This window comes from Saccostrea cucullata, unplaced genomic scaffold (genome assembly GCF_032062105.1).
Source record: "Saccostrea cucullata isolate Sc308-1 unplaced genomic scaffold, CSIRO_AGI_Scuc_v1 ctg2368, whole genome shotgun sequence".
Taxonomy (NCBI): Eukaryota; Metazoa; Mollusca; class Bivalvia; order Ostreida; family Ostreidae; genus Saccostrea; species Saccostrea cuccullata.
Genome location: NW_026932547.1, coordinates 37666 through 109754, shown reverse-complemented (window position 1 = coordinate 109754; position 72089 = coordinate 37666). Strand labels below are relative to the sequence as shown.

General features: G+C 33.2%; 1 protein-coding gene across 1 annotated transcript; it reads left to right on the top strand.

Annotated features, from left to right (window-relative positions):
- Window positions 1–19341: 19341 nt before the first annotated feature.
- Window positions 19342–49707, top strand: LOC134235372 (slit homolog 1 protein-like). Its single transcript, XM_062717507.1, has 3 exons — window positions 19342–19590; window positions 25708–25779; window positions 49632–49707. The coding sequence occupies exons 1-3, from the start codon at window positions 19412–19414 to the stop codon at window positions 49705–49707; spliced, it is 327 nt and encodes a 108-aa protein (XP_062573491.1). The 5' UTR covers window positions 19342–19411.
- The last annotated feature ends 22382 nt before the right edge of the window (window positions 49708–72089 follow it).

Below are 72089 nucleotides of genomic sequence, written 5' to 3'. Positions count from 1 at the left end.
TGCTCACGAATAGTCTATCGCCTTTGAACATTTTTCCTGTCGAAACAGGGTTCCTTATGTTGAAAATTAACATAAATAGTCCCAATATGCACATCTTTATATGATATATTTTTCTTCAAGTTCAAAAAGCACTTTTTATTAGTGTTAAAAGCTTCCTTAAACCATGTGAAACGAGCTGTCATTAGCAAAGCATTTATCATCCGAACAGGTATTTCTTTTTAAGTCTTCATAAACAAGTTATTACCGAAATATCGGCATTTTGTGAGCACTTTTCAAATACAGGATATTATATAAAATGACATCCTTAAGAGAAAAGGGGATCCCGAAAGGGGACATGTATTGATAATGCAATACTTCAGAATGGTTGTTATTTGTAAAATACATAATGTATGAAATCCAAGTTTGAGGCATACATATTCCCCTTTTTATTTCACAACTAAAAATTGAAATTTTTTAACCTAACATGTTCCAGAAATAATCAAAATTTAATTTAAGTAGTGGTTCGGATCATTAGCAGGAAAAGACCTTTTATTGATTCTAATGTTCTATCCATGCACCCTAAGTGATGGGATAACCAGCTGAGAATGAGAATTTTAGCATGCAGAATTGCAGAATAGCAGGATTCATTTTTAGCATTTTAACCGAGGCTGCCGAGATCGCTAAAATTGAAAATCGATAGAATGACTTTCGGTTTTTTTTATACTTCATTCTTGATCTGCTTAACATTTTAGGTCCTTTTTCCAATTGCAACCGCCACTTTAATCAATATACAATAAGACAACTTTGTTCACTGGAGCATTCCTAAATTTTGCTGTCATCCTGATCGCAAGTTTATAACCAATCATAGAACTTGTTGTTGTCTATTAGGGAATTATTGCAGTTATGTTAAACGCAGTACAGTTAAGGCAACACATGAAAAAAATATGGTAATGAAGTCATAATGAGGTCTGACGTCATGACAGTTGCTCCGCCCTGATTGATCCATATAAGGAAATGGTGCTCAAAATAACAATTTACCGATATTTGCAAGAATTTGTAATAAACAGCAATATCTTCATGTTGAAATAGAAAATACTTAGTGATTTTCTCGTATATATAATATCATGTCTGTAAAAAAAATCTCTTTTTAATGTGTCGTTTGTCTGCATTCGGCTTCAGCCAAGCGCTTGCACTCGGTGACACGGAATGTTGTTTACATCTAAAAACATGACTACATCAGCTGAGATTTGCAGTGGATTTAAATGCAATAACCACACAATCTTAAAAGAAAATAGGGATAAAATAAGAGACACGGCATTGCTTCTTCCTTTTACGGGAATATGAGGACATTATTTCGGAAAATAGCAGAAAAACTGAGACGATATGCACCAGCTCCCTAGATCGATCACTGCACTGAAATATTCCAGGCCAGGTATGTTCAGATGTATACGCATATGTAGGTACATGTGTAGATCTACAATATGTAGACATGCTTTTGTTAACATAAAAACCCCAAGTGTGCTTATGTTCATTTCACATCATATCACAGTCAGTGAAAAACTGTAATGCAGTGCCTTGTGTGTAACCCCCCCCCCCCCTACTTAGTTGCACACTTTTTAGAATTATTAAAAATTAATTGCACTAAATATGTACTGAGTTCCTGTCAATTAGCTTATATTCTTTGAAACAATATGTGTAATAATGGAGGTCATCAGTAACAAAAATTTAAACTTAATTAAATATGTTTTCATTGTTTCAGTCAATGATTCAATAGTGAATAGGCCTATACAAGCTATGATGTCTTTTGACAGACAGATATACACAATTAAAAAAAAAAATATCAGTATCATTGGGTTGAAACATAGAAGCCCCACTTCAGTTCAGATCTATGGTTGTAATTTTCTAGAATTTCTAAAGTAATGAAAAAAATATTAATTTTTGTTTAGATTACATGTACATTAAATATTCATATAGTATTTTTTTCATTGTAGCTGTCAAGAGTATTAATAGGCTTAAAGAATGAATAATTAAATGAAAATGCATCATTTCTCCACAGGGTATGTATACTTCTAAAGCAATTCACATTTTTAAAGTTTGCATGTACTTTACATTTTTTACACTTTGGTAAAGGAGAAACTCATTTTTATAACACAATTTTTTTTCAATAATGGTATTTCCTCATTTTCTCCTATTTTCAGAATTCATTTTATCCACAAGAACATGAAGTGATGGAAATAATTTGCACCTGCCCAGCATTCCTATGCCTACAGCCTATCATTGGATTTGAAAAGAAATGTTTATTTAATAAATTTTCTAGATAAACAAAATAATTTGACTTTTTAATTTATTCACTGTTCATGTGTTGAAAAGGCCATTAAGATTTGAAAATCTGAACTTGCATACTATTTTGTGTGGAGGGTATTAATGTCCATAAAGATCTTATGTCCAGCATGTGCATTGTGTTTATTTATTTTCTAATAAAATTAAACAAAAAACCAGAAGACTAGATATCCCCTTAATTGATTAAAAATAGGATAGGGGACCACCATTTGATTCTGAGGGAAAGGGGGAGGGGGGGGGCGATTTTTTTCCAAATCAGATTTTTTTTTATTTTCATGTAAATGAAGGACAGATTAATATTTATTTCCGATTAATGAAATGAAGGACAGATTATTTATTTTCCCTTCATTGAAAAGTATAACATGAAGGAAATTGTTAAAACTCGGAGATCACTGATCTGCAAGTATTTATTTCTAAAATCCGCTACCCCCCCACCCCCCCACCCCCGGAATAAAATGGCTGTCTCCTAAACAAATACAGAAGTATAACTCAATCCTTTCTATATTAGTTCCTAAAACTTAAAACCTAGTTAATATCCCTTAATTAACAGTAAGGGGTCTGATTGAAAGCGATCGGGGAACATATGCAGAAAGAAAAAAAATATATTAACACAAGTTTGTGCAGGCACGTAGTATCCGGGGGGGCCCGGGGGGGGCCTGGCCCCCCACTTTTTCCACCAACGTTACCCTTGCTATAGAACTTGTCTATTGAAAAGGTGGTTGGCCCCCCCACTTGTTACCGCAGTATACACATATCAAGGAATTGTAGGAAAAAAATGGCAGTGAAAGGTAGTTTGCCTTGAAAAAAGTTGTCCACTACCCCCCCCCCCCCCCCCCCCCCCCCCCCCCCCCCGCCAAACGAAATAGGATTTTCGAGTTTGGTGAATTACCCTTTTTTTTTTTTTTTTTTTTTTTTTTTTTTTTTTTTTTTTTTTGTCAACTTTTTTTTAGGTAAGTAAAAAAAATTTTCTCAGGTTGGCCCCCCCACTTTCAAAAACGATGCTACGTGCCTGTTGTGTACGATAGGCGTCGGAAGCAAATGGAAGGGGGCTAATTGAAAGGGGGAGGGGGCTTAACCCAAAGAAAAAGGTAAATTCCAATGCTTACATTACGCATATAATTTGCAAATAAGTATGGAGGCTAATCCCTACCCCCCCCCCCCCCCAACCCCCCAACCCGGTTCCGAAGCCTATGCGTACAGTAGTGTGAGAGGAGAATAGATATATAATTAATTAATAATGAAGGCTATATTTTAATTAACCATTTGTGTTCTAAATAAATATATCGGCAATATTTAGACCTGTTCGTATGTAATACTACATGTATATACAAATCGTTGAGGAAATGCGGGAGGTTTGAAAGACATTAAATGTTTACAACGTATGTAGAACGAATACACAGAAAAGATAGAAATGTCAACGATTTTTATGCATACCGTTTGATTAAGTGAAAAAAAGAGTCCAGCCCTGTCCGCATGTATATTTATTTAAAATTTACGAGGTAAACAAACTATATCAAGTACTCAAGAGTTATCTCCCATGCTGGGTCAATGATGCGTTTGAAAACTAAAATTAGATTGTCTCTTCCAAGATTTCAATTTTTAATCAAAAAGTGCAAGGGCAAGGCGACAATCTAAAAAGTAGGTTTTTATTTTAAATTATTTATTTTATTGTATAGTTTTCAAAAAGTGATGCTCATTTCTTTGTAATCCTTTAGTTAATTTATAATTCGCGATGAAATTAGGAAAATATCCTATTTTTCATACATTACTGACTGTTTAAGCTGAATAACTTAATTATATCGAAAAACTAACTGAATGAGCATCTCTTTTGAGAAAGTATAGATACATAGTGCCAACAAAAAACATTTTGCAGTTTATTTTTTGTTTGCCTTGCCCTTGCACTTTTTGGTTAAATTTGACATCTCATTTTTTGACCTAAAATCGGAGCCCACGTGACTTCAGGGGGTCACATGATGTCAAAAAATACCGATGTGAAAAGCGATGGACATACTCTTCAAGATAAGAAATAGCTATTTTAACTAGAGTGTCTTTCTCAAAAATAAAACTGTTAAACATTATATGTATCGGATTCCGTGACTTTTTATAGAAAATGTTGCCTTAACTGTACTGCGAACATAACCTCTTTTGATGTCCTACTTACTTAGCCAAAACATATGTTTTCTAATCTGAATCACCACCTAATAATCAGTTCAGAAGAAACATATTACATTGAAAAATACTGAGTATGATAATAAGTTCCCCATCATAATATAATTAAAGTTTTATGTCATATAATATAAAATTGATATGCATTAGGATTAAAACATTTTATTTTCAATTTTTGCTACAAAATAAGCATTATGTTCAGATATACATGTAGATACTAAAAAAAAAAAAAATAAAATTCAATTTAAATGGATATGCAGGTTCGAAAAAGACAAAATACCCCGGGTATTTTATTTATTTACATATGAACATGATTAATTTTATTTAAGCTTTTCTTATCGACATATAAAAAAATGAACAACTGTTCATAACTGTGAATAACTGTGAATTAAAAGAAATAATGTGCATCAAATATTTATTTCTGAAAAGAGACATGCCGAATAATATGGTAAAACTTTTGAATAATGTTATTGTTACGTTGAAAAATATTTCATTGAATGAAATGTTAGTTATCATCAGGAGGAAGCTCTATCGCATAGATCATGCATCACTTATTGTTCTTCAGCTGAGAAAAAGAATAGGTGTTTATATCAAATCGCAGCTAGGTTCAGGACGCCCATCGAAAATACGCCTTAATCAAGTCTTTAAAAATGGATATATGTTTCGATATAATTGTAAACAACATTAGTTCTAATGAATACAGAATAATCTATTTGCCATATGTAATTATTAGGTATGTTCTGTGTTTTGACCAAAGGGGGCTTCATTTGCATCAGCTGTTTGTCACTTGACGTAGTTAAAATTAGGAAAAAATATTTACAGTTACAAAGTTCAACGATATTTTATTTTTCTCTATTAAAATGATTGTGTTTTATTGAGACACACCTCTTAGAATAAGAAGAGCTTCCTTATGCCGGGAAATTATGTATGATTCAATCGTCTTCCGATAAACCACCATGATTGACATAATACACAATAAATAATGTTAAATTACATAATAAAGCAACCGCACAAAACAAGCTCCCAGCACTTATCAACATAGTTGGCACAAATAGGTACAACTGTTTAAAATTTCGTAATCTATAGTGAAGCGGATATCCTGGAACTTTCTCGAGGGACTGTGTCTGTCATTCTTATGCCTAACTGTATAAGTGCCCTTTCTCAGTTACTGTGACTTTATATGTGGTCTTTACATATTTAATCTATTAAGACTACAAAGTAATGATTAATACCGTATAAGTGGAAATTTTAGCGAGACGCAAATTTAGCGATTTGACCTTAAAAATCGATATTTTAATTTTAGCGAGAAGCAAATTTAGCGATTTTAAAATGCTCACTTAAGAAGCTATTACAACCAGAACGCAATTAATTTTTAGCGATATTTAATTTTAGCGTTCTCAGCACCCTCGCTAGTAATGCCAAAATGAAATCCTCGCTAAAATTTCAACTTATACGGTACATTAAATAAATTTTCTCCAGTTTTGTCAGATTACTCTTGTTCAATGTTATTTCTAAGATCGACTTTTTACAATTATATACTAAAAAAAATACTAGTAACGCATATTCAGATTAAACACGATAATCTAAGTTTTCACATTATTTAAGCCATAAATATTTGAAAATCTTTTAGTGTGCGTCGTGATAAAAACCAAACATGTCTTAGGTTGTAAATTGCAAGGTAAAGTTGATGTTGTTGTCGTCGCCCATAAATTTTAGGGGCACACCGTCTTAAACAATCCACATGCCATGTGCAACGTCTCAGCGCTTGTAAATTTCAAATGTACGGACATCGCGCACGAATACCAGCTCCTCTCAGACTCTTGCAAACAATTTGTGCACTTTGATGCTGATTTTTTCAACGAGAATTGTAGCAGCAGTTTGTACAGTTTCCATACCTGATTAACTGCATAGACTTTTTTTTATTTTATAAGATTTCAATTATATCCGAATCAATACAAAATATATTATAGTAGAAAAGTAATATGTCTTAATAAAGATGTTCAATTTTTAAGTAGAAAAAAAGATAAGGAAAATCTGAGGAAATGAAAGATATAGAACTGCGACAAACCTTAGCGGGCTGAAATCTGGTTGTCACGTCGCTTACGTCAAGTGATTGCTCCGTGAATCCCATGACCCCTAGTAAAAATAGTTGTAAAATTTCAAGATTTTATCATATGGACTTGATTTTTTTACATACCAATGTGCATTTTCGAGCAATACCTATACTTCGTTGAACGCGCGAATACTTCCGAGAGCAGCATTAGCAAACTTATAATGCAAGAACGCCGCGCGTAATCAGAGGCAGATCCAGGGCCGGGGCCTCGGGTGTGTGTACCCCTCCCCCTTTTCGAATGTTTAAAGCAAGATTTTCTATACTAAAACACATTATTAAAATCAGGTTTCCTTATTATGTGTGGATGTGAGTGTGTGTGTTCGTGTATTTAACCCTATAGGACAGGGTGCCCTGATTTTTTTTTATCTTGAATTATTCATGAATTATTCATTACATTCCGATCTATCGAAATATCACAATTTTATTTAGAGTAAGGCCTGCCCTGAAAGACGTATAGGACAAAATTATTTTCTAAATGTCACTTTTTTCGGGAAATTGTTCTCTCCTATATGTCATTTTTTTGTCAAAGTAAATACATCCTATGATGAGCGATGTCGGAAACTAGTTTTTTACCACTCTTTTATAACAAATGTCATAATTATTTAAACATTAAACACAGAATAGAAACAATTCCTCCTTTTTGAGATTATTCTGATAATAAAATGATAAATTCATTATTTATGTAAAGGTCGGCTAAATATTACAGTATTCCTATTACATATTATGTTGTTTTTTTTAACAGGATGCTTGTTTTGTTTGTCACTAATAGACATCCCCAACCAATGGCGTATATTCCATGTAGGCAAAAAGGCTGTAGCCTACACATCATTTTCTCGAGAATAAAAAATTGATTGAATAAAGGGGCGGGGATTTGATAATAAATCGTACTTATTAATTTATTTTGTTGGAAATGAAAAAAAAAACAATCTTAGCAATCCGCACTTTTATATACCTATCCGATATGTTTACAGTTTTGCTTAATATTTAAGGACAAAAATATTGGCCTTAGCTTGACATTTTTTAAGGCAAAGCTCAAGTGTTATTTATATCAAGTCCGTATCAGAAAATTTGATCAAAAACAACAGGATTCCATAATATGTGCAGGAAACAAAAATGATAACGCATTTATTTATATTTGTTAGTAGGAAATTCAACATTTTGGTCGAATTTTGATTATTCAGAAAAGGAAGTTTCCATATTTTCTAAGCAGATATCGAGTAAAAGGATATTAAGTTTTCAGTTTTGTTATGTGGTCTTCACATCACGATATAAACTGTAATATATGTAAAATATAATTTTCACTGGTCAAATTAAAATTGTAGATGTCTGAGTTTGAAAATATGCCCCCTTTGAAAATCTCCCATACCTATCGAAAGGAAACTCCTTTTCTACCCATACTTTGCACCTCAGGTTAAATGTGTAACTTAATTTGAACACACAAGCCTACACATTTTCAGAAAGTAATATACGCCAGTGCCAACCCAAAAGCATACACATGGAAAACGAGGCCACAGACTTGGGCTGACATATTTAAAAATCACGATTTGATGAATATATTGGGCCATTTACTAAAAATATTTTTAAAAAAGCATAATCTACATTATACAGTTATTGACTGGGTATGAGGGCAACATATGATTTGTTGGACCTGAAGGTCAAAATGTTGCCCGAGGCCGCAGGCCAAGGGCAACATTTTGACCTTCAGGTCCAACAAATCATATGTTGCCCGAATCCCAGTCTATAACTGTTTTGTTATACCCTTCACTACTCATTTAAGATTGATCAATTTAATCAATACACGGTATATTATCAATTATTTTACATGGAAAATTATAGCTTCTTCAGTAAATATAAAACATCAAGCTGAGAAAGAACAAACTCAGTTATATATCTATTGTATCACAAAAATTATTCATCACAAAACGTACTATTCCCTTCTTCATTACCTTGCTGTAAGCAACAACTCTTGTAGGTCTTAACTTCGGCTATTTTCGCGTCGCCGATATCGAACTTACTTGTGACGTAACAGACGAGTGACGTTGCGGTCTAACAATTCTTATGTAAGACCGGTCAATAGTGAAATTGTAAGACCGATGTAATAAACAGCTCTTTTGTTGGACTTTTTATAAGTAATAAATATATAGAATAATATTTATAAGGGTATAACAAATTGAAATATTAGTGTCCCTTCCTTTACTCTCGCGCGCGCTCTCTGAAACATTCTGTCTACCTTTTGATATTCAGACTAAATGAAAAATATCAATGTTAGAGCAAAATATAAACATAAAAAGATTCAGTTAACATATACATCTGACCTGTATTTAGCTATGTAATTGTAGACTTTTACAAGTTAATCGCTCGCGATCTACCCGATGCGTGATAATGATTATGTAACACATGTGGCCTCACAGAATATATTGAATACATCTAAGTCTATGTACTAACTTTAAATAGTAATAATGTTATTTATTTAGATTTTAAACATTTAAACATTTTTTTTAATATCTAGAGTTATTGATCTACAATCATCACAAGTACGAAAAATATTGAAGTTCACTAAAAAGTTTGACGTCATTTTCTGCACATTGTGACGTCACGAGAAAAAAAAATTGACGACTTGTCAAATGTTGAAACAAAAATCCAAAACAAATAGACCTATTCTGGTTGTAACCTGGCTACTTTGGAGGGCTTCTGTTAAACAATGGTCAAGAACAGACATGCAGATATGGAAAGCATAGACTAATGCGAATACATTTCTATTTTTTAAATGTTTTTATTTGAACTAAGAACTGAGGTATATAAAATCTGTTTAGCCTACGCTATTTACCATGCATAAATAATGTATTTATGCTAAAATGGATTTATGGTCGTGTTTATATAATTTACAGTAATTTTTCTTATGAAAGATTTAATTCTTGCAATGTAAGGTTTTAATAACATGAAATTATAGAATGTAAATTTGCTTCTGCATGCGCCAGCTGACCAAACGACATTCATAAATATTAATTTTAAACATGGGGCGCATTCCTCTCGGAGAAAAAAACTTGTTCAAATATACGCGTAAGATACCAATGATTGATTTTATACTTGAATTTTTTCCCGAGAGGAATGCGCCCCACCTGGAATTTTAAAATGAATTTGTAAAATTGGTGAAAAATTCCGGAAAAGTCAAAACCAGTATAGGTTTTAGCAGTTACGATGAAAAAGCCAACATCCAGTTTGGCTAAAACTACCCACCCCTGCATTGACCAAGTCGAGTACATACGGAAACCACAAATAGTTTTCAAGAAAACGATGATTTATTTTTTAAGAAATTCACAGGCCGTATATTGTACTTTCTGACTTTTGTTCTTTCTTTGATGAGTAAAACAATATGCGTTTCTTATTTTTTGTGAGTATAGCTTTATCTTCAACTCAAGTACAGAAAAACTACCCGTTAAACTAGTGATGTCATCACAGCCAGTACAGCAAAATCAAAAGAACCATAATATCTACATTTAAATCGGGTACTTATGTCAAATAGGTAATACATCGATTTTTTTCTTTTATATTTAATATAATGAAACATATGGAGATAACGAACTGTTTTCATTTTCAAAACTTCATAAAACAATACAAAACAGGAGCAGAGCAAAGAGGGACATTCAAAATATCAGAGGTGGGATCAGGTGCCATGGAGGAGTGAGCATCACTTGCCGACCGGTCACCCGCGCCGTGTGCTCCTTATCAAACACGTAATTAGAGTGTGGGATCCTTACCCTAGCTGTGAGGATGGGGTTTCTGTTATATCCTTTATTTATGCAATTCGCTGTTTAACCCTCTTTAAATTTGAATTGCAGCTACATTATCCATGCGATTTTAAAATAATTTTATCTCAATTCCTCACAACTGAGTAAACAATTAAAATGCTAACTCGAAGGCTCAGATTATTGTATCAGTTTAAAACAGGAACAAAGTTCACAAATAAGAATAGTGCCACTTTGTCTGATGGATGTCTGATGGAAACGAATATCCCATGATCTTTAGAATCTTGGCCATTCTCCATTGACTGTGTTGTGGCTCTCGGATGGACACCTGAATGGAAAAGAAATAATACATATGGAGATAACGAACAGTGTTCCAGATCAAAAGTCCATAAAACAATACAAAACAAAAACAGAGCAAGCACGGATCTCCGAATCATCAGAGGTGGAATCAGGTGCCATGGAGGAGTTAGCATCTCCTGCCTACCGGTCACACCCACTGTGTGCTATTTGTCATAATCGGGAGCAATCGGAAAAATCCGTTGTCAATTAAGTGTTTAAATAATAGACTGAGTTAGCATCACAGGATGTTTTTTCAGTCGACGGAATGGTAACTGAATGTCCACTGTATGGTTACTGAAAGGCCACAGATAGATCCTTTTCTGTGATTATTCAGTTACCATTAGTCGCCCGCGTGGCGCAGTGGTTAGAGCGTCTGTTCTAGAGTCGCGAAGTAAAGAGTCAATCCTTGCGTCGCGAGTTCTAATGCCACTGTGGGACGTAGAGACCGGTCCTTCGGATGAGACCGTATTAACCGAGGTCCCGTGTCGGAATAGGTGCTGGCACGAAAAAGATCCCTCCCTGCTCAATGGCCCTGAGTGCCGAGTATAGGACAAAATTTGCAGCTCTCCACCGGCAAGTGGTGGCGTCTCCATATGAGTAAAAAATTCTCGAGAGGGACGTTCAACAATATACAATCAATCAATCAATCAGTTATCATTAAGTCGAATGAATGGCACAAACAAGTAAGTGACCTTTCAGTTATCATTCAGTCGCGTCTTTTTATTGAATAATCGGCTCATTTTTTAACTTCGAATTTTATTTCATATTTTCTTGATATGATAGCATTAAATCTATCTAAATTCAAATAAAAAATATAAACTAAATGATGTAATGAAAGAAAATCGATCAGAAGGGAAGAATCGAACTCTGAGAGTCTGCGACATTATTTATTACACTATAACTTCTTGTTTAATAATAGATAATTAAAATCAATCACTTTTTAGAAATTGATGGAGCACTCAGTTTAGCTGTTGTATCAAGGAGCTGCGATGTGTATAATACCTTTTATATATTTTGTAAATTCTATGTTAGTTGCGCAGAATTTGTTGATTTTGATTTAGGAAACTGAAATGGAAATTTTAATGGATGTCTGTCGGTGTTAAGTACATGTTTGCGGAAAGGCATAATTTGTCATAAGGAGACCGAAACTAAATGCTTTGTAAACTCTCCTCCATTATGAAGTTAAAGTCAGAATCTAGGTCGTTATTGATTTTTAGAAAAAACTGCTCACTTGATTATTTTTCAGTACTATTTTACTAGCCTCAAAGTTTCTGGGAAATTTTTTTTTTCATCAACATCATTTAATGTTTTCTTTCTCATACTAAACTGCAATGAAATCAAACTGTTATATACCTTTTGAAAAAAAAAATCAGATTCAGTTTTTTGCAACTGTATCATTAATATGCTAAATAAAGAAAATTTTTTATGGATTATGTCTAATGAAAATGACATGTTGCTTATCAAGCTGGGTAATTTTTTAATCAATATCTTTAAAATAAGAAATAGCAAATTATGTAATGTTAAACAAAGAAACAAATCAATACAAAAGAGTAATATAAAAAAAACACTTTAAACAAACTTTTATTTACAGTATATTGATTATATATGTTGTAATCCCAAACTGCTGTAACATCATTTATCTTTTGTTAGTTACTGCTATCAATTTTGAATTTCTTCTTGTATGTTTTTTTTCTTATTACTTGTATGCCCTGATGGGCCCCAAATTGGTATTAATAAATCTTATCTTTTCTTATACGGGGGTTGATCCAAAAGTAATGTCACAACTTTGATAAAATTGCTATAAATCGACGTAGAGCAACAAAATTATACATGACACAGAAGCTTTATTTATTTCAAATCAGACCTGAAAAATTCAAAGGAATATGATGTATACTTTCCAAAATATAAGATTTTAAACAATGTGCACATATGGTAGTCGCCGCACCTAAATAAAAAGTCATATGACGATACGCACCGTCATACTTTTAAGCGTTTCCCCTTCGTTTCAGTAAAAAAATATTTGTGATACGCAAACACTTTCACCGATTCCACTTTCTTTTAGAATTTTTTGTACCATTATACACTAACTCTTTTCATAATTAAGCCCTCTGTCAACATTTTATGAACAGCAGCTTAAGACAAACTTAAAAATTCACGTCACAATTCTTTTTTGACAACGTCAGACACCATGGAACAATTGCCGTCCGATCTCCTATCTTTCGGTCTCCTAGTCCTCTGCTGATCATTCAGTGACCAATCGCCCGCCCAAAATTGCTGAAATCATCTATTAAGATGTCTCTTATTAAGATTCTTTATTCTGTAAGTCTGATTAATTAACGTTACTATCGCTTTTTATGATTCCCATATTTTGAAGCAAAAATGCATTACAACTCGTCGAGCCATTTTTTCCCCATTTCGACAATCCCTTTGTTTTCAATTCGACAGAGTAAAACAACAATGTTTTATGATCACAAATACCAATGCCGTCATTTAATTTTCAATTAAAGATCTGAAAATGACGAAAATTGTGTCTTTTTTTTTTTTTTTTAAAAAGGGAGATTAGGTGCTTTTTAGAAACTTTTTAATGTGTTTGTCTTTGTCATTCTAAGAAAAAATACACTTTTAAACGCGACGTTCAGTTGTGACGCGGCGGCACCCCCTATGCTCTATGTTTTAAACATCTATCAAATAAATTCAAATAAACATTATTAAACAGGCGCGTTGCATCGTTTTTGAAAGTGGGGGGGGGGCAGCCAGAGAATTTTTTTTTTACCTGAAAAAGTTGACAAGCAAAAAAAAAAAAAAAAAAAAAAATTGCCCAAAGTCGAAAATCCAATATCTGGGGGGGGGGGGGGGGGGGGGGGTAAATATACTTTTTCTCTGTGTCAACTACTTTCAGTACCAATTCCAATGCTACAATTTCGGTACATCTCCAAAAGTGGGGGAGGGGGGGGGGCAACCAGGCTTTCAATTAACATTTCCTATAGTGTAAGTAAGGTTGGCAAAAAAGTGGGGGGAGGTGGCCCTGCCCCCCACCCCCGTTGCTACGCCCCTGTTAAATTAAAATGTTAATGTTTAATAGATTTATGTTTGTGCATCTTTTGATAAATTGTATTTGATAATACAACCCCAAATAAAAAAGATATGGGACACTGTGACATAACTTTTGGATCATCCGTCGTACATGCATATAAAGTCCTTAACATATTCAGTTTTGTAGTTTTTATTACACAGGATTATTTGCTTCGATATGCCTAGTACATGTACTACATAAATGAAACTTACTCTTAATAATGGCGTCACTTTACGACAAACAAACCCCATTATTGAAATATACCGCATTAAACACGTGGTTACCAGTAAGTTTTCTGACGTCAGCATAAATTTGCATGCAAATTAGCCATCTGTTTGCTTTACCCACTGATGAATGAGTTGCAATGCTTTTTGGCTACTACAAATACTCAGTTGTGTTGAAAATAAAGGACAAACCGAATTGTCCACTGAAACATTTTAAATTTGTTTTCTTTTAGATTTATAGTAGAAATATTTAAAATGATGTATATTCTGTAATGTACATTAGTATGTTATCTAATAACGGAAGTTGGGGTTATCTGCCCTTGCCATCTCTGTAAAAATTACCCGCCATGTCAGATGTCTGAATGTTCCACTGTACTGTCAGTGTTTAATAAAATATTCTGTTTCATACACCAAACCGGTGTCCGTTGATATTATATTACATGGTGTCAGAAGAAACTCGAACTCGGAATGGCAACTCTTCCGTTCGATCAGCCCAGGTTTGATTGGCAAGCCGGAGATCTGTACCAGGAATTTTGTCGGTTCAAGCAACACGTGGGTTTCATCTTCAAAGGGCCACCAGCGAAATCCGATGCAAAACATAAGGCAGGATGGATCGGCATGTGGATTGGACAAGAAGGTAGGGAAGTGTACAAGACTTTTGTGTTTGAAAATGACGATGAAGACGACCCAAAGAAAATTCTGGAGAAATTAGAAAACTATGTTCGCCCCAAGAAAAACAAGCGAATGGCAAGATTCAGACTTCACCAAAGAACACAAAAAGAGGCCGAAACTTTTGATAACTTTGTTAAGGATCTCAAAATCTTAGCTATGGACTGTGATTACGCTGATAATAATGATGTTCTGATTGACTTAATCATTAGTGGCGTCTGGCATAAGAAAGTGCAAGAGAGACTGTTAGAACAAGGTCAGGATATCACACTCAAGAAAGCTATAGAAATTGGACAACAGTTTGAACTGTCACAAGCACAAGTTAAATTAATGAGAGGAGAGGAAGTGTTGAAAATTGACTCGCATTCACAAAAGAAACACACAACCAAATTCAATGTGTCGCGCAACAAAACTGTAAAAACTGGAAAACCAAAAGCCTATAAACCAAGTGACAACCCAAATTTTTCAAGTTGCGGTTTGGAACACGAACATGGAAAGTGCCCAGCACTAGGAACCATTTGTAGTTACTGTAAACAACGAAACCACTGGAAGAAAGTGTGTCGTCGACGTTTGAAACAGATTAAAGTCAGCACGGTACAGCGAGATACAGAGTCAGAGGAAGAGGAACTACTTACCATTAGTATGTGTACTTCCGTCAAGTCCAGTCAGGATGACAACTGGGACGTTCGTCTTGTTATCAAAGGTCAGCAGGTTCGCTGCAGGATAGACACAGGAGCACGGACTAATATACTCACATCTGCTCAAATTAGAAACTTGGGAGGATGCACACTGGAGAGTTCCAACAAGACTCTTAAGTCATTCAGCAACCATAAGATCAACCCAATAGGATCAGTTACTCTTCCAGTTGTTTACCGTGATCGTAAAACTAACGTTCACTTTGAAGTGGTCGACTTGGATCAAAAGAATATCATTAGTGGTGATACTGCAGTTACTCTTGGGTTGATATACAAAACCGACCCCCATCTGCAGACTTCGATATCAGCTGTGACTGAGACTACAGAAAGTGCACAAAGTGAACTATCCAGAGACTATCCAGAACTCGTAGAAACTACAGGAACTCTACCCGGAAAATACCATCTCAGTATAGACGAATCTGTACCTGCAGTTATTCATCCCGTAAGGAAACTCCCAGCAGCAATTAAGCCCAGGGCAGTCGACAAGCTGGGAGAGATGGAAGCTAATGGATACATCACGAGAGTGGACAGGTCAACAGAGTGGGTCAGCTCAATGGTAGTGAGTGTAAAGAGAGAAAAGATACGCATCTGCATAGATCCAAGGGATTTAAATCGCGCCATAAAACGTGAGCATCACCCTATGAAAACTATTGACGACGTCATATCAGACATACCGAAAGCCAACATATTCTCAAAATCTGGATTTTTGCAGATTCAGCTCGACGAGAAGTCATCTTACCTGACAACATTTAACACACCAATAGGAAGATATCGTTGGCTCCGACTACCCTTCGGCATAAAGTCAGCACCAGAAATTTATCAGAAGATCATGGACAACATGATATCCGGAATCAAAGGTGCGTCTGCAATCATAGATAGCATCCTCATCGCAGGTGAAACACTCGAGTAACATGATGCCATACTTAGAAAAGTTGTGGAACGGGCAACAGACTACAATCTGAAATTGAACTTTGAAAAATGCAAAATTCGTAAGTCTAGTGTGCCATACATGGGCCATATAGTGTCGGACCAGGGACTCAAACCAGACCCAGACAAAATCAAGGCTATACTTAACATGCCACCTCCACATGACAAGGAAGGTGTCCGCAGGTTCCTTGGACTTATACCGTACTTGTCGAAAATCATTCCAAACTTGAGTGATTTGGATGCTCCCCTAAGAATCCTTCTCAAGTCTGATGTGGAATTCCAATGGAACCATGAACAGGACGAAAGTTTCCAGAAACTTAAGGACGTGTGTACCAAGCCACCAGTATTAGCTCTATTTGACGTGAATAAACCGGTCGAGATCGAGTGCGATTCAAGTAAAGATGGACTTGGAGCAGTCTTGATACAGGAAGGCCGTGCAGTAGCTTATGATTCTAGAGCTCTTACAGAAACAGAGAAACGGTATGCACAAATTGAGAAGGAAATGCAAGCTATAGTGTATAGTTGTCAGAAATTTCACAACTACATTTTTGGCAAGGAAGTCACAGTGTACAGTGATCATAAGCCATTAGAGACTTTGTTTAACAAACCCTTACTGTCAGCTCCTATGAGGATTCAAAAGATGATGATAAAACTACAGTGGTACGACATCAATGTCAAATACAGGAAGGGAACTATGATGTACATTTCAGACACGCTATCACGGGCCTACCTAGAGGAAAGCGGTGAAGAGGACACAGAGAAAGCGGACATGATCTGTATGTTATCCATTTCACCCGAGAAATACACCGAAATCTAGAGATCAACCAAAAGTGAACTTCAAACTCTCATAAGCACCATTCAAACAGGATGGCCAGACACAAAGAACGAATCTCCTTTTAAAGGTCAGACAGTACTTCGACTCAAGGGATCAGTTATCCGTTCTTGACAGCATTGTGTACAAGGGAAGTCGAATAGTCATCCCACCGAGCTTGCGGAAAGAGATGCTTAACCTTATACACAAGTCTCACCTTGGGATAGTCAAGTCAAAGAGTTGCGCCAGAGAGGTCATGTATTGGCCAGCCATGAATGCTGACATAGAACAGGCCGTAAGCAACTGTCCATCTTGTGCAGAGTATCAGAAACAGCAAAACAGAGAGCCTCTAATGCCAACACCAACTCCAGATCTACCATACACTCATGTGGGAACTGATGTATTTGAATTCAGAGGCAAGAAATACCTGATTCTGGTGGACTACTACTCAAAATACATTGATGCCGTAGAACTCAGATCAGAGACAACTACAGCCATAATAGAAGCCATGAAAACAATTCCATGGACTTCCAGGAAAACTCAGGTCTGACAATGGACCACAATTCAGCTCAGCTAACTTCAAAACCTTTTGCGCAGAGCTTGGAATTGAACACGAAAGAAGCAGCCCTCATTTTCAAAGCTCGAATGGCGAGGCTGAGAGAGCAGTACAAACTATAAAGAACCTATGGACAAAGTGTGAAGACAAGCAACTTGCTCTGCTAGATTACAGAACAACACCTCTAGAAAACATTAATCTGTCACCAGCTCAACTATTAATGGGACGCAGACCTAGGAACACGCTTCCAGCATCACAAGATCTACTTAAACCAGCAACACACGACCTAAGTAAAGTACAGCAACACCTTAATGTCCAGAAAGCCAAGCAGAAATTTTACTATGACGGGAGAAGAAATGTGAAGGAGTTATTACCCCTAGACAACGGAACAACAGTCAGAATGGAAACGCCTGGTTCAAAGTCCTTATCCCCAGGAATTGTCGTAGATAAAACAGACAAACCAAGATCTTATGTAGTGAAAAGCAAAGGAAGACTTTATCGCAGAAATCGGGTTCACCTCCACAAATCAAGCGAACACCCTCTGGACGAACCGGTTGAGCAGGACATTCCCATGGACGAGAGCAGTCCCAATGAGCCTACCATAGAAAATGCTGCTATACCTCAAGTCAGCGACAAACCCGCCAATCACAAAAACGCACACCAGACCAGATCGGGACGACTCGTTAAACCTCCGTAGAAACTTGACTTGTGAAGTGCTTGTAAATAATTCTGTTAGTACATTTTGATTTAAGTTGCATCTAGTCAGCAGTTTGCAATGTGCTTAGGGGCATAATTATCCCCATGCAGCTGCCAGAACAAAAGTTCTGCTATGTTTGTTAGTGTTCTTATTTGATTTGTTTTTTATTGAGTGTTTGAAACAAAATCAAAATTTTTGCCATGAACTATTGAACGCCTTTCAATTTTAAAACAGTATCTGTATGTTAAATAGAAAAAAAATCTGTCTTTAATTTTAGTGAGGGGGATGTAATGTACATTAGTATGTTTATGTTCGACTTATCTAATAACGGAAGTTGGGGTTATCTGCCCTTGCCATCTCTGTAAAAATTACCCGCCATGTCAGATGTCTCCATGTTTCCCTGTACTGTCAGTGTTTAATAAAATATTCTGTTTCATACATGTCCGTTGATATTATATTGTTTTCCATGCTAAAATTTACAAACTTTGCTTAATGAAGCCTTTTATTAACCTGTAACACATCGGCCTAAACCGTTGTTCATAGAGACGTACATGTAGGTGCTATCGTGTCGATAAAGCATGGCTTCTTTCACAGTTTCTTTCACGTAATATACGTATACATAGTTTTAGACAGCAGGATAAGATGCACAATTATTATTTAACCCCTAAATATCAAAATGTTTTTAATGCAAACATTAAAGCATTTGCACGATATTCGAAGCATCTATTAATAATCTAAAACAACCCCAATATAAAATTTGAGCATGGAGCAATGTCTTTGGAATATAATCTTTTCATTTCGGACTTATAAAAAGATAAAAAAAAAACTCCATGTTTTTTTTCGCTGACAGAGTAAATATTATGTGTTAAACCGACGAAAACCATTGAATCGAAAACACGTACAAGACTGTCATGCTTTGAGACTCATTCACTTAATTGGAGAACCGGTGTGACGAAAACATTGTCACGTGTTAAAAGAGGTAGTAAAGTAATACAGGGAAGTTTATTCTCCTGCTGAAGTAAGAGTACGCAATGTGATAAAGGATTCTTGGGGAACATATCGTCTTGATTCCCGAAATGAATCCGATTGTGTGGACGTTAGTTGTCTGTGTTATGATGTACGGACTTGTGACTGAGGCGTGTCCTAGTGGCTGTAGCTGTGAGAGGAGTGACCCCTGTAATGGGACATATGTAGACTGTTTTGATAAAGGGTTAACTGAAGTACCTACCAACATCCCCTCAGATACATGTGGATTGTAAGTAACTGTTTCAAAGCAGAATAAAAGATGTAGATGTATTCTTGTACATCACTTTTAAATTATCTTTTATATTCAAAGTGATTTTTATTTATAATAGCCATAATTTTTATCTAACATGATGATTATAATGTGATAAAAATCTTGAAATATGAAACAAATGTAAAAGATATCTTTAATATGAGTTTAGATTATTTTAACATAATGATATTATTGTGTTTGAAAACTTGAAATAAAATATAAATAATAAAATTATTTTTAATATTACATTAATGTGAACGTTTATAAGGCATTAATATCAGTTTGCATATGTTCAGGTACATAAGCAATAAAGATACATAAATGTTAATTGCTCTTTCATGTGATATTAATAATTAAGATTATGAAAATCTGCCAAGAGCTTATAGAGTCGTGTACAATTATTTTCTGATGTACTGTTACTGATAGCCGTTCCAGAATATTAAAATAATGTAAATGTTTACTCATATACACTGTAGTCATGTATTGTGTGTTTTTTTTAAATCATGCTTGAACCAATTATAAACTTAAAACCTTAGCAACATTCCAATGATAAATTTCTGATAGCTAATAAATTAAAAGCATTGGATTAGAATCATAATGATTGCGATCATTATTTCGAATACAATAATCAATTCTTCTTGCACAAACTTGAATACATCAGAGGTGAGATCTAGTATAATGGAGGTGTTAAAACATTTAACCCATCGTTTTGTTCAAAAATATGTCAACGCATAATACATTCTTGAAAAATTCAAAACTATTTTTTTTTAAATTTTATTATATTGAAAATTAACATTTTTTTTATTCTTGAAGAGGCCCCTCTCCAGTCATCCACATTTTCCTTTATCTTAAGTCAAATTATAGTATGATGATTGAGCCTCCAGTTCTATATCGAATTGACCAATATATTAAGACGTCTCCTTTTACGAATCTCATTAATTCACTAAACAAAACAAATTATGTAAAGGGCATTACACTTAACTCTGGGAAATTTATAGGTGGAATCAGGTGCCACGTAGGAGTCAGCATTCCGACTTGACAAATCAGAAACGCCATGAACCCTAGCTATTGGTCAGTAATGACTGTTATGAGCATATCTAACTTTTCTAAATTGTGCAGTTTATATTTAAAAGAAAATGTTTAATATATTTGAATTTTTTATTGTACATTTTCTAGAAATTTTGCAGGAAAAAAAATCACCACGTTAAAGATAATGTCTTTGACAGTTTAATGAGTTTTGAGATACTAAAAGTATATGTTTAAAGAGTCATATATATGATAGCAATAATGTGTTCACAGAAGGGCATGTCTTAAATCCCTATGTAACAGAATACATGTATATTAGATAAAACAATAGATACCTACAATGCAGTTTTCTTATTGTCGCTCTTGCGGCACAGTTATTAGAATCGCAAAGAAAAGATTTTACCCTTACTTCGGGGGTTCGAATCCAACTGGTGAACATGGAGACCGGTTCTTGGGATAAGCCCGTGGAAAACAAGATCTATGTCGCAGAAGGCGCTTGGAATGGCTGTAGTTGCCGAGCATTGACAAAATTTTCAGCCGTCTACCGGCAAGCGGTGTTGTCAACATATATATGTAAATGTCTGCAGTGAGACCTTAAGGATGCTTATTACAAAACTTTTTGATGACGTACTACACAAAAAAAATAAACCTCCATTGTTTCGACCGTTTTCTTCAGGGGACGAATTGTACAGGCACCTCTATAATATATCAATGACCTTTAAATATAGATGAAACATGTGGTGTTTTAAACAGTGAAAACAAAGTAACAGATTCATTATGCCCTAACCAAGTAGGAATGGTTTTAAGCAGAAACAATAGAAAACAACAGCAAATCTTCGCAAAACAAGTAATGTGCAATTTCATAGCGAAGCAGTGAGCTCTTTTAATCAATGACATGTTTGTATGGAGGAATCTACAACCCTGTTGAAATCAGTATAGTTATTTACCTGCACTATTTACTGTGTTGGTGATTATTTATATGCTTGCTTTATAGATTCAAATATATACTCTAGAAGATCAAAGCTTTGGTCTGAATTTTAGATGAAATGTTCAAACGTCCCGTAGACTGGCGTAGTGTTTTGAGCCTTGGGTAATAAGGAAAGATAACTCTTGAAAGTTGACTTTTTATACCAAATATTTTTTAAATTGGAATTTTTATTTTGCTAAAACATTCTTCATTCAATTCATTCTTCATTCAATTTGTCACTTGCAATTCATTGAAATACATTCCTAGTTTCACCAGAACCCATTTTCTTAATAGTTTATTCACAGATTAAAAAGATAAAGACATTAATTGTTTTTAAGAGAGAACTTTTCTTTCTGTTAAAATTAATATTAAGTATTATGAACTATTTTCATTTTGTATACATGAATAAAGAAGATGTCCATCATTTGACACAAAAAAGTTATGAAATTCTGATGATAATAACTTTAAATAAAACATTATATTAAAATTATATTAAAATTAGAAAAAAAAGTTTTAAAAAATATTTATGATATTAATACCTCCTTCAAGATATTTGACATCTACATTATAAGTGATGCTGTAATGAAATCTAAGATAAACTGTGGATGTAATGAGCCACCTAAAACAACATACATGCAAATAAACAAACAATGGTTGACTCAACTTGCTTGTTTGTTTAGACGGTGTTAAACAACTGCTTGCACACCTTAACAGATATCTCATGCATTAATGATCTACATCATTAGTTCATTGTATATTATAAAATCATGGGTTAATAATGTCTAGAGAAAGTTGTAAATATATTTTCCTTCTAATGCATATCTTTAGATATAAAACACATAGATTAAAACATGTTTGTATGATCTGAATTATGGCCTAGCCATTTACCAAATGTGAAATCCACGTTCAGTGAAACTGATTTTATTATTGAGTCATGCGTATCGAATACTCAGCCAATTACCAACATTATAGATATTTTTATGCGTATAGAAAAACAAAATCGAAAACAAAATTTAATTATTTAATATAGAATTATGGTTTCTTTTGATGGTGAATAGGGTTTTTATGTCACGGGATTTGATAAATATGACATCAAAGGCTTCCTAAGGATTACATTTCCAGTAAACAAACGGATCCAGATTACGACTTAAACTTCCGCGTTTTGCTTTTTGTGTGTAAGACATCGAAATAATAAAAACATAATCTTGCATGAGTACTGATCCTCCAATGAATACTTCCTGAAATATGATGAATATGTAGTCACTGTGTAGTGAATTGTTTGCGCTTGTTTATATTATATAGGGACTATAAATAGACTATATAATAATGATCATTGTTTAATTGTACTACAAGTTTATAGTTAAAATACTACAGGAATCTCAGAATATAAATCATATAATAATCCCTAATTTACGGAATAATTTTCAGATATCTTGGATTGAATCAGATAACTACACTGAGGAACAACGTCTTCAACGGTTTGTCAAATCTAAAGACACTGTAAGTATTTCGAAAAATAATAATGAGAGTATGTTCTAAAACATAACATATCATATATAATATAATGGCATAGGGGAAAATTCAATGCTCTTACCAAGAATTACACAAATAAAAATGAGCTTGAAAGTCGACTTTAATTTCTTTTATCGAAATTAGAATTGATATTTGTCTTCTGAAATAACACCAGTATCTTTCAATCTCGGTTTAAAGAACATTCATCTTTAAATCCGAATTTGAACAATTTCATTTAAAATTTAACTAAACGAAACCTAAAGAGACAGTATAAATAAATTTGACAGAAAAAAAATACAGAATCATTATACATGCTGTATAGTAAAGTTGTATATAACCAGACCAAAGAATATTTTGTTTTGTATCATTTGGTTCTATTACATTCATGAAAGAAACAAAACATTATAACATCTTGCTTTAATCCCTTGGCGAAGTACCAATACACAAAAATCATTGCTGTTTTTTTAACAGTGAGAATTTAAGACTCACAATTGAATCCAGTTAAGAAAACAATCGTGTTCAGGGGGCAAAACAGTACTCTGAATGCATTGGAGGTGAAATCAAGGGCCTAAGAGATGTAAAATTCCCTTCCTGAATAATCTAATCTGCCTAAGCCCTATACATCTATTAGTAAATGCCGATCTGATCATTATTGAATTTTCTGTATGATAAGGGTAAGGGCCATATTGGAAGGCTATGTGCTGTTAACGATAATTTTATGAACATTTTCCAGGCATCTGGATAAGATGATGAAACATAGGGAGATAACGAACAGTATTCAAAATGAAAAGTCCATAAAACAATATCAATTAGGAGCAGAGCAAACACGGACCTCCGAAACACCGGAGGTGGGATCTGGGGCAAGAAGAATAAAATCACCAAACTGGAATATATATAATGCCATCGACAATTTGTCATGTTTACGTGCATTGTAAGTAAATTAAGAGTATTAAATATGAATAGCAACCATGCGTTCATCTAAGGACATGTCATGTGCGAAAAGGAAGTGATGTTATTTAATTTGTAATTCATGTTTAATGCTCTCTTGGTTTATTGATTTGTACTTTTGAGACGGAGGGTGTGATGGGTGGGGACTCCGCTTTGCAGTTCCCTTGTTAACACATCCCTATACCTTTTTTTTAAAAACCTCGTGACACTTTATTTTATAATATGTATGGTTAAGCGTAATCGTACAAATATTTTAAAACAAGATGACATTTTTGAAAATCGACTATTACAAATGGGGGAAAAGCAAGTAAATTATTTGAAAAAAACTTAAATCATCATATTATAGTTAAACCAATACTGTACTAGAAGCTGAATTCACTATAGAGTGTACATTATCATTTTGGTAATAGTACTTAAAAATAAGGACACAGGCTGCATTATTATAAAATAAAATTGCGATCTTCAGTTTCTTATATAAAATGGTGTACGATATTTTTTTCATATTATAATGAAACTAATGGAGATAACGGTCAGTATTCATGATCAACAGTCCATAAATCAATTCAAAATAGGAGCAAAGCAAAAATGAGACTGAAAAATGCTTTCTGATCTATTTGAATACAGTAAAACACGTTTAGTACGAACACGGATATAGCGAATTCAGGGATATAACGAAGTTTCTCTGGGTCCCCGGCAAAATTCTTAAGAAATCTTTTTAAAATTTTACGGTTATAACGAACTCTGATATAGCGAATTTACAGATATAGCGAACTGATTTTGTGTCTCGTTGAGGTTAAATATAATGAATTTTATATCTTTTATAACGAACTTTCAAAGATTTCAAAATTTGTATAATGGAACTGACTTTATTTTCTCTCAGCATTTGTATATAAAATTTAGTTCATAATAAAACCTTAGTTATCGAAGGTTTGTTTTGTAATATTTGCTTCCCTAACATGTTTGATAGTAACACTTGAAGGAAAACATGAATATTGCGAATTCGCTATATATAGTTATACGAATTGGTTATACGGATATAACGAATTACGGATACAGCGAATTTAATTCACAGGTATCCAGAACTTCGCTATAACCGTGTTTTATTGTAATAGATTAAAAATATTAATCATATAATCCTTGGTGTTTTTGAGTAAAAACAATGATTTATAAAGCGATTGGAGGAGTATTTTAAGAATTCACCACACTTGATAAAGTTCAGGGCTTTGCAGTCCCATCCAATGCTTTGCAAATAAATTTTTATTCATCTGAAGGGGGGGGGGGGGGTCCAATGCAGATGAAATAATTATTTTCTGATTATTTAATCACTTTAAGAGTTTTAATTTATGAATTATTATTTACATATTTTGAATACTTGTAATTTTTAATAATCGGTAGAAATTAAATACTGTTTCTTGTGATATTTACCGTTGAGTACAATAAGATGCCTAAATTCTTGTAAGTGAAAACAATCTGAAAAAAAATGTATGTAATGGTTTCAAACTCACTTTATAACTTTGTTCAAATTTTTATGATCAAATTCATTTTGATGGAATAAATTAAATGTCTGTAAAAAAAAATACTTTGTATACTTTGTATCATTAATGAAACAAAAACACTTTGTTTATTTCAAAAATCTCTTTTAGGTGGCTAGATGGCAACGAGATATCCAATATTAAGACCAATGCCTTTAATTTTTTGTCAAATTTACAGACACTGTAAGTATATAAATCCATCTCCTTATGGTACCTTGATCAATTATCTGTTGATTTTATAGAGTCATGTCTTATCTGCTCATAATTAAGGTCTTCTGTTTCCAACGGAAGACCATAATGTTTCCGTTCGGTTTTTTTTCCCTATTATAATTAAGGTCTTCCGGCTTCAGCAGAAGTCCTTGTTATTGTAAGGTTTCTTTTCCACTATTTTTATTTTTAGGGTCTTTCGTCTCCAACGGAAGACCCTTCTGTTATTCTACTGCTTCTTTTTCACTTTTATCAGGGTCTTCCGTCTTCAGCGGAAAACACTTCTATTATTGTTCAGTTTCCTTTTCTTCTTATTATTTTTTCACCGATATCTCAGTAACGATTCGGTGGATCTTTATGAAACTTTCGGAGATGAAAGGGAACAGTATTGACTCAATCCTTATTTTCATTATTTCTAATTTTACTTCCAGTCGTGAAATATGACGTAGTTGCTTCAATTTTCGTCCGTCCTACCCAGAGAACACTATGCAAAATAGAGATTTGAAATTTTCAAGAATGATTTAATGTGAACTTAACATTTGTAGCTGACTTTTGAAATTTTAAGAATGTGTTTAAATGTTTCAAATTTTAAAGTTAATTTTTTCCCAAAAAAAATTTCAGCATTTTTAACCTTTTTTATGTTATGAAGTAGACCTTTGCGAGCACTTTCCAATACAATACAATAATAAACAAAATATAAGCTCAGGTGTATTAGGACACTTGAGTGCAAATGTACTCTTAGAACTTTTCTTTTAAAAATCTCTCTTTTATTTGTTCACCGACTTCAATTTTTTTACACCAATAAATAGATCTTTTCATGACCTTTCCAACGGTATATTTCTTTTTATTGTACGTATAATAATGACAAAACTATGAGCTTAGGTAATTTAGCCTTACATTTTGAAGGGACATGTCAAATTCATTATCAAGGACCCATGCATATGACGGTACTCTTTAAATCTCTTTGATCTTCGGTGGATATCTTTTGATATATGTAAAACGTCCTATCCCGTTCATTTCTTGACCGATTTTAAAACTGTTTAGATCATCAACTAGTTCTTTCTGAGAGCTTTCCAACAGTATATTTTTCTGGATTGTAATTGCACTAATCAAGAAACTATGAGGTCAGGTATTTTAGCATTTTGTTTTGACAGAACATGTCAAAATCACTAGCAAGGACGCTTGCGCTTAGTACAGATGGTGTACTCTTCGATCTTTGGCCTGCATGGGTTTGTTAAGGCAGCAAACGGATCAGAAATCGGCTAATTAACACTTTTTTTAATAATATGTACGAATATGTAACAATAATAAATTGGAAAATTCATGGATAAAACTTTTGCTATCATTACACTTCAGTAGGACTTATACTACAAGGAAGCACTTCACCACGACGTCACCACGTGACGTCTATAATTAGAAAATATGCTTTAATGAAAAAGTGAAAAGTTCAACACTACCCCGGAGATAATTAATTTCAATTTGTAATTATAGTTATGTAAAAACATCTCTGTACCATGAAAAGTGCTGCTAGAATCCTACTGTCTTATCACAGAAATAATTATTCAACACTTTCGGACGAAACCTTCTCAATTTTTTTTTTTTTTTTTTTTTTTTTTTTACAATTTGTTTATAAAATCGAAAAAATGCATCAATTTCCGTAAACCATATGATTCTAGCAGCGTTTTCCAAAAACAATAGAATAAGAACTTTAGGTAGAAAAAAAATTTAGTTTCAAAGTATGCAACGTAGTGTTGAACCTTTGCATCGTTTTTGATACAAACGACAGAGGAAAGGCTGATCGGCAAGTAAACGCCCCGTGTGCTTTTATTTTACGAAGAAATTGTAGAATTATATTAGCATACCTTATTCATAGCCTTTATTCCCACATGAATCATACATGAAATTCATTCTAAATGCTTTTAAACTACGATTTCTTGTGTTTGTTTACATCAATTCTCGTTACTTTTCATCTCCACTCTGCAACTGCATGATCAACAGTTATGACGTCACGGGTTTGGTATTTAACCTCTGTGATAACTACAGAGACCTAGAAACGACAAAATTCTGTTTATATTATGCCTCTGCATATTCTGATTCATTTATACGACTTAAAATCAATCTTAGATATCGATTTTAAGAAATTGTTATCTCTAAACTTCACGTCATATAGCTCATTATGACGTCATATCATATAGGAAAGTAGAATATTTCGATGTAAATTTAACATACCTGCGTGTATCCTTTGATTTAAAAAAAAAATAATAGAACGGTGTAATTGAAAATTCTCGAAGGTCAAAAAGAGTGAAAGTTTACGGTGCCGCTGGAGGGCCAGGTAAAAAATATTTTTATTTGTTCGGACAAATAAGTAAATTTGTTCGGACGAATTAGATATTCGTTCGGACAAATTAGAAATTCGTTCGGACGAATTAGAAATTTGTTCGGAAAAATAAGTTATTTGTTCAGACAAATAAGTTATTTGTTTGGAGAAATTAGAAATTCGTTCGGACGAATTAGTTATTTGTTCGAACGTATAAGAAATTCGTTCGGACGAATTAGTTATTTGTTTGGACGAAAAAGAACTTCGTTGGGGCAAATAAGTTATTTGTTCGGAAGAATTAGATATTTGTACGGACAAATTAGATGTTCGCACAAATTATCTTGTATAGAGACTAAATCTGTATTTTAAAAGATCGATAACAGCATATTTTGTGTTTTGAAATCTCTCAAAGTCAAATAGAGTGAAATTTAATCGATCCAAATTTTCAAAAATTTCAATTGCTTCCATATGTCACAACAAAGACTGTTCTGGTATTTTGAATGATCGGGGACATCACACAGTGTGTTTTGATATTATTAAAATGTCAAATAGAGAAAGATTAAGATTAAAAAAAAAAAATAAATTGCCTCAAATGTATAAAACAAACACTATCTATGTATTTTACATATATCATACTACGTGTTCTAAAAACTTTCAAAGGTCAAAAACAGTGAAATTTAAGCGATTTAAATTTTTTTTAAAGAATTAAATTACTTTTAAATGTAAATTAAAGCACGGTATGTATTTTGTCAGATAGAGAACAGCATACACTTTGTTTTGAAATCTTTACGAGGTCAAATACATAAAGAATGTGATTGAGATTGAAACGATTTAATTTTTTTAAAATAATTGAATAGCTTCCAAATGTAAAATTAAGTACTATATTTGTATTTTGACTTATGGAAAACATCATATGAGCCGTTCCAAGCAAAAACCCCCCTTATGTCAAAAATTATCGAAAATGACTTTTTTCTTGAAAAATGATGTAGAACCTTAGGTGAATAAAACCTGTAAATATTACAGGTGTATCTTGCTCCGTTACAGATTTACAGGTATTCAAAGTTTGCATCATTTATACGGTTGACGTCATATTTTATAAATTTTCATTTGAAGCGACGTCGACGTTATAGCGACGTAATAAAACATGAATTACTTTTACGCAATAAGAAGGTATTATATTGTCATTATGACAAATATATATAATTATATGCTTAATTTGTTGTTAACATTTTTTTCTTCTTTTTTATGAAAAGTTCTGTTCATTCTTTTCTGATATTAATTAAAAATATTTCAATGGAGTTCAAATAGTCCTATGATTCGCTGACTTAGAGAAAATATTAATTAAATTAATAGGTCTTTTATAAAGAAAAATTCACTTTTAATTTTACCGCTTAGGTTCAGACCAAATCTTTCAAAACCAGCAACAACAACAAAATATTTAAGTTCCCATTAATTCATTTTTGAAAATTGATTTTACTTGTCAACCTTTGCCTTCAAAACACTGACCAATAGACAGTATTAAGGGGCAGGGGATTGTGCTTTTATTAATGAACACGACATAAGGATTTTGTAAAGTACATGTATGATATATCAATGTAAATGATGAGTAACATTTATCCCTTTTTTCTAAATGCTCAATTACATATTTGTATTTTCTTTGTTTAATTATGTCCTCATATTTAAAAAAAAAAAATATTAGAAGGAAAGAGGGAAGAGTGGGGGGTGCTCTAAAAGAATAAATATATACGTACTTGTATAAAGGCAATTCACACAAAATATATGCATGTTAAACTGTAATTTATGAATAGTTAAAGTGTACTTTCTCAGATTTCAAATTATGAAATAACTAATAAAAACATGACCTGAAAAACTGTGAAAATGGGTAAGGCATATGATTCAGCTTTTAAAAAAATTGTATATTTTCTACAGTACAATTACGAACATGCAATTAATATATAGAAGATTGCCAAACATACAGCCCCATCTATATCTAACAACAAAATTATGAGGGTCGTCGGATTCTGAAAATTGTGCTTTACGCATAGATCTGTGAAAGTTAGACATATACTTTCTCAATATTTAAGTCAGTTATGCGATCCGATCTGAAGTTTAAAAAAACATACATGTCACAGTTTAAAAAAACACAACAGGTTGTTATGAGGCAAATTTCACAGGTCAACACTTACATATCATGAAGGTCCACTGAAAAAGTACCAGTTAGTCAAAAGCAAAAAATATTTTAAAGACAAGAAAAACATGTAAGTCAGGGGCCTATTTAGAGAAGCTTTTAAAGTCCACGAATCATATAGACACAAATGTACAACATTTGATTACCGTCTTCATAAAAATAAACAAAAAAAATCATAAAAAAAATTAATAGAAAAGAGAACATGTTTTACGTGCGAAATTTGCACATTGGACTGTCTTTCGAATAAAATGCTTCTAACCTATTTTACACACATACAAAAAACTTCCATTGTGTGCAGAAGGGAGAGGAATGCTGGCCATTATCTGTCACTTCATTAACATCAAATATTCGAACATCTGACCATCCTTACCAACTTACAAGGAGTCCACGTGTTCTGAAAGTTGGGGGGGGGGGAGTTGAGTAGGTTACTTGTTAGTCTTCTAGTTAAATTAACATGGAGACTGGTCCTTCGGATGAGTCTGTATAAACCGCGGTCCCGTGTCGCAGTTAGTGCTGGCACGAAAAAGATCCCTCACTACTCAAAGGCTCTAAGTGCCGGTTATAGGACAATATTTTGCAGCTGTCCACCGGCAAGTAATGCCTTCTCCATATGAGCTAAAAATTCTCGAGATGGACATTTAACAACGTACAAACAATCAATCTATTTAAATTTAAACATTGAGAAAGTGTTATCACCTTAAGTTTCACTACTAAGGATAAAAGAGGACAAGTTATCTAGAAACCTTTCTTTTATACAAGATATATTCGACTTTCGTGTCTGACATCTGTAGCGGACAGAATATAGGGAACTTATACTGCCTCGCTAGAGAGTCTCTCTCTATTTCAGGCTAGTCAAGCAACGGCGAGCCTGTTTAACCCTTGGATGGGTGACCGCTCAAAACTTAGAAAGTAATGAGATATAGGCCTATATCATCGCTAAATGGCATGAAAAAGTATTAGGTTTTCAGACAAACGTCATTATGTATACTTCGTGGTGTCAACATCATTCATTTAATGATTTGTTTGTAACTTTCATTAGCACTTTAAACTGAATTTCTGTATCATTAAAAACGTTGTATAATTTGAACAGCAAATTAAAAATAGCATTTTTATATAACGATTTCCATCATTTTAAAGTCTCCTGATGGACTCTCAATATATTGATAAAATAAACTTACTATTATTTCTCTTTTTTTTTTCACATTTGCATCTACAATGTCAAAGAGTTGTCTTAGTACAGGTCCACTAAATATGATAATCATGCTTAAATATCTTCCATGCACATATATACACAAATGTGTTTTTATATGATAAATACTCCTAGCTCTCTGATTTTCCAAGATCTAGCATTGTGGAAAAAATCAGGTTATTGTTCATTTGCATGTGATCTTCCTGGTGCAAATTACGAACATTGACTTCTTGCTACGTTAGACGAGAAATAGATCGGGAAAATCCAAACTGATTAAAGTATTTTGGAAATGTGTTTTATTTGCACTCGATTTACACTCAGGTGAACAAATATTGTGATATCAATCATGCACATAAAAAAAAAAACAGATCCGGGGGTTGCATTTTTTTCTGAATGTGAAATAAATAATGTACGTGTGCTTGTCAAATACGGTTCTTTTCAGAACTTCCAAAATTTTGTAAAAAGATATACATGTATGTATTTATTTCTATATATGCTTAATTACATACATTCTTATAATTTTTTTTGGTCGTGGTGGTAGGAAGGGGGAGGGGGGGGGGGGGTTACAACGGTATTTACAAGTTATCAATCTTTTCAACACATAACAAAAAAGGAGAATGTCGGATAGACGTCTATTCAATTAATGTAGCTTTGTTAGCTGAACTAGTGTCACTTTTTTGCAAGTGGTTCTGGGTCTACAATAAATGAAAAAAAACACCCCTGATTTAGATATGGCATTGATGTGGTTTATAACAATTCTGTCATTCAGTATTGATTGGTGTTAATTCCTGTGCAGTTTTCTTGACATGTGATTAAGTCCAATCAATTTTCGCCAAGACATCGGATTAAAAGAAGCATTTCAAACTACTCTTCATTCCTTTTAAAAAATATTTTTTACACTCAATATCATCATTGCATGTAATTATTTTTTGTCGTTGTTGAGAAGAAAGAGTCGTAAATCTGAATTTTAAACAACAGTTGCATGTTTTATTTAGTTTAACTGAAAACTTATAATGTACATAGAACAAAATAAGCATCGAAGTGTTGACAAATTTTATGTATTCAATCAGAACACTCTTAGGTCGTTTTAATGTGTAATGCACATGTAGTTTGACAACAATCAGAGTCAGATATGCTATAAAATAGACAATACACATGTAGTCATGAAAGAAAATATGCAGAAAGCACAGCGGAGAAAATTCTGTGACGTAAATTAAAACAAAGAATGTAGTTGGAACGCAGTCAGTGCGCGATATATTTTGATCGCAGTTTTTGTTGCAAAACAATGACATCGCTTTTTCTATTGTGACGTAAAATTCTGTCAGATTACATAAGGGGGTTTTTTGCTTGGAACGGCTCATATAACGTGTTTTGAAATGTCTCAAAGGTCAAGAAGACTGAGATTTTAACGATTTAATTTTTTTAAAATTAAATTTCTGCCAAAGGTAAAATCAAGTACAATGTACAGTACCGACCAGACCCAACCTGACACAAAGCAGTCCCAGAGCAGTCCCGAGGACTGTCTTTTGGGACTGCTAAAGCAGTCCCACAGCGGTCCCAGAGCAGTCCCACAGCAGTCCCAGAGCGGTCCCAGCAGTCCCAGCGGTCCCAGACACCAGTCCCAGCAGTCCCAGTGGGCGGGTTTTATTAATTTAATGGGCAGAGCTAACTCAGAAATGAGATTTCCAATAAACAATTGATCTATAAAAGGCAGTAGAAATTGATTCTGGGTAGTATGCCAGGAATCCTTACATGTACACGAAGGTCATTTATGAACAGAACATGTACGCGAATAAAAATTGAAATATTTATTAATAATATTTATTGGAGGAAGAAGGCTTTCACACTTATATGTACATATATGAATTACACTGAACATGAAAATTTAATCACAATTCTTGGGTATATTGATAATTCTTCTGTGATTGATACTGGTTCCCATGTTTAATTTTTATACAGAAAATTAAAAGTGAATTAAATATTAGCTGTAAATAGATCTTATCATTATATGGCCAATTTAGACTATCGGGATACTCTAAAGTTAGATTTTTCTTATATAAGTAATGGGGCTTTTAAAAAATTCTTTGTTAATTTTGCAAAGTATTATTTTTCAGTCATGAATATTTTTACTGACATTTACTGACTGTTCTATAAAACTCAGTTTTAAGTGTTGTATTTGTAAATGTTAGAGTGTATATCTGTAAATCACCAGAATGGAAGCATCAGATTATGTTCAAAAATAATTAATACAGAAAGAAATTTATAAACTTTTCATTTATCACATTTTTTCGCATTAAATAAATTGAAATTAAGATCATTGTTTACCAGCAAGCTCAATGATGTGTAACACTGATACAAATGCCCAAATAACATGTATCGATTTTTCTGCCCAAAGGCAATTGAAACAATGGGTGTTGATACCATCTTATAAACATTAATCGGCCTAGTAAACACTAGCAAAAAAAAAAAAAAAAAAAAGAAATAAATCAGAATTTCCGGTATTTTCATTTTTTTAAAAATAAATATACATGTACTCTTTTAATAACTTGTTTATTAATTAAAAGCTACCGGTAATTCATTAATTCCCCAATAATTTTCACATAGTTTATGCTACGGGAGAATAGTAGCATAATTTTATTTCATGGTCATTTAATAAATTGTTGGTTTTTATTTGAGGGCTACATGGAATACTCTTTTTTAGCGTCGTCTTTATAAAATGTGTAGCATTTTTAATAAAAAAAAATCTTATATCTAACTGTAATGATTATTTTTAATTAGTACCAATGCAAATTTAGAGTACATATTATAATTTAACATTAAATAATTAAAAAAAACCCACATGAAGCTATTTCTTTCTCATAAACTTGTAGTTTATTTTTAGGGATAAAAATTTTCTCACGAATTCCTCATTTATCAACTTTATTATTTTTTTTATTTATTCTAAATACACATTTATTTGTGTAAATATACAGACCCTGAAAATATCAATTATATATAATAATCTCTACTAATTGAAAGAATGTAAAAAATCCTTGCTTATTAAACAGTTTAAACTCCTCTCTGCTGCAAGTACACAAAACAACAGTGAGCCTGCAAATTCAGAATACACAAGGGTGCGGAGCTATCATGTCACTCAGAACCTTTTTCACACATGAGTGAACAAAGCAGTCCCAGGAAGCAGTCCCAGGGGCAGCTGGGACTGCTTTTCACGCAAGTGAGTTAAGGCTAAATATAGAGGTTTTTATGCAAAATATCTAATTAAATTCCATAGAAAATGTTAAGACTTGTTTTCTTATACATTCTTGGTACCCACGACATGCAATAGCCAGTACACATTATGACGTCATATTATGACGTCATCGAGCTCTACTACACAAGTTTATAAGAAACATCAACAAAATCGCTTCTGCGCAAGGGTATACCTTACTTTGTTTTACAAAAGCAAGGTATTAAAAGACGCAGGATATTCCAAGGATTTACGATATTGCTGCACAAATGTCGGCGCTGCAACTGTCAAGTTACTATTCCTGCAGTTTTTAGTTTAAACAGAGTAAAAATTCACAGTCCCGTGTAAGTTTCCTAAAATTTTTATCGATTGAAAAAGTCCATAGGATTTGTGCAGCAATTTTATTAATTTTAATGATATTCTTCTTAATATTATACATTGTTTATTTAAAATTAGATAAGACATGCCCTTGCGCCGACGTGATTTGTTGATATGATTTATTACCTTGAATAGGATAGAACAATGACGCCATAATATGACATAATGCGCACTTGCATTAATAAACTATGGGTACTTAGTATGTATAAGAAAATCAATTTGAACTTTCTCTGTACATAAAATATACAACTTATAAATTTTTATCAGCTCATTTGCATAGAAATATCCATATTTAGCCTTAACTCATTTGCGCAAAGCAGTCCCAGAGCAGTCCCATAGCGGTCCCAGAGCAGTCCCACAGCGGTCCCAGAGTAGTCGCGGTCCCAAAGCAGTCCCGGGGACTGCTTTCTGGGACTGCTTTGGTGTCAGGTTGGGTCTGGTCGGTACTGTACATCTGTATTTTGACAGACGGAAAATATCATATAATGTGTTTGAATCCTTCAAATGTCAAATAGAGGGAGATTTAAACGATTTAAAATTTTCAAAAAAAATTAATTTGCATTCAAATGTAAAATTGAGTACCATATCTGTATTTTGATATATGGAGAACATCATACAATGTGTTTAAAATATTTCAAAGGTCAAATAGAGGGAAATTTAAACGATTTAAATTTTACAAAAAATTAAAATTTCTGCCAAATGTAAAATCAAGTGCTACATCTGTATTTCGCAAGGGGTCGGAATGCTCAATGCTCATCCTGTTTGCTGTGGGTTGCAACCCGTGTTGCTGGAGAAGGGGATCCTGCAGCTGACAAACAGCTGATACGTGCGATATAACTGGTAATAACTACGGCCCAGTCCTATCCATTATCCTGGTGGCTGAGGTCTGCAGGTGCTGGGTGTTATGCATCTGTCCGACCAACACTCCACTTTGGTCCATTATTCATCTAGACGGGAGGTCAAGTTTGGCCCGACTTGATTAATCGGCTAGTCATGCCGAGCTGATTTTATCTAACATGCCTTAGCATTGATGTATTTGCAATACCTCAGTATTAACCTACCTTGCTTTTGCAATTTTCCAATACGCCGACGTTTCCATGTTGATATACCAATTAAGCGGTGGCTTAGGGTCAATCGGATATATTCTGTCTGAGTATAGTTTGTTTGTATCCTCTTGGTGTCAATCTTACTGGATATCCGTTTGATTTGTTGGCGCTCTTGGGCGGGCGGGGACCAACGAAGGATTCTGAAACTATTATACATAACCATGGCTTCTTCCAAAAAACGTTGCTACCCATCAGGTTTAGATATTTCATTTAATGAGGAACAAATCAATTTCCTTTGTGGAACACTGGCTCTGCTTCATCACACTTGAAGCACAACTTTGATAAATTTTCAAAGCCTTTAACAAAAGTATCTCCTTTCGTCATACAAAAAGGGATATAAGGTACATGTATCATCGGTACATCAAAATCAATAAAAAATTGAAATCTGTTGCTCTTCTCATTGAAGTCACCATAAACAACATTCCACCTCTTTGTTGGCACTGAAAAAAATAGCTGATCTTCCTGTTGTTGGAAATTCTATAGATAGCTTAACCAAAGTAAGGGTATTTTGTTTGACAGGGATCATGAAATGGATGAAATTCCTGAACAAGAAATCCAGTCTGAATTGGAATCCTAAGGAGTGGTCTCTGTTAAACGATTTACAAAGAAACATAATAAAAATATTGAGCCAACAAATACTTACCTTCTCACATTGGCATGCCAGCACTACCAACAAACATCAAAGTTGGTTTGTGCCAGATGAAAGCTGAAATTTTTGTCCCAAATCCGCTGCGCTGCTTTAAGTGCCAGCGATTTGAACATGGTCAAAATAATTGTTGGCAAGAGGACTTAAAATGTAAAAATTATTGAGGAAACCATATAGCGCTTTCTTAACAGTGTCCAATTTGGAAAAAGGGAAAAGAAATACAAAAGGTTAAAGCCGAAAATCGTATACCTTATCAAGAAGCAAAAAAAAAAACTTGTCAATATGTACAGTGTTCCTAAAACAAATTTACAATCATATTCAGCAGTTGTAAAGTCTTCTTCATTGAAAGATACGCCACCACAGGTCTGTGAGAACGACTTTGTTCAACAGAATTCCAAAATTAATGTTACCTTGTTATCTAATGAAAAAGACAAATCATTTTCAAAATCTGCATCTGCAGGCCCAGCAGCTGCTGCTGCATAAAAACCCGCAGCTTCGGCTGAAGTTGCAGGTATTTCCATATCATCTGGGAGGCTAAACAAGTCTCCTTCAAAACTTACGCAAAAGCAATTGAGCGATCGGCTGCCCAAAGGAACAAAATATCCCGTTGCTTTACACAATCAGTTTGGGGTATTTCATGAAATGGACGTAACGCCATCCCGTTCTTCCTCGCGAGTCCGTAGTGTATCACCCCCCCCCCCTTTTATAAATAAAAGTAGAATATCTCCCATTACCCATACTAATAAATAGAAATGAATCATCCTACAGTTTATCGAAAGAATTGTCGAGGTTTTAAAGTAAATTTTAATGAATTATCGTTACTTATTTAGGACCATTGTCCGGTTGCTATTTGTTTACAAGAGACACATTTGAAAGAAACTGATACAATAAATATTAAAAATTACAGTATGTACAACCATTGTGCTCAAACTGAAAAAGCGTCAGATGGTTCTACTATTGCAATACACAATAAATATATTCATAGGCAACTTTCTTTGAAAACGGATCTTCAAGTGATAGCTATACGCATTTCCCTTCATAAAACAATTACATTGTGTTCTGTATATATCCCTCCAAATTATGAATTACAATCCCGTGAACTGGAGGAACTTATCAAATAACTTCGTTCCTCAATAGATATCAGTTTAGCAGATCTTCTCTACTTTTAGACTTTAATTGGTCAGTACATGACGATTTGTGTGGTAGTGATCATTTTCCAATTATTGTAAAAATAAATGAACCTTCCGAAAACTCTTGTGTCTCAAACTGGAAACAAGATAAAGCTGATTCGTCTCAATTTGAATACTTGTGTTTACAAAATATTTCCGATGAAAAATTCGAAAATCATACTGATCCCATTCAAAAGTTTACAGAAATTCTCTTACATACAGCAAATGAGTGCATACCTAAAACCTCGACTAAATCACCAAAATATGAAAAAAACATGGTTTATCGAAGAGTGCAGTGACGCTATTAAAGCTCGTAAAAAAGCATAAAGACAATTCAACAAATCACCAACATCCTTAAATCTAAACAATGTTCGTATATTTAGAGCAAAAGCCCGTAGAACTATCAACTTTAGCAAACGAAAATCGTGGAAAAAATTTTATTTCAAGCCTTAATTCCAACACACCCATTCACAAAGTTTGGAATGCTATCAGAAAAATACATGTAGAAGGAAAAGGTCCTGAAAATACCACCACCTTAAAATTGGAAACCAAACTATTACTGAAAAAAGAAATATCTAATAAAATAGCTCATAGAATTTCTGTAAATTCCTCAACGAACCATCTAAACCTTAATATGGTTAAACATAAAGATACACAGGAATTGAAACGTTAAATTTTAATTCCGAAAATAATGAGTGTTATAATGAACCATTTACGTTTGATGAGCTGCAAAAGTCCCTAGAAAAGGTTCAAGATACAGCGGTAGGACCGGACCAAATCCATTATCAGATAATAAAACACCTCCCTAAAGTCAGTAAAGAATGTCTTCTGAAAATATTAAATACTATTTGGAAACGTGGTCATTATCCACTTTCCTGGACACAAGCAACTATCATCCCCATACCAAAACCAGGAAAGACCACACAGATCCAAATAATTATCCGTCCAATAGCTCTAACAAGTTGTCTGTGTAAAACCATGGAACGGATGATTTTGAAACCAATAATATTCTCACTAACATACAATGCAGTTTAAGAAAAAAAGTACTATTGATCAGCTTGTAAGACTTGAAACTTATATTCGAAATGCGAAGAGCATGTCGTATCTATCTTATTTGATTTAGAAAAGGCAAACGATACGACATGGAGATATGGCATTTTAAAAGATCTTCATAACATTGGCCTAAAAGGACTGTTACCAAATTTTATCAAGAATTTTTTGGATGAAAGATATTTTAAAGTGCGCATAGGATCTACATTTTCCCGCATTTTTGAACAAAAAATGGGAGTTCGACAAAGGAGTATTTCATCGGTTACATTATTCAGTATCAAAATTTATTGTTTAGCGGAAATATTTAAAAATGATATGTATGGAAGTTTACACGTTGATGATTATGTTCTTTGTTATAAATCCAAAAACATGAATACTATTGAGCAACAATTACAGAAAAGTTTAAACAAAATTCAAAATTGGGCTGATATGAATGGTTTTTAGCCGGGCTTATTGCTCATAGAGCAATTGCCGGCTTATGTGGTCCTGTTCAAGGCAGGATGTTGACCCCAAAGTCGCCATTTTAAAGTTACGTGCAAAACTATTGATCTTACTCTCAACCGCTTTTGAGATAATACAAACGCTAAATAAAGCAACAAAAATAAAACGAAGTTTTATCTATATAAAATAAACATTAGTAGTAATGACTTTGAAAACTTCATGAGTCAAAGAACATAGTTCATTAGCGTAAGGATTTTTGAAAATCAGCGTTACCGTAGTTCTTTTCACATACGAGGTAAAACAGGAGAGGGAACCAGACTGGCCTGTTTGTTTACATTCAGCTACGGTACCAGACTAATTCTGATTCTGACAAAACTCGGCTATGTTAAGGAAGGTCAGATTATTCATAAAATCTTGTATGAGCGTATTTGTGATATACATCAAAAGTGCAAGGGCATAAACTTTTTTGTTTGAGCTTAAATTTGGAAGATTTATTGCTCATATGGTGTATATTTTGAAAAGTGCTGGGAGCTGATCCTTGTCTGCATAACATTAATTTTATTTATAACAGAATTTAAGCGAAGTGGAAATTTTTAGCTATTATAAGCATTGGCAAAATTTTAAGTACTTTGCAAACATCACTGACTAGCTCCCAGCACTTTTTGGGTAGAGGATATAAACCTCTTTTAATGTGTATAATTTATTTTCTTGAAAAACAAGCGTATGCCCTTGCACTATCCACATTTCCTACATTCAGCTTAAAGGGGGAGGAAATAAAAGGAGGAGGAGATAAAAGTCAAGGGGTGTTAAGTCAGGTGAGTGTGGAGCCCAGTTTAATGGTTTTGAAAGAGTTGAATGGTCCTGCGAACATTTGTTCTACCAAGTCCAAGGTTTAAGATTCAAAACGTATCTCAACATCTGTTCTACACTTTACTCACTCATTTTGCTCACAACTCAGTTATTTCACAAAAGAATTGCACGTGAGTCTCCGGATCAATGCCTCTTTAGTAACATTCAAAATGTTTTAATGTGTTCTACTTTTTAACCCCAGCCCCTTTTCTTTGATCAAGTTTTAACTATTCCATTGGCTACAGAATTGAACAGGTTTATACAACTTCCACTTTATATTGCTATCAGTAAGTTCTTTGCATTCTGTAAACCTTATTTTCATGCATTACCGTAATCAAATGAACTGGTTACATGCTCTGATTAAGCAGTATCGGAATTCCTGATGATTGATTTTTATTGAATTAAACATTAAAAATGTTGAACTCACTTTTTTTCAGTGATATCAAATATGACGTCATAATTTATTAAAATGATAATTATTTTCAAAATTTTTATTATTGATAAAAACTTGAGACCTTTTAGCATAATTTTACATAAGACTTTCAAATGTTACTATTTGAATATCAATATGGTGAGGAAAGTAAATGGTTGCATGTTTTCTGAAACACCCTGTATATATATTATAAATTTTATTTTAAAAGGGAGAGTTTCATATCACGATTACAATCGATAATTTTAATTTCAATGTCAAAACATGAGTTAACGTACATTTATTCCTCCATTAATTAACAAAGTAAACCGACCTACGTTTGCTAGTATCATGAAATTAAATAAAATTATTTTTTTTAAACAAGTATGGCAACATTGTAACATGTTCATGAGTCAAGGGAATTTTTAATTACAAGACAAACCTGTACGTGTCGCTTTTCTTCGAGACAATGTGACGAAGTTACGGTATAATAATAAGTTTTAGAAGAGAAATTACTCGGAATATAACATCTTGCTTTGTATTTAATGTTTGAAATTAATAATGAGTCTCGAAAGAAAAAAAACGATGCAAATGATTCCATTCCTGTTTCTTAGCTGTCGGGGAATCAACCCCTGTCCGAAGCCCTGGCCATTTTACAGACCATGCGTTATGATCGAAATTCTTAAAAATATATTTATTTAGACAAAAATATTTTTATTCAGCATTTCATTCTCAAAACATCGTTTCTAAGTTTCATTGTTATTTAAATACCAAGAGACTGTTTTATGATTCACTTTCTTCTTTCGTTTTGCGTAGACGACGTGTAATTTGAATTATTCCCTTTATTGTCCCCCGATTATAACGACAGATTTTTGTGCTACATGTATTTTCGTTATAACATTTGTTTAACAAACACGCCAGTATATTGAAATTGTCGAATTATTTAAACTATTGATTTTAAAAGAAAGAATTTAAGAAGGATTCTGTACCCCCAAATATGCTTTATTTCATGCATTTCAATTGAGATACACATGGGAAAAAACGGCTTCGTTTTACAATGTCGTAGGAAAACGCATACAGGTAATACACTCAGGTAACATCCTGTGTATATAGGTAGTATACACAAGTCAGCGTCGTTCCCTCGGGGCTTCTCAGCCGCTTCGATTAAGCTCCACCCCACACCAAACTTACCTGAGGAAAACCGTACGGTTGAAAACCTCGGCCTTTAACAACATAATTATACAAGTCACGTGACAAACAGCTGATACGTGCGATATAACTGGTAATAACTACGGCCCAGTCCTATCCATTATTGATAGCTATATTACCTTTTCTACAAGTATTCACTTGCTTTGTTAAATTTTTTTAAAAGAAGCAATACATATTAAAACGGCGCAAAGGTCACATTTTCCATATCGGTCCTTAACATAGCTGAGAAATCGGATCGTGGTATTAGGATTGAAAAACTCACTGTCAGTGTCTTATCATTCATATTGATAGTTCTAAAATAATTTTTTCATCAGAATATAACGTAATTCATGTAAGAAATCCATTCTACTCTGTAAATGAGCCCGACTCTCTGTACTTCTGAGTACTTTGATAAATTCTCCAAAATTAAAACTGCTTGTGTACATTTTGCACCAAACGGAAAGCCCATGATGACCCGCATTTACAGTTATATGGAAACTCCATTAAAGTTGTTAAAGAAATTAAATTTTTAGGTGTTATCTTCGACAGTAAACTACCAGTCACGGTAGCCTAGTGGTAGAGCGTTCGCTTCGTGATCGGGAGGCCCGGGTTCGATTCTCGTTCGCGGCGCCGCGTCAAACCTAAGACGTAAACAAAGGTAGTGACTGATCCTTCGCCAAGCTCTCGGCACTAGAAGTGAAAGTCACGGGTCTTTCGGATATGACCTTAAAAACGTAGGTCCCGTGTCACGGTAGGCGCTGGCACGTTAAGAACCCTCACTGCTCAATGGCCCTGAGTGCCGAGTATAGGTCTGAATTTGAAGCCCTTCACTGGCATACGGTGACGTCTCCATATGAGTGAAAAATTCTCAAGAGGGACGTTAAACAATATACAATCAAATCAATTAATCGACAGTAAACTTTCTTTTGTATCACATATTAAAATGTTAAAAGAAAAATGTATGAAAGCACTATATATAATTAAAGTAATTGCAAATTCAAAATGGGGGCAGACAAAAATACTCTTTTCAAACTCTATCGCTCTATTGTACGATCTAAATTAGACTCTGCCTGTTTTGTGCATGGATCAGCAAGGACTTTTCATATAGAAACACTGAATGCGATCCACCACCAAGACCCTTGACTGTCTTAGGAGCATTTCGTACTTCTCCGATAGACAGCTTACAAGTCGAAGCAAATGAGCCACCTCTTGACTTTAGAAGAATTAAACTTACCTTACAATATATTCTAAAATTAAAAGCAAATACCGAAAATCCTGCATATGATTGTGTTTTTCATCGCAGTATGAGGATTTGTATGATAAAAGTAAATCATGTGTAAAACCTTTAGGACTTTCGGAATGTATCGATTTTTCTCCTTCTCGAAGTAGACTCATCAAAAATATACAAACGATGTATGAACATTTTACAAATATAAATGTTTATAAAATTTTAGAGTTTTTACATGAAACTGATTTTTACTGTAAAATTAAAAATGATATGACTAAACAATCTTGTAAACATATTTCTAAATTTATAGTCCGTCGGATGGGACAAAAGGTGACCCGTGTCGAGGATAACAAGCCCCTTGGCACGAAAAAAAGATCGTTTCTCTGGTTTTCGAAAAAGAGTAGGCTCATTGGGGGCCGCCAGAGAAACCCCAAAATTTAAAAAATGGTCACACTAAATCTAATCGCCGAAATATGGCTGAAATATTGCCGACTTGGCGTTAAACAATAATAATCATCATCAATCTTTTACACTTTATGTCTCGAAAGTGGGAAATATTTTGATAAGTAATATTGATTAAAAGATGTTCAAAATAATGTTCTAAACAATATGGAACCTTTCTTTTTTTTGCTAAACGTCCCCATTAAGGAGTTGAAGGGTTGGCCCTTAAATATTTCTTTTGCCAATATCTCTGAAACGAAAAAGAATCTCTGAATAGTTGTTGAACAAAAAGTGTTTCAAATCTTAAGAACATTAAGATAATATCAAGAAAAAGGGGCTGGACCTCAAATTAAGGGCTTAAAAGGACTGAAAGTCTTTCATCAATAACTTTTTTACAGTCAATATATTGTTACAAATTAATTACTGAAGCAAAAATGTTCATCTCAACATTATACGGCAATATGTCATAATATTAATGTAATATATTTCAAAATTAGGGGTCATGAGGGGCCAGATTGCGATTTCCTTGATGTTTTTTAACTCAAAAGTTGAAAATGTTTTGGTAAGTAATATTGAACAAAAGATGTTTAAAATTATGTTCTAAACAAAACGCAGCATTGTTAAGGCTTGAAAAAGAGTGCAGGGCTTATTTTATACGGGAAAAGTTTACTGTGAGGTCACACAAAAATATGACCTTTACATGTATGTATTTCTCATAATACCTAAAAATGAAATAATTTGCAACTTTTAACTGTATAAGCATACTAAACAACAATAAAACTTATCAATGCAGTAAAAAAAAAAACTTGCTAGTTAAATCCCATTAGGCTGGTTATAAACAAAGCACTGTTCGCGATGAACTTATAAACATGACGTCATTTTGGTAACGATGACGCATTTCATGTGCTGTGAGAGGGAAATTGAGGAATTTTTTAACAATGAAAAATGTTTTCTTATTAAAGGGAATGTTTTTTACAGGTTTTTAATAGTTGATTAATACCAATGTATATCCTTTGTTTAATGCAATTATTCATTAAAGCTGCTCAATCCGAAACAGGCACATATTATCTTACACAATAAAAGTGCGTCATTACATAGATAATATATAAAATAAATTATGAGATTAATATACATTGAACCCTCAGATATTAATATTTACAATATGTCACGAATATTAATATAGAAAGCACAGAGAAATTCACTTTTACAAGGATACTCACTTCTCACTTCCATTCTCAATGACCGTGTAGTGTAGGGCAGCGTTGTGAGAATTCCATCTGCATCGAAAGCAAGTTTTATTAACTTGCCTAGATAGCCGAGCGGTCTAACGCACTGTTCCTGTACTGCTAGGAGACAGATTCCGTAGGTCGAGAGTTTTTGTTTGGACACTCCATGTAAAAGGATCATTCTTTATAAGGCCGTTTTGCTGCCTACAATGACTTCAAATTTTCAGATAGCATTTTCACCTTAAAGATTCCATGAATCCGTAGGCTTTTGTTCCAATTCAATGATAAATATTGGTTTGTTAAAGATACTATAGTATTTGTCAAGATATATGGTCACAAAGTAAGGCACCATCGATCCGTACTAGCATTAGAGTAATGGGAAAACTCAAGAGGGTCGCTGTGTTAGATAACTCCTACACATGTCATAACCACCTTAAACCAACACCAAAATTTGCATGTAAATTTCTTACAAACATAAAAAATGACCACCAAATTATGAATTTGGTTGAAGGTGGTTATAAATAAGTCTTGTAAATAAAAACTTTTGGCTTCATTTTTACGATATTTGCAGGAAAAGCTAACTACTCATTATGAAGGTTATCAGCTTATTTAGATTATTTCTTTTTATGAACTTTTGGTTAGAGTACAAATTTCTGTTGATTTACTTAGACTCTAAATAAGCGATGCATATTTACTAAAAAATGTCAACTTTTTTAATTAAACAATCTAGATTCAAAGATCTGAGAAGATTGGATGTCGTGAAATTACAAGCGGAGACATTACGTTGAAATGATAGACTATAAGGTGTGAATATGAGTTATATAATGTGAGAAAGGAGGAGAGGTTTCCTAAATGCCTTCTGTGATTGATAATTGAATGTTGCTTTACTCCATTTAAGGATTTTTCACACAGATATTCATTCATTCTTAATTCAGTCTATTTGTAGATTTATTCACATAAGAAAATAAATGAATAAAATGGATTAGTAGTTTATTAATAGTTTATTTAATAATTTTTATTTATTTCTTAGACATTTATCTTAATAATGCATTTACATATAATTCCTTTCAATTATTTTTTATTCATTTAAATTCTTTGGGAAAAAATCCCATGCATAGATTTGATAATATACTCCCAAATGTTTAAATCTAGTTCTTTTACAAAGACAGTTATTACGCTCAAAGATCTTTCAAAGTAGATCAAATAAATAAGTTTATAAATATATATATAAGGTTCATAAAGAACAATGTATATGCCGTCAAACATCACAAGATGAAATAAATTGGTAATTTATTTCTTCTTTAGAATCGATGCAATTCTCTTCTGTTCTCCCCCCCCCCCCGAAATGCTACCAAACTAAAAAAGATCTCATTGATACAAGTTGTAGAAACTAAATTACAAGGATTTAATTAAGGCATTTAAAAATGTGTTAACTTAAAACTAAGTCTATATCTTCAAAAAAAAAATACTTAAAGTTTTCAAGACTATATCATTTTTCACTCTTAAATGCAACAAAAATATAGCTTAAACTCTTTTTTTCGGCCAACATAAATGTCAGGGGACGACAGGGAGTAGACAGGGAAGGCAGGGACAACGACAGGGGACGACAGGGACTGGACAGGGAGAGTAGGGACAACGACAGGGGATCATAGGAGAAAGTCAGGGAGAGACAGGAAAATGTCAGGGACTGACAGGGGGGCCACAGGGGATTATTTGGAATCTAAGGGGATATTTAATTCAGTAGTGAAATCAGTTCTAGCTGACTTGAATATGAAACCATGAAACTGTTCCTATACTTCCTGTGAGATCTTTTAGATAACAATGTTCAACTTCCATGAGTACTTTCAGTACTTTGATTTTATATAAACTTTCATAAAAAAAAACCTTTGTTTCCTGCAATATATATTTCTGAATAGAAACAAATGATCCATGATCTCTTTCTATTTTTGGAAATTGCTCACTGAAATAGTGTTTTGATTCTAATCTAATAATAAAGTATTTTGATGGTTTTTCTCCTTCCTCAATCCACTTAACCTTTGACCTGATACATTGCCCTTGAAAGCTTTTTTCTTATTTCTTTTTTTTTCTGTTTGTTTTTCTGCAAGTTCATTTATTGACTGTTCTGGTACATTTTGTTCCAAATCAAATATTTCTGTTTCTAATTGTTTTACTATTTCATTTGTTTCATTCTTTTTGTAAGTGGAATAAGAGATTGACTTTCCTCTTATTTCCATTAGTAAAATATCGAGAAAAAGTTGATCACCAATAGCAAATTGAATATAATCATTATCTAGACAGCTAATTAAGTCTTTCCATATCATAAACAGGGCAGACATACTGAATTTTGACCTCTTTAATTTCGTTTTAACAACATCCTTATCAGTTAGTAAAGAGTTATTAATTTTCCACAATCATCTTCCTCATTTAATTTACAAAATAACACAACTGGTGAGTGATCAGAACTATAACTATTCTTGTAAGTTACACAAGGAATCAAAGTGAACAAAAATTCTGATATTAAGAAAATGTCAAGCCTAGCTTGTTTAATTGGGTTTTTTCGTCTCCATGTAAATATTTTTAAGTTTGGTTTATTTTCACGATGTACATCCTTTAGGTTTAAAGCATCTATAAGTTCTTCAAGTCGTGATTTTGGATTGTTAAAATTTTTGTAGTTCATTAAATCTAACTCTTTATCAAAAATTAAATTGAAGTCACCTGCACTAAAAATGTGTTGAGAACAATTTATCTCCTCTATTTTATTAAGTTAACTTAAAAAAATTGGGTCTATGAAAATTATGGACCGTTTATATTTATCAGTAAAAAAGGTAAGTCTTCAATGAGAATCTGTCTCCTAAAAGTGCAGGAACAGCGCGCTAGACCGCTCGGCTATCTAGGCAAGTCAAAAACTTGCTTTCGATGCCGATGGAATTCTGGCGGCGCTGTCCTACACTACACCACCCCTACTAATGTGTTCGGAAACTTTTATTTTTCGGTGTTAGGCAAATTATAAAAACCGATGAGTTCAGAGTAGCTCTGGTAGTGGCTCTGGCGAGAGTTAGCGAGACTTAAGTGAGATAGGGTAAATTATTCACGGAAATGTGGCTAGGAAGTGACTAGCACGTGGAGGCATGGTAAACAGAAAAGTTATGTTGCGTTTCAGTTTTCACCAACGTAGAATCAGCTGATAATGTCTGTAGAAATGTACTTCAATCAATCGATCTCTTTTACATTCATTCAAATTTAAATACGTATTTTCTTTAATACAATTTTATGCAGTCTTGAATTAAAATTTCTTTTTGGACAAATATTTTTGCATGGGAACCAGGACTATATTTTTTGGCGTCAGATTAACAAATGAGGCACCAGCATGATTTTAACTGACCAATCAGCTGAATGAGTATTGCATTATGGGTTACTACGAATACTACAGGAATTTTGAAAAAAAGAAAAACCTTATGGTAAATGAAAAGCATTTTTAAAAATATTATTTTCATGCTCATAATGACAAACAATTCATTTGATAAATGAAAAAATAACCATTTTTTCCCCCCATTTTACAACAAATTAAAAACGCCCGTAACATCTTTCATGATTTCTTATCCTTGTATTTTGTTCGTTAGAACATTTTATTTTGCAGTCCATTAACATGATCGTAGATTGACCTGAACTACGTGTTCGAAGTAAAATGTAAACACGTTTTTGGTGTAAACGTTGCTATTCATTCAACGATTGGTCAGTTGCTCGTGGTAAGATCCTCTGTGCGCATTTATAACAATAGCCATATCAGGCAAACAAAGGTTTGTCAGTGTAGATGATTATGCACATTTTTTTTTACCAGCGAATCGGTCACTAGTGAGCTCTAATTTGCGCCGAAAAGTATATAAGATATATTTTAACACCCCCTCCTTTAGCCACCCTTTTTCTGTTGAAAATCGTGAAATTCTTTCAGGAAGGTCTGGAAACATTTATTACAGGACATGTTTTCAAAAGAAACAGGCTATAGCAATATCATGTTTACTGCCAATTTTTATTTATAAAACCGGTTCTACCCTATAACCTTTCAATAGATCAACCTAAACCACGTGTCTTGAATTTAAATCACAATAACATTAGTAGAGGTGTACACGGTCATTGAGAATCGAAGTGAGATACAGATTTTTGGACATTAGTTTTAACAGAGGATTGTAGCCAATACATGTTGTAATGAAATTAATTATTATTTGTACAGCACCTTTTACAACAACTCTTAAACTAACATAACTGCCCTAAGTGAAGAAATATTAATATAGAAAGCACAAAGAAATTCACTTTTACATGGATACCCACTTCCGCCCCAGCCCGGGGTTGAACTTTCGACCTTCGGAATCTGTCTCCTAGCAGTGCATATGCATTTCAGATTCTATAGATAGTAACTCAAGTCTTTATGCTGTTATATACTTAATCATGTGATCATGTTTGATCCAATCAGAGAGCTTGGAATAAATTAAAAGAATACAGTATAATGAATTGCAATCCATAGTAATCATAATTAGAGTTCTAACATTTTAATAATTACATTAAGAATGAACTCGTTAATTTGAGAAATTACATTTCAAAAGCAATACAAACTACCTAGTAATCGATATTACGTATGAAAGTATTCAACCCACGCTTTGATCCCTGTGAATATTTAAGGGGTTCTTCATGGCATTTTTTCTTTTAGGAGTTTGATGAATTCTTAATGATCATATCTTGTGAAGAGACTATTTGCACTGGATTTCTGTTATTCTTTTCGTAGTGATCTTTCCGGAAACCAAATCACCACAATACAGAATAATTCCTTCGCCAGCTTACGCAATTTAAGAAAACTGTAAGTATGTTTTGCACAATTTGCCAACCTAGCCTTTACTAAAAATATCATAACAAATTATCCCATTAAATACATAAATAGAATTAGTATTCTAATAATTGTTGTTTTGTGTATTCTTATGCTTCGAGGCAAGATCACCGCAGTTTGTATTTGTAATTTTGTACAAGAAGGATAAGAAGATAAGAACGGTATCAAAATCAAAGTCCATAAAACAATACAAAATAGGAGCAAAGCAATCATGGACCTCTGAAATATCAGAGGTGGGATCAGGTGCCATGGAGGAGTAAGCACCCCCTCTATTTGTTCTACAGGTGCAGAACAAAACAATTGACCTTCATTTGAATTACATGCCAGAATTTTTCATTTTTACATTGTATGAGAACCAAAACAGTAGTTAAACATTGTCTAACATTTGAACTTCATTCTTGTATGTTACAGATTATATTGAATTATAAAATTTAAGTAATTTTAAGTAAATATATCTATGCAATGCATATGAGCTGTTCTTTAACAGATTTCTGAACAATTTATCCGTGTCTTATGAGTAGCTATCCCTATACAAAGAACTATATGCGGTATTAACCAACATTTGCCCCCCAAAATCAAACTTTGATGGAGTAATATTTAATTAAGTCCTTAAACAGGGGAGTATATGCTGACTTCAAAGCACAGAATAATTTCATAAGTAATGATGTCATATGTACGTAATGACGTCACAAATATGACGTAATTTCAGTTTTTTATGAATTTTGCAGAAAAATGTACATATTTCGTCGATATTTTAAATAAAAGTCACCGAGCGCATGTGTGTTCAGGATAAATATTTTGATATAATGTGTAGAATGATAATATCAATGAAATATGTCAATATTGTTCCTGAACACACATGCGCTCTATAAATTTTAAAGCTTAAATTGTTGAAATTTTGTCCATTTTGTCCTCTTTCTGGAAAAGGATATAAAATCGGACTAGTTTGTGACGTCATAAAAACAGAAATTGTGAATACACTGCTCTGGAACTATAATATTTTCTGTTAACTTATATTTCTCGTACAATTTATTGAATTCAGCACATTTCAGGAAGTTTTCAAAATTTGACTTTTGTGGGGGCAAATATATGCAATATACCGCATATAGTTCTTTGCAAATGATCCAGGCTTACAGATTTACCTTGCTTTGAATTTTTTAATAATATGCTAGTGACAGGGGGCTATCTATCCAGAGCATGCACATTTCTAAATCTGCCTCTTACATTTGTAATCTGAAACATATGTTAATGAATTATCTAGATGTATTTCAACACTTAGTTAAAAAATTAGATTCAATAATTATCACGATTAATGGTTGAGATCTAGTAATTTTAAATTTTTGCAAATTCTACCAAGTGATGAGTGATAGTGCTCTTGAGAAGGACATTTGATCCGTTATAACTCTTAACTTTTTATTTTGTTATACAACTTTTAAGAGCGTCTTTCAAAATTGTAATTTTTAAAGATTTGTATCAGAAATTCAACGATATTAAACAACCCAATAATACTTGCAAAACAACTGTTTTTTTTTTTAACGGTAGGACCCAATAGGTATACATTAACTCCATGAAGTATGCCTTTTAAATGGAGGAAACTACCATATGCGTCTGTACCGGAAAGTATAAATGAGTTTTACAAGGTGAAGGATAAAATTATTATGCTCTAAAGCATTTTGAATAGGATGTAAAATTCCTAGATTATAATTAATTAATAACCCTGTAATATTGTTGTCCATTGATAAGTCGGTTCTAAAGTTCAGAATTTACTGTAAGTTCAAAAATATGGATTTCACAAATACAAATTTCACATGTATAACTTGGAACAAATTTCTTAGATGAAACAACCTGAAATTCACAAATGATTTTCCTAGATTGACTCACTTACAAATTCACATCTTATCTTTGACAACTCCACCCACTTTCGTACTGACCGTCCAATTAAATTAATGACTCCATATGACATTGATTTACAACACTAAGTAGAGCTATAAGCGTAACAAATTCAAAGAACACAACCCTAAGATCTAACCCTAAAGAAGAGAGGCGTATAAGGCGGGCAGAATGCCTATAGCACGACAGATAAGAAGTGAAAAAATTTAATCTCAATTATATCCAAATTGTATGTCATATCTCATCTAGTATTAGAGTATACTTAATGTAAAATCTTTATAATTTATAAAAATCTCACAAAAACTGAAAATATTTGCCTATGAAAAAGCATACACAGACTTAAAAGAACAAAAACGATCATTTTTTCATACTTTAACAAAAATTTTCAATGTGAGTGGGTCTTCGCTCCATTTTTTTGAAAGATAATCCTTAAAGTTTGCGATAAAATACATGTTTTTAGTTTACTAAAAAATGGAGGGAAGACCCACTCTACCTTAAAAATACACTTTTATGATAAAATATTCGCATCTTTCCAAGAAATACTGCAAGTCCATTAAGTCAAGGGTCATATCACAAACATGATTTAAATGCCACTACAACACATCAGCCATGTAGCCTAGTGGTTAGCGCGTTAGTCTCAAAAGCAGTCTGACACATCGGTATTTTATTGCTGGGGTTCGAATCCCAGGAATAACATGGAATATTTTTATAAATGAAAATTTCTAAAGAAATTTATTTTCTCTCAGAAAATTTTTTTTTCCTCATAATTTCATAAATCTTAAATAATGAGATGTAAATTTAAATACTCAATTAACATATCAAATGTGATTTCTTAATATCTGACGCTATAGGCATTCTGCCCGCCTTATCTGCCCATCTTCTTTACAAGTCTGAGTAAATGACATTGATATTGTGACACAGGAAATGGAGATGTCAAGAATTAGATATTGTTACCATGTACACAAATGCCTGTTCTAAAATCTAATGAAAACAGTTTATGTCAATTGTATTACAGTAATATACTGATAATAATTGATTGTGACACATGCTGGGAGGATCTGTTCTGACTAAATTCTACATGTACCAGGATTCTACCAATTTGAAAAAAAAAGAAAAATGAAAGAAATGATGATAAATCAAAAGTAATCTATTAGCTACATTACAGAGGAATAAAATACCACTTGTATAGGAGATAAATTAAATGTACCACTATTTATGTTAAAACTTTACTGGCAGACCAAGGCAACATAGCAGCTCTGTTTGTTTCAAAATTTCATAACAGAAGACGTGTTCAATGTAAAAATCTTGTCATTTATTTCAATAACGAAAAAATGAAATCCATTTATAAAAACAATTACCAAATTTGGCTGGACGACATACCAGAATCATGGAAAGCTTGATAAGAAATGCAGTTCAATTCAATGTTTACAAAACAGTGGTCTCCCAGCCATAATATTGTTACAACACACAGATGTAATAATGTAATGAAATACAACATCAAACTTTATTGGAAACAGAAGTGGTGTATAAAAAGCGCCATCTACCAAAAGCGGATTGATAAACCTTATTTTGTATTTTGTCTAAATGAATAATTACTACATAAAATCGAAACTATTGTCATTATGATTACGGAACAAAAGTACAAATTATTATAGTATTTCCACAGAAACGAGCTAACAAAACTGCCTATGTTATTATGAATACTTCGAAAATATTAAATAGCTTGACACTGAAATTCATATCCTTGCTTTTAATACACAGATTTGCTCACAATTAAGTTTTATTTATATGACCTTTCCTATTCATAGCCTACTCAAAACATATGCAAACCATGCTTCGCCCGTTATGCAAATTATCCCATGTGCCCATTACTGTTGATGCGTATACAAACTAGACAGTGATTCCTTAATCAAAGTCCATAAAACAATACGAAATAGGAGCAAAGCAAACACGGACATCCGAAACAACAGAGGTGGGATCAGGTGCCATGGAGGAGTGAGCATCCCCCGATGTGTGCTCCTTGTCATGATCGGAAATAACAGGAAAATTTTTCGTCAATTCAGTGTATAAATAATGGACTAGCAATTATTATTTAAAAAAGTCAGTCAGCATTTGACTCAATGATAAATTGTATTAGCTGACATTAAAAGCCTGACAAGGTCATTGTATTGACAATAGAACTTACGAAAAGATAATTTTAAACAAGACTGCTGATCTTATTTCCTTTTAGATCGAGCACTGCTTCAAACAAGCCAAATGATACCCTCGTTGCATTAATTTATTTGTCGATAGCGTGTCTCGTTAAGATATATTTCATTTGTAGAGCCTTTAATGTTAGCTAGCAACATACTAAAGCTAGAACCTTTATAATAAACGTGATGATTTTCAACTTTTCAACCGTCGTTGAAAGACCTGTTAATATTTCAAAACAAATTTTACAACCTATTTTTGTCTATATGATAACGACGTTAGCCTTCACCCTCTAATAAGTAATTTAAAACTAATTTAGTTAACTTTGGAAACTGAAACGCAAGTTTAAACTTTTCAAAAGCAACATAATAGCGAAGAAGATATTTATGTACAATTGCCAGTGTAAATTCAATTCTATAAAATAACTGATATATAGAACTTCTCATTCTTAACATATCCGTACACTGTGGTGAACCAAGCTCACAGTGATTGTATTATCGCAGCATTCCGAAAAACTCCCTTCACTCTCAATTTTAATAATCAACAAGACAAGAGGTATGTTTCACTTTGCCACTAATGTGACTTTAATTATAGAAAATACTTGCAATTAACCATGTAATACTTTGCAATATATTTTTCACAATGATTGTCAAAAAACTAAGGAAATACACTTTAAAGATAATTACGATGTAAGTTTCACCTAAGATTTTCGTATGACCAACATTCATTTCAAATTTGTGATTGTGACTTTATATTTCAAATTTCCTTTACAATCGATATCATATATCGATATATATATATATATATATATATATATATATATATATATATATATATATATATATATATATATATATATATATATATATATATATATATATATATATATATATATATATATATATATATATATATATATATATATATATATATATATATATATATATATATATATATATATATATATATATATATATATATATATATATATATATATATATATATTATATGATTGAATAATTTCCATCTCTCTGATTGGCTGAGATCCAACTATGTTAGAAAAATACTACGTTGTATTGACCTGCACGTGACGTTCCAGGTCAATACAAGGATTTATTTCCTCTACATTGATCTAAAAATAGATTGGGAAATTCCAAATTGATACAAATTGTTTTGGAAAGCTATTTAAATGACTAAGATTTTTTTGTGAACAAAACATATAAAGAGAATATATATTTTAGGGTGAGGGTGGTAAGAGGGGATGCAGGGACCCCCCTCCAATACTTTTACTGAACAGCTGACATTATATAATTATTTCTTTCATGGCAACTAAAATTGATTTTAAAAAAGCATTTCAAATTGATACGACTGGTAAGGTTTTCTCACATTTTAATTCTGCTTCTCTCTTGTATTTGGCTAGGACTTAATTAAATGCAAACAAGTAATGAGCCATATCATTTTACCAATGAATCATAATAAAACAGTTATTGCTGTTTTTTTTTTTGGTCAATACAATGATTTAGTCATCTTCTAAGTACAATATTCACCTCGCCCGTCGGGCTCGGTGAATATTGTACTCCTCAGATGGCTAAATCATTGTATCGACCTCAAAAAAACAGCAATAATTGTATAATATATATTTTAAAATATTTTTTTCTCTTATCTAAGGATAATAAGGCATTTTGAAACCATTACGGTGGACGAATGTTATTTGAAATAATATCCTACATTCAATCTTCTACGAATATGTTCGTCAAAAGTACTTCAAAATTTGTAGGATATGGAGATAACGAACAGAATCCAAATTTTACATACATGTACATGTAGAAATATATACAAAAAAATCTTTAAAACCTTTTCTCAAGAACCATTGGGCCAGGAAAGCTGAAAGAAGGATATGGAGATAACGAACTTTATTCAATATCAAAGTCCATAAAACAATACAAAATAGGAGCAGAGCAAACACGGACCTCCGAAACATCAGAGATGGGATCAGGTGCCATGGAGGAGTTAGCATCCCCTGCCGACCGGTCACACCCGCCGTGTGCTCGTTGTCATGATCAGGAAATAACGGAAAAAATCCGTCGTCAATTCAGTGTATAAATAATGGACTAACAATTGGTATGGAAAACGTCAGTCAGCATTTGACTCAGTGATAAACTGTATTTGATGACAAGGTCATTGTATCGACCATAGAACTTACGAAATGATGGCTTAAAACGAGACTGCTGATATTCTTGTTTCGTCAACTTGCTTGTCAATAATTTACCTCGTTTAAGAAATTGTTCACACGTAGAGCATGCTCTTAGTTAGAGATTCTAAGTTTAAAATCTTACGCGAACGTTTTGTTTTTGAAAAGGGCTACTTGTTTCAGAACACTACAGATTTTTTCCATCAGATTCACAAAGCATTAACCTGCTTAAAATCAAATTCAGGGTACTAGTATTTGACATAATATAAGTATTTAAAACATTTTATACGAAACAATATAGTCCAATAAACCTCTTCTAAACCATGCACATAGAGTTGCTTTTAAAAGTGACCAATTTTCCTTGATGCAATAAGGAAAAAGAGTACAAGAAAATATAAAAAAGGAACACCTAGAAAAATAAAAAAAAAAAAATAGTAATGAATAGTGCTAGTATTCAAAGGCCTTTTAAATCTCTTACACCTAAATATAGAAGACATATAAGCAATTATACTTTGAATTTTTCATTTGGTCAGAAAGCAGAGAAGAATCCTACCTGAAATATCTGCAAAAGTTTAAAAAACGTCACTGATAAGCGGAAAGGGCAATGTTTAGTCTTTAACATGCACGAAACCCTATGAATTTACTTTATCAAATATAATCCGAACAAATAGATAATGAGCTATTCTTGAAAGTACAATGATGGAAAAACTTTAAATGTTTATCTATAATTATTAGAAATAGAAATGATGATTATAAAAATTATTATAGATAAACATTTTAACTTTGTCTGTAGTCCGCTGCTTATATGGAATTGGAAAAAGAAACAATTATGTTAAAATATTACCAGGAAATGAACTTTTGATATACATATATTTGTTTAAATCCCGTAAAGATTCAATAACGTACGAACAAAGTTCATTTCCCAGTAAGGAACGCGAAATTTAGAAAGAACGGCGTCCCTGTTAGTTTTTGATAATTTTTATGGCCCCGTAAACGATATGTCAGGGGTTTATTTTTTGTCGTGTTCGTCTGTCTGTCTGTTTAACTATTTGTCTAGCCGTCTGTCTGTCTGTTTGACCGTAAAAACCGTAACCTTGCCCATTATTTTATATTTAATGGAGCTATTATTTTCATATTTCACAAGTGAATTCCTTGTGACAAGATCTTTCTTTGTGCATCACCTCATTGGACTTTTTGGCCATGACCCACTTTTACAAAAAAATTAAAAATTTTTACTTTGGCTATATCTTTTGGAAAGAAGATACCAGGACTTTTAATTTAAACCTCATAATATGTATTATTATGGAAATTCCTTTCGTTGGATACCAACAACTTTGACCTCGACCTTGAAGATTTTCGAACTTAGGAAAAAACATTAATTTTGACCATAATTTTTGAACGGTACGGGTTAGTGCTTTCATATTTTACGTATGTTATCCTTGTGACAAGACCCTTCATTGGATATCAACATTTTTAACCCTTGGATCTTGGCCTTGGAGTTTGATCTATTTTTAAGAAACAACTATTGATCATAACTTTTAAAGGGTTAGGGCTTATGCTTTCATACTTTACATATTTTATCCTTGTTACAAAACCTTTCATTTGATATCAAAAGCTTTGACCTTTTGACCTTGACCTTTAAATTTGACCATATTTTTATCAAATTCTTAACCTTGGGCATAACTTTTGAACAATTAGAGTTAGAGCTGCTATACTTTTTCTTATATCTACTCTTTGTGGCAAGACATTTTGTTGACCTTGACATTGGAGTTTCCGTTCTTGTGAAAATACTTTAACCTTGGCCATAACTTTTGAAGGCTAAATGCGAGCGCTCTCGTCCTTCAAATTTGTAATTCTTGTGAAAATTCCCTACATAGGACACCAAAAACTTTGACCCTTTGACCTTGATCTTAGAGTTAAGTTTGACTAAAATTTTAAAAAAACAAAACTTAACCATGACTTTTGAAGACTTAGGGCAAGTGATTTCTTACTTTTCCTATTTCATCTTTGTGAGATAATGTACGGACAAAATTCATTTCCCAATAAGAAACGCGTAATTCAGAGAGATCGGCTTCCCTGTTAGTTTTTGATCATTTTTATGCCCCCGTTAACGATAAGTCAAAGGTATATTTTTTGTCATGTCCGTCTGCCTGTCCGTCTAGCTGTTTGTCTAGTAGTCTGTCTATCTGTTTGTCCGTAAAAACTGTAACCTTGCCCATATTTTTATATTTAATAGAGCTATTATTTTCATATTTCACAAGTTAATTCCTTGTGACAAGACCTTTCTTTGTGCATCACCTCATTGGACTTTTTGGTCTTGACCCATTTTTACACAAAAATTCAAAACATTTACTTTGGCCATATCTTTTGGAAAGAAGATACCAGGAATTTTTATTTATACCCCATACATGTATTTTTGTGGAAATTCATTTCTTTGAATACCAACAACTTTGACCTTGACCTTGGAGATTCGTACTTAGGAAAAAATTTTAATCTTGCCCTATTTTTGAACGGTAAGGGTTAGTGCCTTCATACTTCACGTATGTTATCCTTGTGACAAGATCCTTCATTGGATATCAACATCTTTAACCCTTGGATCTTGACCTTGGAGTTTGATCTAGTTTTAAGAAACAACTATTGATCATAACTTTTAATATCAATTCTCTGTAATTATCATACAATATCAATAATGCTTGGCCACAGTACATTTTCAATTTTAATGAAACTTTTTGTGTGTACTAACATCGCCACATCATTAATGGTTTTATAATTTTTATTTCAAAAAATGTCTTGTTGCCATGGCAACGGCACCTATTGTTTCCCCTGTAAATTCTTCCTGAAATTTGACCACAAAACGTCATTTTGTAGGTTTTACTGAATAAAATGAGCTTAAAAGAAACAACAGAATGGAATCTACCTTTGTTTCAAAACTACCGTTATTCCTCTTTAGTAAAACAACATAATTTCTTAAAATTGTAATTCTACATAATGTAAGCCAATGACGACTCTTTTGTCGATTTCAAAAGTTTATTAAATAAATCCAATTTACAATTTTTCCGTGATCGTATAGTTTTAGAAATATTTGTTCCTGAAATATGATCAGAAGAGACCAATACACTTTTTATATAGATATCCAAAGGGTCCGTCCAAAATACAAAGAGTTTAAGACTGAACTCCAAATAATAAATAAATAAAAGTCCAAAAGAATGATTCCCAAAATAATAAAATGCCAAAGAAGTGTAATAGTTTGAGAATAAAACCGGGAATACTCTTTTCTTACTAAAACAGGGTATTTTGTGCTCAGTGGGTATCCATGGTCCCAGATATAAAAATGTATTTCATTGGAGAATTCACCATCACTAACCACCTACGCTTTGTCCGTAGGTCTGTCCGTTGACCTATGAACCCCAACATGGCACCACCCTCGAATACAGGTAAACACTCATTACTAATATTTATGGGCTCAGTCCCCATCTCTGCACCACAGGAGTTCTATCCTTAAGCTCTTTTACTTATTTACTTCAAAGTTCCCAATTTTATTGCTCTTAGTCAAAACTCTTAATAATACCGTTGTATTTCCGTTCAAATGTTATTACTTACTATCGATGGGCTTGATTGGTCTATTCGGATCAATTTCATTACAAAATGATCTACCAAATTATAGTGCATTTGAACAACAACAAAATCCAATTCGTTTTGACAAGATAATAATTGTTTACAAAATAAAAGTCCTTTTTCCAATTATATAGTCTCCGAATCTGCGTCACTAATAATATCCATTCTGATTTAATAAACCTTTATCTCATTTTATTTTAACTGCTAAAAACTAAAAATGATTATGTTATTAATATTGTCTAAGTTTAAAATGTTCACACAATATGTCTCTGCTAAACCCTATAGGTTTACATTCGTCCCCACACATTAAGAAATTTCCCTGTCCAGTGAAAATTTCTCCGTTAGATCCAGAACATAATTTTAAACTTAGTCACAGTTTATTTCGTTCACAAGGTAAGAAGTAATCCCGCGGCACTGTTCACTTTTTATTAAACAAAATCCACAGTCTTCGACGATAATAGTCACGATGTTTTTATTGTGTATTGCTTACGGTAGTCGCACAGCATAGGAAATTCGCGGACGTCTTCTTCTTGTTTCCGAATTAAAGTCCAATATATACGGTTACATTGATTATATAAGTCCAATATATGTGTCCAATATATGTCCACCTAACAACTCTACGTGGATATATGGTTTTACTACCGTTCACTACTGGAACCTTCACTACTCCTCGCTAAACTTGTTCGCTTTGGAATCAATGTTCTCATTCCACACTTAGGTATAGATCAAAACTTAGTTATATTCCACAATGATATAAGTAACATAAGTTATCGTGTTATTCTTCAAGGTCATTTTGCTGATACAGTCCTTGTGATTTAGTAGATGACGGAGTGTAATTATCACCACTCCAGGCGGTAGTATCGCCCTTCAAATTAGAAGCCATCAGTGCGTGTACCCCGTGCTCCTTGGTTTATTCTTGACTCCCATTAAGGTCTCATCCTTTTGGTATATCTCACTGATATTGTTTAATTTACGTGTAGTTTCCTCCATCAGTATTTCCATGTCAGTACCCTTTTCATTATCCACTGTATTTGTGCCTTCTGGATTAGTCTCAACAGGTGATTTAGACAAAGAACTCTTTCTACCAAGTATCTTAGATGACCACTTATTTTAAATTCAGATTAAGAATAAACAAAAACAAATCAAAAGACAAATGAAAGCAAAACATTTTTACACTTTTTTTCTGTAGGCAAAGACTCAACAATACGTTATTGAAAGACAATTAGTTGTTTAAAAAAAATTTAATAAGTAATTCTTAGATATTTTCCCAATATTGTTAAAATATTGTGATAAATTAAAGATTTTCCAAAGTGAATTTCTTTTAAAATAAAATTAAAATCATAGCTGAAAAGCGTTCAAAGGCACTCTCCTTATTACAAAATAGTCAGGTAATATCAAAGACCCATAAATTGTTTACAATCAAAATTTAATGACACAAAACATTTTGCTTTTTGTTATTGATAAATATGATCCCCCATTCACTAAAAAAAAAAATCATTACGTTGGATGATGTTTTAACCATTCCCCATAATTGTTATGGTATGTAATTCAAAGAAGTTGTTTATACCCAAATATAGTTATAACAATTACATGATCAACTTCCAGTAAAGTTGTGCAAGACCATAATATTGAAACAAATAATGTTTTCAAATATTGTTTAAAATTTAGTAGCTGTTTTTGAGTATTTACAAGTAGCTGTCAAAGATCCATAACAGTTGGCCCTACTGAAGAAGAGAGATGTCCAAAGGCAACTATTTAACTTTTCTCAATCTCATGTTTTATCAATTTTACAGTGTCAACGAATTTCAAAATTTTAGTACAGTTTGTTTAATAATCAGTGATTATACTTGAAGTAATTTCCCCACTATCCTTATAAGTTGGTTTGCAGCAATACTATTTTCTCGTAACGTATTCTCACTATACACCCTATTTTCACGGGATTTTCTAGGTTTTATCTTAGGCTTATAACTATGATCTATACTTTGCGAACACTCTTTATTTATTTCCTTTACCTGTTTCCTTGGTTTTACAGGTGGTTTCATACAATTATTACAGAAGCCTCTTTTCAACTTGTGGTTGTTACATTTAAGATTTACACCGTCAACTTCCATTTCTTGTTCTATTTCAATTAACTGCTCTGGTGAATCACTCATAGTTGGATCTATGTCTAACCTATATTCTTCGTTTCCAGAATCAGAATTAGAGTATTGATAGTTGTTATCAATAGTAGAGTCAGAATCGTATTCCATTTCAGTTTGTATATCACGGTTATTTATGTTAAGTGTTGTTGGTTGATCATAAATAACCTCGTTTGAATTTTCATTATTATCTGTTTCACGATTGTTTAAAGCACGAGCACGAATCCTTCTCCTTAACTCTTGTAACGGAATATCATCTTCATCGGAAGAATTTTCACGTTCGACACGTTTTCTATTTACAAGTCTTTGTAAAACAGGCAATTCTTCTTCTTGTTCAGAACTCTCTCTATCAGACTCATTTTCTAGGGGTACTACATACTGCGTTTGTCTTAAGACGCGTTCCCCTGAATTTCGTGGTATTTCCCATTCATTTATTCGGGCATGATGAAGGTGCCTGGCATGAGCTTTAGTGGTGGTATTATTTAATTGGTTTTTCAACAACAAAGCTAACAGGACCTGTCTGATCAATGATGCGGTAATAGGGTATCCATCTTTTGTCTAGCTTACCAGTTCTACGATTATTTTTCAAATAAACAGGGTCGCCGATTTGAAATGATTCCTCTTTACTCCCTTTATCAGCCTGAACTTTCTGTTTATGTTTTGCTTCTTTCAAATTTCTGTAAACGTTTACAAATGCTTTATGCTGCTGTTGAATTGCAATTTTGTATTGATCCTCCCCCAAATACCCCCTTCTGGGTTTCAATATAGTATCTAATGGTAAAACTACATCCCTATTATACAATAGATAAAAAGGGGAGTATTTAGTTGATTCATTGGTGTGGAACCTAATGGCTGCTAGTGTTTGATTAAGATAAAGATCCCAAGTTTGCATATCTTCTTGAACCTTTTTAGCCATTACATCATGCAGAGTACGATGAAACCTTTCTACCTTCCCGTTACCCTGGGGATTGTAATAAGAAGTAGTGATATGATGGATATTCATTTCTTTGAGTGTATCTGCTACTGCCTTATTAACATTTTCAGTACCATTGTCCGTTAAAAGCTGTAAAGGACACCCGTATCTTGGAAAGATCTCATCCAAAATTATATGTACTATATTGTCTGCGGACTTATCTGAGACGCAAAATGCTTCTGGCCACCCCGAATAGATATCAACCAATGAAACAATGTACTTCTTTCCAGACATAGAGGTCGGATATGGACCTGACAAATCAAGCGCAATTTTTGCAAAAGGATAAGGTGGAATTTGAGTCTCATGCACAGGAGGTTGACTTCTTCTAGCACTCCTAGTCTGACAAATTACACATTGCTCTATATAACTTATTAATTTCTTATATAGATTTGGAATATAGTACTTTTGTCTTATCGCATCATAGGTCTTGTCAACAGCCATATGCCCTAAATTGTCATGATATTGTTTTAGAGTAAGTTCTTCTAACTCTGCTGGGATAAATAATCTCAATTTTGGTGACTCTGAATCCCCATCTGACAAATAATAAAGTACTTCATCAATTTCTATAAATTTCTTTTCTTCCATCTGAGTAGTTTTTCCCCTTCTAAACTTTTCCCTCAATTTCATTATCTGCTCGTCTGAATTTTGTAATTGTTTAATATCAATACCCTCTGGTAATTCTAAAAATGGTTTTACCAAATCGTCAGGTACCAAAAATTCACAACTAGCAAATTTCTTGGGTTCAATTCTGTTAGAATTAATCACATTGAGTTCAAAAGCATTGTCATTTACATCTGGTTCATTTTTTTCATCATTTTCCTCCTCATTTTCTTTACTAATTACAGACGGAAGCCTGGAAAGTAAATCTGCGCAACAATTAAATTTACCCTCAATGTATTCCACTTTACAATTGTAACCTGCAATACTTAATGCCCAAAGCTGAATCTTTTTATTTTGCATGGGGGCATCTAATATGTACTTTAATGGTTTGTGGTCAGTTTTTATAGTAAAAGTAGCGTTATGCAAATAATGATCTAACTTTTGTAACGCGTAATGAATGGCAAATGCCTCTTTCTCTATTGTGGACCACCTAGCCTGAGTACTACTGAGTTTATGTGATAGATAATATATGGGTTTCTCCTCCCCGTCATTAGTTTGCTGGGTAAGACACGCCCCAATACAATTATCACTAGCATCAGTGTAAAGTACATACGGTTTATTTACATCCGGGTATGCCAATAAAGGTACAACAGTTAAACTTTCCTTAAGAAAATCAAATGCAATTTGACATTGTTCGTCCCAATTAAACCTTGCATATTTTCTTGTCAGATCTATGAGAGGTTCCGCTATTTTTGAAAAATTGGGAATAAACCTTCGGTAATAACTGCACATGCCAATAAACCCTCTGACTTCCCTAACCGTAGTTGGTGCTGGTAATGTTCTAATGGCCATTATTTTCTTTTCATCAGGTTTAACCCCCTCCGGGCCTATAACAAAACCTAAGTACTCTGTTTCTTCCTGGAAAAATTTGCATTTCTTTAATTTTAATTTAAGACCATGCTGCCGAATTCTCCGAAAAATCTCCTCTATATGGGCTTGATGTTCTTCGGGCGTTTTCGAAAAAATAAGAACATCGTCGAGATAGGCAGTGGCAAATTTTTCGCATCCTTGTAGAACAATATTCATAAGTTCTTGAAATACTGCGGGTGCATTACTTAAACCAAAAGGCATTCGGTTAAAATGAAATAAACCTTTATGACAAGCAAATGCAGTTTTTTCTTTACTTTCTTCATCTAATTGAACTTGCCAATATCCGCTTTTAAGATCTAATGTAGTAAAATGTTTAGATTTATCCAATAAACTTAGGATATCATCTATTAGCGGAAGTGGATAGGATGCTGGTTTTACGATTTTATTTAATGACCGAAAATCAACACACATTCTTTGTGTTCCGTCTTTCTTCCCAACTACTACCAAAGGAAAAGACCATTGCGATTGTGATCTCTGTATGATTTTTGCATCAAGCATTTCATCGATGGCTTTATCAATAATTTGTCTCTTGTTAAGTGGAGTTCTGTACGGTCTGTTTTTAATTGGGGGGTGGTCACCAGTTTCTATTTTCATTGTTACAGTTTTAGTGTGCCCTAACTCACTATCCTTTTTAGCGAACAAATCTTTATTTCGTTGTACAATTTGCGTCGTATAGGATTTATATTTCTCGGGCGCATCTACTTCGCTTAAATCTAGACTGTTGTTTATTATCCCCCCCGCTGTTTTAATTGCATTTATCTCGCTCTTGTGAACAGATCGAACTGTACCTACAGCGCTTCCGGGCTTCAATTGATACGCGCGGTTAGACTGATTTATGATCATAATTGGCACCTTGCGCGTGTTTCTTATTTCACCCACTGATTCTTTTAAAATTAAACCGGGTTCCTCATTTAGACAATCGTGTAAATTTTTAATCTCTATCAACCCTCCATATTTTCTCGGAAAGGCGGAGTTTAATTTTCCATAACACACAACTGCTGTTTGCGGTTTTATTAAAACCTTCTTATTTATTCTCATCAAAGATGATATATGGAGATCTTCTTCTAATTTTACATATGTTTTTCCGACTCTCAAACACCCCAAATCAAAATATATTCTGACCCCATTTGCTTTTAACCAATCGCGTCCTAAAATGACACAACGATTGAGTCCCTCGGTGACATAGAATTTATGATTCATGCGTAACCCATTCATAGAAAATGCGAAGTCTACTCTACCTATCACCGAGAGTGATTCACCATTTGCAGCTTGTAAATATGGTTTTTCTTTCCTATTTAAAGTTGGTTTGGACAATAGATAATTATACATTTTTCTACTAATAAGTGACACCTCAGCCCCGGTCTCTACTAATGCTCTATATCTCACTTTCCCCAATTTCATAATACAAGAACTTGGATTTCCAGTTAAACAAATCTTATATACGTTTTTTCTACCACAATTTTTATTTCCCTCTCCATCGGCTTCAACATGAAGAGAATGTCTTAGTTTTCCTGATGGGCTGAGTTTCTTTTTGAAGAGTAATAGGTGGGCCTGCGCCTGAACGACCTATCAAAACGACCAGAATATCTCTGAGGACAATATCTGCTAATATGACCATGATTTTCACATTTCCAACACTGCAAATTGTAATCCACTTTGTTTGTTGTTTTTGAAATTTCATTTACGCGTGTTCTATTTCTTTGATTTCCAAGATTTTTTCTGTTCGTACCTATTCGTGCATGACAGAATTGTGCTCTGTGCCCTACCTTACCACATCTGTGACAACGCTGATTGCGGAAGTGATCTACTTCCATGGGCTCAATTTCGCGAGACGGGACGTTTGGAAAATTTGTATCTTCAAACAAATTTGAAATTGATTTATTTATCAAAGGCTCATGCTAAGAGGATTCATAAAGTGTGTCACTTGTTCTTAATGCCAACCGTTTGCGCAAATTTTGTTCATGCATTGCCATTTGAACCGCGTTTTCCAAAGTTTTAGGATTTCCCCTTAACAATTTCATTCTGACAAAATCAAACAACAAACCATCACAAAATATGTCAACCAACTGATTTTGAACTATTTGATTTTCCAAATTTTCTGGTGAATATGCATCTTCCGCTACCTGTAAAAGCCTTTCGGCAAATACTTGCACACTCTCACTGGAAGATTGTCTCATTTTTCTCATAATTGCCAATGCGTGTTGAGGGTCAGTAATTTCTGCAAATCGACTCTTTAAAAGATGTTTTAAATCATTCCAACTAGGTAATTCACCCGAAACTTCAATTTCTGCCAAATATCTCTTAACAAAGTCCCCCACAGACCCTTTACATGTTACATACGCGATTTTCGGAATATCTTCACTTGCCATGTTTGACATTTTTGCGTATTTCTCAATATCTTTAATCCACTGTTTGAATTTTACAGGATCCCCCTCAAAACAGGTAATGACCTGATTAATGGGCACCGAAATAGCCGCGGTTAATGATTTAACCTGGTTCAAAATTGAAGTCATCCATTGTTTTAAATTTCTATCATCATCATCTTCATTCTTTTTGCCCCCATAAGGAAAGTACGCTGAACTTTCATATGTTTTATTTTCTTCATCCAAACTTTTTGAATTTAACATTTCAGTTTCCGCCTTGCGCATTGATAATTCATTTAAAGCTTTATCAAGCTGTTCTCGATGTGTTGGCGCCTTTGCCATTGTAAAAAATTTTCAATTTTGAATTTTGATGTTTATTTTATAAAATTAACAAATAATTTTTCGTGGTCATCTAAAAAGTTAAGTATCAAGAGAAATTGTCTCACCTTTACGTCTCTAGTCTTCAGAACTTCGCAGAATCCTGGTCAACGAGCACCAAATTGACTTGTAGGATGTAAGCCAATGACGACTCTTTTGTCGATTTCAAAAGTTTATTAAATAAATCCAATTTACAATTTTTCCGTGATCGTATAGTTTTAGAAATATTCGTTCCTGAAATATGATCAGAAGAGACCAATACACTTTTTATATAGATATCCAAAGGGTCCGTCCAAAATACAAAGAGTTTAAGACTGAACTCCAAATAATAAATAAATAAAAGTCCAAAAGAATGATTCCCAAAATAATAAAATGCCATAGAAGTGTAATAGTTTGAGAATAAAACCGGGAATACTCTTTTCTTACTAAAACAGGGTATTTTGTGCTCAGTGGGTATCCATGGTCCCAGATATAAAAATGTATTTCATTGGAGAATTCACCATCTCTAACCACCTACGCTTTGTCCGAAGGTCTGTCCGTTGACCTATGAACCCCAACATGGCACCACCCTCGAATACAGGTAAACACTCATTACTAATATTTATGGGCTCAGTCCCCATCTCTGCACCACAGGAGTTCTAGTCTTAAGCTCTTTTACTTATTTACTTCAAAGTTCCCAATTTTATTGCTCTTAGTCAAAACTCTTAATAATACCGTTGTATTTCCGTTCAAATGTTATTACTTACTATCGATGGGCTTGATTGGTCTATTCGGATCAATTTCATTACAAAATGATCTTCCAAATTATAGTGCATTTGAACAACAACAAAATCCAATTTGTTTTGACAAGATAATAATTGTTTACAAAATAAAAGTCCTTTTTCCAATTATATAGTCTCCGAATCTGCGTCACTAATAATATCCATTCTGATTTAATAAACCTTTATCTCATTTTATTTTAACTGCTAAAAACTAAAAATGATTATGTTATTAATATTGTCTAAGTTTAAAATGTTCACCAATGGCTCAATAAAGCTTATCTTTGGGGATTTTGGCATTTTGCCAAATTTAGGAAATTACCATCTTAGACCCTTTTTCATAGCGATTTTTTAATACTTTGCACACTGATTTGAAATACACGAAGCAGTGCATTGTGTAGATGGTACATAAGCTAGTCTAAACACATTAAAATATTTATGGGACATTTAATTTTTTTTTTAAAAAGCTGATGAAAAATTACCCAAAATCTACAAAATTTCCGTATTTCAAGGAACATATGCACACTTATATATAGAAAAGAAATGTTCATTTCTACCATTTTTGATGTCATTTACAGTAAAATTAGTCCATATCTAGGAGAGGTGTCATGTAAAAATATTCACATCTCATTTCCAAGAGCATTTGTTCTTAGATATAGCATCCACAAGTCAAATTTTAAATTTAGTATATACCACTTGTGTTATATATCAAATCAAAGCTTATAAAAAATTGTTTAAGAAAAATATAATTTTGAAATTTTCTGGCCAAGCATTGTTACTAAAAATAGATTGCGAAATGTAAAGGTATTGTTTTAGTGTGTGACCACTTTTCTGAAGAAAATACCTAGTAGCATTGAGGTCAAAACTAAAGGTAATATTATTTAAAATATAATCTCTCTCTTCTTATTTCTTATGCCCAGAATCAGAGTTATTAAACTTCAAGTGCATCAAACACCTAGATTGACTTGAATCATTAGATAGTGAGAGTTTTCTTCCAGTATAATTAATTAGGTCACATGGGACACGCAACGTTACGTTGACGTTATGCTTATAAGAAGACGTCAACAAATCCAATCAATAAAAATGATCACAAATTAATTTAAAACAAAATTTGTTTGTGAAACATTATGCACCCGGCAACGACAAAATAAAAAAAAAACTTTTGGGCACATATGTCACAGTCAAGGTCACAAGGCAATTGACCTTGGTGTCATTTGAGAGAACATGATTAGTGAAATATGGATACCAAAAATGAAGTCTCTATTTCTTTTAGTTCAAAAGTTTTTGCAAAGGTTAACTAAAAACGAAAAAAGACTATTTTTAACATACAGGTTACAGTCAAGGTCACTGGGATTTTTCATTAATTACTAGAAATTTAAAGACTGCATTTATCCTTTTAAAAAATTAATCTTTGTGTAAGGCACAATGCTTGCAATTACAAAATTCAGTGGCGGATTAAAGGGGGTCGCATCCGCCCCCTAAAATTGTCAAAGTTAGCGTAAATCATAGTTTCGTCTAGAAAATGTAAAAATGTCTACTCGGTTAACCTCAATTTTTCCTACAAAATCTCTAGAATTCAGCTTAAACCAGACTCCTGCCCATTATGGGCGCCCCCTCTAACTTTAATTCCTGGATCCGCGGATGTGATTTATAGAGAGTTGGAGTGATATCAACTTATTATATAAGGAAACTAAACATTATGAATTTTTGTTATAAATTATTAAAAACAAAAAATTGTATTTTAAATTCTTCATACGAATACATTTGATATGATGCAGAGAATCGGTAATGAACTAGTATTAACTGGGAGCGTGATGTAAATCTTAAATTATTCCGATATGTAAGTGGAGACTAATATTTTGAATAACTAAAAAAACTAGAAGAATATAAGTCATAGATATGAAAGCAGCATATGATAAATTAATTTGAACAAAATTTAGTTAAACGTGTAGATCTTTCCTAATGTGTGTTAAAGGTTGTCCGAATTTTTTGTGAATTATTAAAGCTCTCTCTCTCTGTCTAGTGTAAAACATTTGATTTGCCCCGCTTTTGCGAAAGCGATCGAGTTTTTTTTTAATCTTATTCGTCTGTCTGTTTGTCAGTCAGACTGTAAATCTGTTCGTATGTCACAAAAATTCAACCTTGGTCATCTCTTAAGAATTAGAACAGAGAAGGGATAGAATTTTATATTATTCATGTGTTTAAACTGTGACAAGACCTTTCTAAATACACTACAAGAAACCTATATATTGTCGCAAGCGTCAAAAATCGGCCGCAAACCCAATAAGTTGTTCCTTTGATATAGTAATAAGAAACTGAAATTTGCGTGATCTGTTTTTAAAATTTCTTACATTTATCTATTAAAATATCTTCGTGACATAAAACACGTGCATGCGACATTGCCGATTTTTTTCATGCATAATGCATATACAATAAACTGTATTTGTATCAGCAAACTGTCCATAGACTTCTGCATATCTGCACTGAGTTTGGTACTTGTAAACGAACTCTGGTAGAAGTTTAAATTTAAAGTAGTTTTCGCAACAAATATAAAATATGTAGGGCTCCTCGCTCTCTCTTAGAGAATGTTAAAACCCACCCCACCCCCAAACTCCCCCTAGATCCACCACTGCATTTCTTCTCTTTTAAGTCTCTGTCATGTTAGAGTTTGTCAATCAGGATTGGATGAAACATTTACACCCATTACTTATAAAATTTTGATTTTATGATTATTGTGCTTTTTGTTAAACATTTAAAATAGCTTTTTTTTTAAAAATATTCTATATAATATAAATATTAAATATTTTTATTTAAATTGGTCTAAGTCTAAGTCTAAGACAGAAACGCACGGCGACTTCAAAGTTTCATATCGAGTAACCGACCGCCTCCTGGCGGCCCCTAATAATTTTTTACATTATGACCTTGATCTCGAAGTTCGAAATACTTTTCAAAAACTTGAACCTTGGTCATAACTTTTGAATGAGAAAAGATATAAAGTTACAAGCCACGGTTTGGCGTCCGCTTACTAGTATGTGATAGGATTGTACATTTTAGTCGTGGTTTGTGACGATGGAAAATACACAGTATAGAGCTTTCACATTTCATATGTATATTATCATTTCTAAATACACTATGGAATTTGACCTTGTGACCTTGAACCTTGACGTTTGACATACTTTTCAAAAATGCAATTTTCCCCTTATAACTTCTGATTGAGAAGAGATAATGCTTTCATATTTAACATGTTCATTGATATGATTTCTGACCCCTTGATCTGGACCTATATGTTTGACCTAATTTTCAAAAAATCAACTTTAGTTATAACTTTTGAATGACATATTATAGGGCGTTCATATTTGGAACAATATGCCAAAAATAATATTAATGTAATATTACCCACATAGAGACAAACAGCCGGTTTAACAAATTAAAGATTTTGTCTATACACGTACATTTATAGTACATCGGTACATGCAGCACTTTCATCCCCATGTATGTTCACTAAATTAGATGTCAATGTCTAAGACATTTGATATACACTTTAAATTTTTTTTCATCACGTAAATGAAATTTTTCATAAGTGAATTCTTCAATCCTGTTTTAATAACCAAAAAGTACAATCTGAAAAGAGTCAGAAATGAACATTTTAAAATGTCAGAAATAAGAACTAAAACATGTCGGCCATGAACAGTTGAAATATTGAAAATTTTCCAATCGGCTATCCTCGGCTGACTCCGCTAGGCTCCATTCAAACCTCCGAGGTGCGATGTATGAGCCGCCCGAGGTGCTCTCAGTGAAAAATACCAGAAATGAAATGCAGCTGGGGGACCACAATTTTAATTTCTTGTTTAAATTTTAGACCTCTTTGATGAATCAGTAATATTATTTTGCCTATTTGATTTTTGCTATTTATCCGTCTACCCATCCATATGTTCATATTCTACATAGGCGTCGAAACCGGGGGGGGGGGGGTAAAGGGGGGGTATAGGGGTCTTAACCCCCCCCCTTTTTTCAAAGATAGATATTTTTTAGGCATTGAAAATTGTGGTTTACCTTTTACCAACAGGTAAACCTGTTGGTTTAGCCCCCCCCCTTTCAATCAGCCAACCCACTTTCAATTTGCTTCCGACGTTTATGCCCTAACATGCATCTAATATATTGTTAGTGTTGTAATCAAGAATACTTAGAAATTTCAGAAATAGTATTTACCAGTCAAATATAATCTAAGTAAAATAATAAAATTTACACAACATATTAGATTAAATGCATATGATCTACATCCATGGAAAACGAATCTAGAATATTTGTAGGCCTTATTGTCTCTTGAAAAAAA

What these genes read in the sequence shown, in the direction of transcription:
- LOC134235372 (XM_062717507.1), top strand. Translation starts at nt 19,412, where the DNA reads ATGAATCCGATTGTGTGGACGTTAGTTGTCTGTGTTATGATGTACGGA. An exon ending in CCCTCAGATACATGTGGATT is followed by an intron (nt 19,591 to 25,707) that starts GTAAGTAACTGT and finishes AATCTCTTTTAG; the next exon opens with GTGGCTAGATGGCAACGAGA. An exon ending in TTGTCAAATTTACAGACACT is followed by an intron (nt 25,780 to 49,631) that starts GTAAGTATATAA and finishes TTCTTTTCGTAG; the next exon opens with TGATCTTTCCGGAAACCAAA.